This window comes from Aegilops tauschii, chromosome 1 (assembly GCF_002575655.3).
Source record: "Aegilops tauschii subsp. strangulata cultivar AL8/78 chromosome 1, Aet v6.0, whole genome shotgun sequence".
In the NCBI taxonomy this organism is placed as follows: domain Eukaryota; kingdom Viridiplantae; phylum Streptophyta; class Magnoliopsida; order Poales; family Poaceae; genus Aegilops; species Aegilops tauschii.
In genome coordinates this window covers 132,202,590-132,274,678 of record NC_053035.3, presented here as the reverse complement: position 1 = coordinate 132,274,678, position 72,089 = coordinate 132,202,590, and positions in this window count along the sequence as shown.

Here is a 72,089-nt window from a genome sequence, read left to right as displayed (position 1 = left end):
AACCGGAAACTTAGTACATGTGTGAATATATAGACAAATAGAGTGTCACTAGTATGCCTCTACTTGACTAGCTCGTTAATCAAAGATGGTTAAGTTTCCTAGCCATGGACAAGAGTTGTCATTTGATGAACGTGATCACATCATTAGAGAATGATGTGATTGACTTGACCCATCCGTTAGCTTAGCACGATGATCGTTTAGTTTGTTGTTATTGCTTTCTTCATAACTTATACATGTTCCTATGACTATGAGATTATGCAACTCCCAAATACCGGAGGAACACTTAGTGTGCTATCAAACGTCACAACGTAACTGGGTGATTATAAAGATGCTCTACAGGTGTCTCCAATGGTGTTTGTTGAGTTGGCATAGATCGAGATTAGGATTTGTCACTCCGTTTGCCGGAGAGGTATCTCTTGGCCCTCTCGGTAATGCACATCACTATAAGCCTTGTAAGGAATGTGACTAATGAGTTAGTTGCGGGATGATGCATTACGGAACGAGTAAAGAGACTTGACGGTAATGAGATTGAACTAGGTATTGAGATACCGATGATCGAATCTCGGGCAAGTAACATACCGATGACAAAGGGAACAACACATGTTGTTATGCGGTTTGACGGATAAAGATCTTCGTAGAATATGTAGGAACCAATACGAGCATCCAGGTTCCGCTATTGGTTATTGACCGGAAGTGAGTCTCGGTCATGTCTACATATTTCTCGAACCCGTAGGGTCCGTACGCTTAACGTTCGGTGACGATCGGTATTATGAGTTTTTGTGTTTTGATGTACTGAAGGTAGTTCGAAGTCCCGGATATGATCACAGACATGACGAGGAGTCTCGAAATGGTCGAGACATAAAGATCGATATATTGGAAGGCTATGTTTGGACATCGGAAGGGTTCCGAATGAGTTCGGGCATTTACCGGAGTACCGGGGGGGGGGGGGGGGGTTACCAGAACCCCCAGGGAGTCAATGAGCCTTATTGGACCTTAGTGGAAGAGAGAAGGAGGCGACCGATAAAGATATAGGCACGCCCCCCAAGCCCAATCCAAATTGGGAGGGGGGCCGGCCCCCCTTTCCTTCTCTCCCTCTCCCTCTTCCTTCTTCTCCTACTCCTACTAGGGAAGGGGGGAAACCTACTCCTACTGGGAGTAGGACTCCCCCCCCTTGGGCGCGCCCTATGAGGGCCGGCCCTCCCCTCCTCCACTCCTTTATATATGGGGGAAGGGGGCACCCCATAGACAGACAAGTTGATTGTTTAGCCGTGTGCGGTGCCCCCCTCCACAGATTTCCACCTCGGTCATATCGTTGCAGTGCTTAGGCGAAGCCCTGCGCCGGTAGCTTCATCATCACCGTCACCACGCCATCCTGCTGACGAAACTATCTCTCGACCTCAGCTGGATATAGAGTTCGTGGGACGTCACCGAGCTGAACGTGTGCAGATCGCGGAGGTGCCGTACCTTCGGTGCTAGGATCGGTCGGATCGTGAAGACGTACGACTGCATCAACCACATTGTCATAACGCTTCCGCTTATGGTCTACGATGGTACGTGGACAACACTCTCCCCTCTCGTTGATATGCATCACCTAGATGGATCTTGCCTGTGCGTAGGAAGTTTTTTGAAATTACTGCGTTCCCCAACAACATTAACTATACACAATGCATGAGGATGACAATAGTGCTCTCAGATCTGGCGCTTATTTGAGAAGGTGACGACTCAACATAAAAGTAAATAGATAGTCCCTTCGCAGAGGGAAGCAGGGTTTTGCAGCGGTGCGAGAGCTCAAAATTTTAAAACAGAGATAAATGAAATTTTGGGAAATGCACCCTTCCTGTTTACTTCACGACCAAAAGTTATCAATATCTTCCATGCTAAACACATTAGTGGCGGTTCCCAAGCGATAAAATTAAAGGTTTACTCCCCCTCCACCAACAAACACACTCCACAGCTAGCCGAATCCATGGGTATCATCCATACCAACATCAGTCCCGGGGGAGTTTTGTTTAATTATTTGCAATTTTTGATTTCGGAACTGGGCATCCCTATTACCGCCCGTCTCGTGCAAGGACGACTGAATAAACACTCATCATGAGAATAACCCGCTTAGCATGGAAGATACCGACTACCCCTGTCATTCTATGAACAATCCAGGCACACAAAAATAGATGTTTATGTAAAAAAATTAGAGGTGGCACATGCAAATTTACTTGGAACGGCAGGGTAATACCGCATATAGGTAGATATGGTGGACTCATCTGGAATAACTTGAGTTTTAGGATTTTGATGCACAAGCAGTATTCTCGCTTAGTACAGGCGAAGGCTAGCAAATAGGTTGAGAAGTGGCCAGCTAGAGAGCAAAAATGGTCATGAACATGCATTATGAATAATGAACATTGGATACTAACATGAGTAGGATATGGACACCATGAACATAAATATCATAGAGGCTATGTTGGTTTTGATTCAACTACATGCATAAACATGTGCCAAGTCAAGCCACCTCAAACATTCAGAGGAGGATACCATATCATCATACCACATCACAATCATTTTAATGCAATGTTGACATCCAAGATAATCATTATCCACTCCTAGCTACCTAAGCATGGCATGAGAAACTATAATCTCTAATTGTCATTGCAAACATGTTTGATCATAATAGGCTGAATCATGGATACTAGGTTAAACATATTTACAAAAACAGAACAAATCGAGTTCATAACCGTTTCTCTCTGCCACAGCGAGCTCATCAAATATCATCATTATTGCCTTTCACTTGCACGACCGAATGATATGAAAATAATAATAGTGCAAGACTGCCGTGGACTAAGCTGGAATCTGCAAACATTTTATTCAAAAAGGAGAAGACAAGGTAATATGGACTCTTTGTTAGATCAATAGCAATGCATATGAGAGCCACTCAACATTTTCATCGTGGTCTTCTCCTCGGTATGACTCGACAAAAAGAAAAGAATTTCAGAGAACACACTAAAATATTTTTGGAGTTTTTAGTTTTTCTTGAAGAAAGCAAATTGAAGGAAGAAAAACTAAAACGAGAAAAACTATTTACATGGGAAAGCTCCCAACATGCAAGAAGAAGATCCGAGAAATCTTTTTGAATTTTCTTTTAATACTACAACTAAATAAACTAGAAAGAAAAACCTAAAAGAAGCAAGAAACATTTTTTTGGATTTTCTCAAAGTTTTTCAAACACATAAGAAGAAAGCAAAAATAAATCTAGCATGGATAATACACTAAAAAGTGTGGACACCGACAACTGGAATGAAATGTGTGAAGATGAATGTAGTGTCGATGGAAATACATACTCGCCAAGCTTAGGCTTTTGGCCTAGCTTGGTAATCAACATCTGTAATAGCCATCTGGTGCCATCTCAAAGTGCTGCGGCAACGGCACCTGAGCATCCCACTCCTGGGGCTCCTCCTCCATCACCGCCTGGGCGTTCCGGTAGGCAATAATATCCTCAGGCATGATCCTGTATCCGCCCCTGGCAATAGAATCAAACAAAGTAGGTGTAGGCAATGGAATATTATCACGGGTATCCACACTAAAAACCAGGTTGTAAGGAATATTATTAATAGAATCATCAATATCAGTAAACTGGTGATCTTTCATTGCCTTGTGATCCAAATAAACCTTCGTAAACGATAATCATATTGGCGAATCTGAACGTTAAAGTGACTCGCTAAACGAGTAGCATAAATACCACCATGAATTTGTTCCCTTGGCTCTGTTAAGGTGCAGACGGCGTACAATAATGGCCCCTAGGCTATAGGTGTTATCGTCGTATAGTGCACGACGTAACATGGCGAAGTCAGGAGCACAAAGTGCACCGACTTTCTCTCTAGCAATTAAACACTTAGCAATGAATAGAGCAAAATAATGCACAACAGGAAACTGCAAACTAGTAGCAGTGACATTCGACATGCCTCTCTCATCTCCCACTGACAAAGTGTGATAAAAGTCCTCAAACTCTGTAGGCCTAGGCTCTCTAATTTCCCCATCATAAGGGAACAAGCATACATCGCAAAAATCAGTGAATGGCATCTGACGGGTTTCAGCATATAAATTAAACTGCACCTCAGGGGGGTTATTCCCACTAAAAAAATGGAAGTTTTGCACAAAGGAATTTGTAAGGAGATGGTATTGTTCACACTCAGCTGCGATGAAGTCGGTAAGCTCACCATTAGCTGCAAATTGTGCGAACTCTTGACGGATCCCAGCTCCATCCATGAAGGGGTTATGCGGCCATTCGCACGGCCGCACCTCCGCCCTTCTCTGAGCATGGAGGTCATTGGCCGATGATTCCCCAATGACTCCCTTAGAACTTTTCTTGGAGGCAAACTTCCTAAAGAAACTCATCTTATTCCTATAAATAAAATTCTGAAAATTTTAGTCCACAAAATTTTTGTCAACAAAACTTCACAAGATTGGTAGCAACTACGCATAGAGATGCATAGAGGCCATATCAAGCATTGAAACTACTTAGAACTCTAAGAATTCAACATCCAAGCTCATCTACAGCAGCACCAAGAGTACGTATATATTCAAAATATAATCCACTAAAGCAAAAACTAATTGGAGCAATGGAAGAGTCACATACCAAGTAGCAATCCCCCAAAACAGTTGTGGAAACGGAGCTTCGAGCAAAGAGATCAAAATCCGCGGGTTTGAGAGCAAGAACACGAGGGAGAGAGAAATGGTGATTTTTTTCTAGATGTAGGAGATGACATGGGCTAAAGAGATAAGTAAGGGGCCCATGTGGGGACCACAACCCACCAGGGCGCGCCTGGGGCAGCTGGCGCGCCCAGGTGGGTTGTGCCCACTGATACGTCTCCAACATATCTATAATTTATGATTGCTCCATGCTATTATATTATCAGTCTTGGATGTTTTATAATCATTTTATAGTCATTTTATATCATTTTTTGGTACTAACCTATTAACATAGTGCCCAGTGCCAGTTGCTGTTTTCTGCATGTTTTTTACATCGCAGGAAATCAATACCAAATGGAGTTCAAGCGCAGTGAAACTTTTTGTGGACTTTTTTGGACCAGAAGACATCCAGTGGGCCGAAGAAGCACCTGGGGGGTGCCCCGAGGGGGGCACAACACACCAGGGCGCGCCTGGAGGCCCAGGCGCGCCCAGGTGGGTTGTGCACACCTCGGTGGCCTCCCGCACCGCCTCTTTGCTCTATAAATACCCCAATATTCCAGAAACCCTAGGGGAGTCGACGAAAATCAGTTCCAGTCACCGCAAGTTCCAAAACCACCAGATCCAATCTAGACACCATCACGAAGGGGTTCATCATGCCCATTGGTGCCTCTCCGATGACGCATGAGTAGTTCTTTGTAGACCTATGGGTCCGTAGTTAGTAGCTAGATGGCTTCCTCTCTCTCTCTCTTTATTCTCAATACAATGGTCTCTTGGAGATCCATATGATGTAACTGTTTTTGCGGTGTGTTTGTTGGGATCCGATGAACTTTGAGTTTATGATCAGATCTATCTTTTTATCCATGAAAGTTATTTGAGTCTTCTTTGATCTCTTATATGCATGATTGCTTATAGCCTCGTGTTTCTTATTTTATATTTGGTTTTTTTGGCCAACTTGATCTATTTATCTTGCAATGGGAAGAGGTGCTTTGTGATGGGTTCGATCTTACGGTGCTTGATCCCAGTGACAAAAAGGGAACCGACACGTATGTATCATTGCTTTTAAGGATAACAATATGATGTCTATTTCTACATAAATAGATCTTGTCTACATCATGTCATCGTTCTTATTTCATTACTCCATTTCTCCATGAACTTAATACACTAGATGCATGCTAGATAGCGGTCGATGTGTGGAGTAATAGTAGTAGATGCAGGCAGGAGTCGGTCTACTAATCTTGGACGTGATGCCTATATAATGATCATTGCCTGCATATCGTCATGATTATTTGAAGTTCTATCAATTGCCCAATAGTAATTCATTTACCTACTGTTTGCTATTTTTCTCGAGAGAAGCCACTAGTGAAATCTACGGCCCCTAGGTCTCTTCTTTATTATATTTGCCTTTGCGATCTATTTTATTTGCTTTTATTTTCAGATCTATTAAACCAAAAATACAAAAATACCTTGCTGCACTTTATTTTATTTGCGATCTATTTATCCAATTTATTACAACTTTACCTGTCCTTTTGCCAATTTCTGGCGCCGTTACCCGAAAGCGATTGACAATCCCTTTAACACGACGGGTTGCGAGTATTTGTTATTTGTGTGCAGGTGTTGTTTACGTAGTGTTGCTTGCTTCTCCTACTGGTTCGATAACCATTGTCTCATCACTGAGGGAAATACCTACCGTCGCTGTGTTGCATCATCCCTTCCTCTTTGGGGAAATACCGACATAGTTCTAGCAGACATCAAAAGGAATTTCTGGCGTCGTTTCCGGGGAGACATCATCAACAACTACCAGGTTCCTAATGACAAATCTCATCTCCTTGCAATTTACATTATTTGACATTTGCCTCTCATTTTCCTCCCCCTCCTACTTCACAACATTTGCCGTTTTATTCGCCTTCTTTCCGTTTGCCTTTTTGTGTCAGATATCTTGTTTGCTTGCATCTTTGCTTGCTAAAAATCTATTGATATGGATCCTCATCCACTCGCTATTATTTTCAAAATATCCAATTATAATGAATCAATTGTTAGTGAATTGAGACCACTAGATTATCTTTATGAAGTTTTGCTTGAGATTCATGAATCTAAAAATTGTGATGAAGTGTTAAATGAAGGAATTTATAAGTTGATTCATGATAGCTCCTTGAATGAAAAGCATGATTGCAATGATATTATTATAAATTCCATTAATGTCAATTGTGCTAATAATATGCAAAACCCCAAGCTTGGGGATGCTAATTTTGCTATGTCCGCTACTTGTTGCAATGATCATGAATGGGGCGATAATGTTTCCTATGATCTTGAAAATTTATTTGAGCCTCATGATGAATATGTTACCGAGAATAATGTTTGCTGTAATATTGAAAGTGGGTTTGGAAGAGTGTCACCTTTAGGTAAAAATAATCCCACATATTTGGAGAGTGCTCAATCTTACTTTTTTGATGAAAGTGGGTTTGGAGAGGTCATGACTTTATTTGATGATAATCCCACTATTTTGGAAAAGTGTCAACTTTGCGTGCATGTGGATCATGAAGAGAAAATTTTATATGATAGATATATTGTTGAATTTGAGTATTATCTTACATGTAATTATTATGAGATAGGAAAATATGGTTGTAGAAATTTTCATGTTCCTAAATTACCTCTCTTCATGTTGAGATTGCTATTGTTTCTTTCTTCTTCCTTGCATATGCTAGATATTTCTTGTCTTGATAATTTGGTTGCCTACAAAATGCCTATGCATAGGAAGAATGTTAGACTTAAATGTTTTTTTCATATGTTTTATGATGATCTATTTTCGTTTCAATTATTATCTTTCATGTGAGCATCGTTGAAATCTTATGCCTAGCTAGGGGCATAAAACGATACGCTTGTTGGGAGGCAACCCAATGAATAAAATTTATTTTTGTCTTTTGCTTTCTATTCTTGAGTGTTTGCACAATTATGCTACTTTTATGATTGTGTTTTTTGTGTTTTAATTAGTGTTTGTGCCAAGGAAAGCCTTTGGGATCATGTTGGGTGATAGTTGATTTGATCTTGCTGAAAAACAGAAACTTTTGCAATCATGAAAATAATTCTCATTTTTAACAGAAGCGTGATGAAATACTAATTTTTTTGCATACGATTAATACACAAACTGTTCATGTGGTCCTAAATTTTCAGAATTTTTGGAGTTTCAGAAGTATTCGAAATATCCATATTGCTACAGATTGTTCTGTTTTTGACAGATTCTGTTTTCTTTGCGTTGTGTGCTTGTTTTGATGATTCTATGGTTTTCTTTGAAGAATTTTTGCCATAGAAAAGTTGGAATATAGTAGATATAATTCAAGAATAAAATATGAATTGGTTTGCTACAATACTTATAGTAGTGATTTGCTTTCTTATACTAACGAATCTCACGAAGGTTTTGTTGAGTATTGTGTGATTGAAGTTTTCAAGTTTTGGGTGATGTTACGATGGATGAAGGAATAAGGAGTAAGAAGAGCCTAAGCTTGGGGATGCCCATGGCATCCCAAGCTATTATCCAAAGAGAAGCAAGCAACTAAGCTTGGGGATGCCCGAGTGGGATCCCCTCTTTCTTCTAACGACCATCGGTACTTTACTCGGAACAATATTTTTATTCTTCACATACTATGAGTTTTGCTTGGAGCGTCTTGTATGATATGACTCTTTGCTTGTTTTGCTTTTTGTTTTAGGTCTTGAATCCTGGCTGGACACACCTATTTGAGAGAGCCAAAATTATGCCATGACTTGTTAGAATTGCTCTCTATGATTCACTTAAATCTTTATGAGCTATGGAATTGCTCTAGTGCTTCACTTATATCTTTTTGAGCACGGTGTGCTTTGTTATTTTTGAAGAAATGCTCTCATGCTTCACTTAGATTTATTTGAGAGTTAGTAATTTTTTTAAGAAATTCTCTCTTGCTTCACTTAAATTAATTTGAGAGAAAGAAATATTATGCTCATGATCTTCACTTATATTTTGTTTGAGCTTATCAAAAGCAACACATGAAAATTAGTCCCAAAGTGATAGATATCCAAGAAGGATATAATAAAAACTTTCATGACGATCATTGTACAAAATAAACTTGATTCCTTGTAATAGTTTTGAGATATGATGATGTGATATGTGAGTCATGTTGGTGAGTAATATGCTTTAGTAAGAATATTGGTGTTAAGGTTTGTGATTCCCTATGCAAGCACGAAAGTCAATAGTTATGCAATGAAATTATATCCTACTTATGGTGCATTATTCAGTGTTAATTATGCTTAATGCTCGCTTATGATATTTTTTGTTTCTTGGTTGGTCGCTTCTCAATCTTTTGCTAGCCTTCCTTTTGCACTAAGTATGATCACTACTAGTGCATCCAAAACCCTTTAAAAAAGTTTGCCATATGATTCCACCATATCTACCTATATGCGGTATTCTTTTGCCGTTCTAATAAAATTTGTATGTGCCATTTCTAATTTTCAAAATAAATTTCTCTTTTGTGTGCTCGTACCGCTCGCGAGGCGGTGAGAGGTGGCCGATATTTTCCATGCTAGATGTGTTATTCTCACGGTGAGTGTTTATTCACTTGTCATTGCACGAGAGTAAGGCAAAGGTATTAGGGATGCGCAGTCCCGAAATGAAAAATGAATTTACTTTATGTTGTCAAATAATAAATTCCTTGGAAAGTGTTGGTATGGAGGGCAACCGTGGATACGGTTAGCCATGGAAAGTGAAAGTATGGTGGAAAAAGGAATAAACTTTATTTTTTGTTTGGTAACCGCCTATGATATATCTAGCATGGAAAGTGTGGGGAACTCTAAGTCGTTTTCACTGGTGGGAAAAGCATACCTCCCAAAATGTTTTGATCTCTATGCTTTTCGCTTTGAGCTCTGGCACCTCTACAAATCCCTACTTCCCTCCGCAAAAGGCCTTTCTTTTACTTTATGCAATTTTTAATTTTAATTTGAGTATCCATCTTCCCTTATAAAGCACCAACTAAGGTGTACTATGATCGTACTTGAGCATTGGGTGTAGCTGATATGCGAGTGTGTTTCCTGAATGGATCAATGATTTAGCATAATGGGCTAGGGATAACTTATTTTAGCATTGATATTTTGGAAGACATGGTTGCTTGTTGATATGCTTGAGTATTTAAGTTATCATGTCAAAACTAGACTATTGCTTTGAACCATATAAAAGTCCAAATGTCCATGCTATAAAGAAAAGAATATGTGATGAACATGTCAGGCAGCATTCCACATCAAAAATTCTGTTTTTATCATTTACCAACTCGAGGACGAGCAGGAATTAAGCTTAGGGATGCTGATACGTCTCCAACGTATCTATAATTTTTTATTGTTCCATGCTATTATATTGTAATTCTTGGATGTTTTACAATGATTTTATAGTCATTTTATATCTTTTTTGGTACTAACCAATTGACATAGTGCCTAGTGCCAGCTGTTGTTTTCTGCGTGTTTATTACATCGCAGGAAATTAATACCAAACGGACTCCAAAACACAGCTAAACTTTTTGTGGATTTTTTTGGACCAGAAGACATCCAGTAGTGGGCCGGAGAAGCACCCGGGGGTGCCCCGAGAGGGGCACAACCCACCAGGGCGCGCCTGGGCTCCAATCGCCTAGTTAGGTTGTGCCCACCTCGGTGGCCTCCCGCACCGCCTCTTTGCTCTATAAATACCCCAATATTCCAGAAACCCTAGGGGAGTCGACAAAAATCAATTCCAGCCGCCACAAGTTCTAGAACCCCCAGATCCAATCTAGACACCATCACAAAGGGGTTCATCATGCCCATTGGTGCCTCTCCGATGATGCGTGAGTAGTTCTTTGTAGGCCTACGGGTCCGTAGTTAGTAGCTAGATGGCTTCCTCTCTCTCTTTTGATTCTCAATACAATGGTCTCTTGGAGATCCATATGATGTAACTCCTTTTGCGGTGTGTTTGGTGGGCTCCGGTGAACTTTGAGTTTATGATCAGATCTATCTTTTTATCCATGAAAGTTATTTGAGTCTTCTTTGATCTCTTATATGCATGATTGCTTATAGCCTCGTATTTCTTCTTTGATATTTGGGTTTTGTTTGGCCAACTTGATCTATTTATCTTGCAATGGGAAGAGGTGTTTTGTGATGGGTTCGATCTTATGGTGCTTGATCCCAGTGACAGAAAGGGAACCGACACGTATGTATCATTGCTATTAAGGATAACAAGATGGGGTCTATTTCTACATAAATAGATCTTGTCTACATCATGTCATCGTTCTTATTGTATTACTCTGTTTCTCCATGAACTTAATACACTTGCATGTTGGATAGCGGTCGATGTGTGGAGTAATAGTAGTAGATGCAGGAAGGAGTCGGTCTACTAATCTTGGACGTGAAGCCTATATAATGATCATTGCCTAGATATCGCCATGATTATTTGAAGTTCTATCAGTTTCCCAACAGTAATTCGTTTACCCACCGTTTGCTATTTTTCTCGAGAGAAGCCACTAGTGAAATCTACGACCCCGGGTGTCTTCTTTATTATATTTGCCTTTGCGATCTATTTTATTTGTTTTTATTTTCAGATATATTAAACCAAAAATACAAAAAAACCTTGCTGCACTTTATTTTATTTGCGATCTATTTATCCAATCTATTACAACTTTACCCCGTCCTTTTGCCAATTTCAGGGATTGACAACCCCTTTAACACGTCGGGTTGCGAGTATTTGTTATTTGTGTGCAGGTGTTGTTTACGTAGTGTTGCTTGGTTCTCCTACTGGTTCGATAACCTTGGTCTCATCACTGAGGGAAATATCTAATGTCGCTGTGCTGCATCATCCCTTCCTCTTTGGGGAAATACGAACGTAGTTCTAGCAGACATCACCCACCTGGTGAACCCCGCTCTGAAGTTATTTGCACTAAAAATTCAGAAAAAAATCTTATTAAATTTTCAGGGCATTCTGAGCACTTCTATTTTTGGGTCATTTTTATTGCACGGAAAATCCAAAAAACAGGATAACCCTGGCATTTTATTTTATTTAACTAAGAAAAACAGAAAATAAAAGGTAGGGATGGAAGGTAGTGTCTACTAAATTCATCAACTTCATACCTCTCAAAAATGACCCATTAATAAGGTTGATCAAGTCTTATTAACAACCACCTTTGATTAGCATGAAACCGAAGAACTTTCCTAAAAACACTAAGTTACCTCAACGGGGATATGGATGTCCCCAACAATAAGTATATCATATTTCTTTTTGGCAGTAGGTAGAGGTAGTTGGAAACCTCCAATAGTGATTGTGGGAGATTTTTTAATAACATTAATACCATTCACTTGGAATTGTTTCTTCACAAAGTGGACTGTATGCTCGTTACCATCGATATGAAATGTGATCTTGCTTTTATTGCAATCGATAATAGCCCCTGCAGTGTTAAAAAAGGGTCTACAAAGGATAATCGACATGCTGTCGTCCTTGGGCATCTCAAGTATAACAAAGTCAGTTAAGATAGTAATATTTGCAACAACAACGGGCACATCCTCACAAATACCAATAGGTATGGCAGTTGATTTATCAGCCATTTGCAAAGATATTTCAGTAGGTGTGAGTTTATTCAAATCAAGTCTCTTATATAAAGAGAAAGGCATAACACTAACACCAGCTCCTAAATCACACAAAGCAGTTTTGACATAATTTCTTTTGATGGAGCAAGGTATAGTTGGTATTCCTGGGTCTCCAAGTTTTTTAGGTACCCCATCCATAAAAGAATAATTACCAAGCATGGTGGAGATTTTGGCTTCTGGTATATTGGAGATGATGTCCGTCATGTTTTGCATAAGGGGCCATCTTTAAATATCAGTCAAGCGAGTGCGCAAAAAGACTGGCCTAAGCATTTTAGCAAAGCGTTCAATTTCTTCATCATCCTTTTTCTTAGTTGGTTTAGGTGGAAAGGGCATGGGCTTCTAAACTCATGGTTCCCTTTCTCTTCCATGTTTTCTAGCCACAAAGTCTCTTTTGTCATATCTTATGTTTTTAGGTTGTGGCTTATCAAGATCAAGAGCATGTTCTATCTCAACATCATTATCTGGTTCTTTATCATTGTTTGGTTGAGTGTCTTCATGGACATCATCATTATATTTTTCATTATCACTATATTAATGTTCATTACCAGATTGAGTTTCAGCATCTGAGATAGAGACATCATTATTACCTTCAGGAGGTTTTTCTATTTCAGGTTCACCAGAGGTATGCAAAGTCCTATCATTTTTCTTTTTCTTTTCTTTTTAGAAGGACTAGATGCTTCAGTGTTAATTCTTTGAGAGTCTTGTTCAATTCTTTTACGGTGACCCTTAGGATAAAGTGGCTCCTGAGTCATTCTACCTCCTCTAGTTAGTACTCTAATAGCATGGTCTTTCATATTATTGTTCATTTCATCAAGCAACTCTCTTTGAGATTTAGCAACTTGTTCTAACTGAGTGTGAACCATAGAAGAATCTTTTCCTACGCCTCTAACATCATTAGAGATTCTAAATAACAAGTCACTCAAGCGAGTAATCATATCAGAGTTGTATTTCAATTGTTTCATAACATTTTCATTGAAGTGATCTTGTTTTTAATGTAGTTATCAAACTCATAAAGGCATTGACTAGGATGCATATTATATGGATTGTTACTTTCATCAAATTTCATTAAAGATTTTACCTCTACCACCTTTGGTGGTGGTGTATCAAGTCCATGTATTTCTTTAATAGGAGGTAATTTTTTAACATCCTCTGCTTTAATACCTTTTTCTTTCATAGTTTTCTTTGCCTCTTGCATATCTTTAGGACTGAGATATAAGATACCCCTCTTCTTCGGAGTGGGTTTAAGCGGTGGTTCAGGAAGAGCCCAATCATCATAATTTTTCAATATATTATTAAATAAGTCCTCAGCTTGTTCAACAGTCCGTTCCCTGAAAACACAACTAGCACAACTATCTAGGAAGTCCCTAGAAGCATCGGTTAGTCCATTATAGAAGATATCAAGTATTTCATTTTTATTAAGTGGGAGATCAGGAAAAGCATTAAGCAATTGGAGAAGCCTCCCCCAAGCTTGTGGGAGACTCTCTTCTTCAATTTGCACAAAGTTAAATATTTCCTTTAAGGTAGCTTGTTTCTTATGAGCAGGAAAATATTTTCAGAGAAGTAATAAATCATATCCTGGGGGCTAAGCACACAACCAGGAGCAAGAGTATTGTACCATATCTTAGCATCACCCTTTAATGTGAACGGAAATAATTTGAGAATATAGTAGTAGCGAATTTTATCCTCATGAGCAAAAAGGGTGGCTATATCATTTAATTTGGTAAGGTGTACCACAATAGTTTTAGTTTCATAGCCATGGAAAGGATCAGATTCAACCAAAGTAATTAACTCTGGTTCGACAGAGAACTCATAATTCTTATCATCAACACATATAGGTGAAGTAGCAAACTTGGGATCACATTTCATTCTAGCATTCAAAGATTTCTCTTTCAGTTTGCATAATAATTTCTTAAGATCATCTCTATCATTGCAAGCAAGAAAATCTCTAGCTATCTCCTTATCCACAACATAACCTTAAGGTATCTTAGGCATTTCATATCTAGGAGAGCTAAGCCTAATAGGTGTTTCAAGATTTTTAGTTTCAAGGACTTCATCAGTTTCAGCATGCTCCATATTTTTAGCTCTAGCAATTTGTTCATCAAGAAATTCACCTAGTGGCATATTATCCTCAAGCAAGGTACTAGCATCATCATGAGTGGCATTCATAGAAGTAGCATCATCAATAACTTGCGACATATCAGGATTAATAGCATGTGGTGGTGTTGCAAGTCTACTCAAAAATAGAAGATGAATCAAGTGCAGAGCTAGATGGCAGTGCCTCACCTCCCCTCGTCTTAGAGGAAAAAATCTTAGTCTTGGTATGTTTCAGATTCTTCATGATGATAAATCTATAATAATCCCAAGTGACTCAACAAATATAGCTATGCTCCCCGGCAACGGTGCCAGAAAAAGGTCTTGATAACCCACAAGTATAGGGATCGCAATAGTTTTTGAGGGTAGAGTATTCAACCCAAATTTATAAATTCGACACAAGGGGAGCCAAAGAATATTTGCAAGTATTAGCAGTTGAGTTGTCAATTCAACCATACCTAGAGATTAAATATCTGTAGCAATATGATCAGTAGCATAGTAATATGATAGTTTTGATAGTAGTGGTAACGACAATAGTAACGGTAACTGTGATAGCAATGATTTTGCAGGAAGTGTAATAGTAACAACATCAATAGTAATTTTGCAGGAACAATATGTGGAAAATTCGTAGGCATTGGATCCATGGATTCGTTGGATGATATTCATCATATAATAGTCATAACCTAGGGCAATACAAAACTAGCTTCATTTCATAAATATAATGTAGGCATGTATTCTGTAAATAGTCATACGTGCTTATGGAAAGAACTTGCATGCCATCTTTTGTCCTACCCTCCCATGGCAGTGGGGTCCATAAGGAAACTAAGGGATATTAAGGCCTCGTTTTAATAGAGAAGCGGAACAAAGCATTAACACATAGTGAATACATGAACTCCTCAAACTAGGGTCATCACCGGAAAGTATCCCGACTATTGTCACTCCAGGGTTTACGGATCATAACACGTAATAGGTGAATATAACTTGCAAGATCAGATCTAGAACTTAGATATAATGGTGATAACATAAACGGTTCAGATCTGAAATCATGGCACCCGGGCCCAAAGTGACAAGCATTAAGCATGGCAATGTCATATCAACATCAATCTCAGAACATAATGGATACTAGGGATCAATCCCTAACAAAACTAACTCGATTACATGATGAATCTCATCCAACTCCTCACTGACTAGCGAGCCTACGAAGGAATTACTCACTCCCGATGGGGAGCATCATGGAATTGGCGATGGAGAAGGGTTGGTGATGACGAAGACCGAGGATCCCCCTCTCCGGAGCGCCAAACGGACTCCAGATCTGGCCTCCCGCTGACAAACAAGAGGTGGCGGCGGCTCCATCTCGTGAAACGCGATAATTCTTTCTCCCTGATTTTCTCTCCAAATATAGGTATTTATGGAGTCGGGATCAGGGTCTGCGGGCCCACTAGGTGGGCAGAACCCACTTGGGCGTGCCTGGAGGGGGGAGTGCCCTTGTGGGTTGTGCTCACCCAGCCCCCCCTCCGGTGGTTCTTGGCTCCAATATTTTTCTTTTATTCTGAAATAGTTCTCCAAAAAGTTTTGTTCCAATCCGGGAACTTTTATTTCTGCACAAAAACAATACCATGATAGTTCTGCTGAAAACAGCTTCACTCCAGGTTAGTTTCATTCAAATCATGCAAATTAGAGTCCAAAACAAGAGGAAAAGCATTAGGAAAATTAGATACGATGGAGGGGATCGACGCGGCGGTCGAAGCGGACGCCGGTGAAGGGAACGGAGGCGGGCGACATCGCGGATGCTTCCCATCTCCAATCTTGTCGCGTGGTCAACAAAGACGAGTCCGCCAGGGCTCCTCGACACGACGGCGTGGTGAGGGTCAGCCAGTGGCCACGGCGACGGTGGCGACACGGCGGCGGCAGCGTTCGGGCGATGGCGTCAAGTGAGGAGAGCGAGTGGGAGGGAGAGGGGAGTGAACTAGGGTTCTAGGGTTTGGGGGGAGTGAGAGGGTAGACTGGGGGCTTCCCCTTATGCACACGCGGCGCCGGACGCCCGCGGCCATGGCACGCCGGCCTTCTCCTGTAGAGGGGAGGATGACGAAAGTTGGGGGCTATTGGGCTAGGCCGCACTGTGTGCGCCTAGGGCCCAGTCCAATAGTACATCCAGTTCCTTTTATATTTTTTTCCTTTTTATAATCTTCTATATTATTAATTCTCCTCTGTTTCGTATTTTATCTAGATAGCAAATTATTTTTGCTTTACTCCAAACTTGGCACATAATTCAATTGCAAAATGGTGAGGTGGCACAAAAAGTTACAAGCATTTGGATTCATTTAAATTTATGTTTGCATTTAAATGGTTCAAAAAGTGTTGTTGGGCCACTTTAAAATATTTCTAGGGGCACTTTGGTGATTCCTAATTGGGTGATTTCTTCATGACAATTACTTTGGGATTTTATGGGATATTACAAACATTTTAGTTTTAATGTTTGAAGAAATAGTTATTTTGACTTTATTTTAAATTTTAAATAGGCCTTAATTTTTATCAAGTGGCAATTTGGCTTAGTTAAGCTTGATGACATGGCACCACTATTGTGAGGTCACTCTAGCATGACACTGGGGGTGTTACAGGGAGGGCGCACATCCGCCCACTAAGGGGCTGTGCACCCCCCAAGTCCCCCTCCCACGTTGCCAGAGGAGGTGGGGCACCCTCTTTTCCTTGGGGGCCAAGGCTCCTAGGGGGAGGCACCCAAAACCCATCCAGGGTTTCCCCTTGTGGCTGCCACCCCCCTAGGGAAACCCTAGGGCGCCACCTCCTCCTCCCTTCCCCCTATATATAGAAGGGTAGAGGGAGGGCAGCCGCATCCATCTATGCCACGGCGCGGCCCTCCCTCTCCATCGTAGTTCCTCTCTCTCTCTCTCTGCATAGCTTAGCGAAGCTCTGCTGAGATTGCTCCACCAACACCGCCGCCACGCCATCGTGCTGATGGAGGACTCGAGCAAGTACTTCACCATCGCTCGCTGGATCGAGAAGGTGAAGGCGTCATCAAGCCGTATGTGTGTTGAACGCGGAGGTGCCGTCCGTTCGGCGCTTGGATCTGGAGATCGTGGATGGATCGTGATTGGATCGTGAAGACGTTCGACTACATCAACCGCGTTTCTTAATGCTTCCGCTTAGCAATCTACAAGGGTATGTAGATGCAATCTCTCCTCTCGTAGATGTTCATCTCCTAGATTGATCTTGGTGAGCATAGAATTTTTTTTGTTTCCCATGCAACGTTCCCCAATAGTGGCATCGTGAGCTAGGTCTATGCGTAGATGACATCACAAGTAGAACACAAAGGAGTTTGTGGGCGTTGATGTTCAGATTGCTTCCTTCCTTGGTCTTATCTTGATTCAGCGGTATTGTGGGATGAAGCGGCCCAGACCAACTTTACATGTCCACATACATGAGACCGGTTCCATCGACTGACATGCCACTTGTTGCCGACTGACATGCAACTTGTTGCATAAAGATGGCTGGCGGGTGTCTATCTCTCCCACCTTAGTTGAATCGAATTCGCCAAAGGCGGTCCTTGTAGAAGGTTAAATAGCAACTTGAATATCACAGTTGTGGCTTTGCGTAGGTAAGAACGGTTCTTACTAGTCACCCATAGCAGCCACATAAAACATGCAACAACAAAGTAGAGGATGTCTAACTTTTTTTTGCAGGGTATGTTGTGATATGATATGGCCAAAGACATGATGAGATATATTTGATGTATGAGATGATCATGTTTTGAATAGATTATCACGGCTTGCATGTCGATGAATACGGCAACCGACAGGAGCCATAGGGTTGTCTTTAATTATTGTATGACCTGCATGTCAATCATTAAGCGCTATGTAATGCTTTACTTTATCGGTAAACAGTAGCAATGGGAGTAGAAGCATGGTTGGTGTGACAACCCCGATGGCGACACGATGATGGAGATCATGGTGTCATGCCGGTGATGATGGAGATCATGCCGGTGCTTTGAAGATGGAGATCAAAAGCACAAGATGATAGCCATATCATGTCACTTATGATTTGCATGTGATGTTAATCCTTTTATGCATCTTATTTTGCTTAGGATGATGGTAGCATTATAAGGTGATCCCTACTAAAATTTCAAGATAAAATTGTGTTCTCCCCAAGTGTGCACCGTTGCAAAAGTTCATTGTTTCGAAGCACGACGTGATGATCGGGTGTGATAGACTCTACGTTCACATACAACGGGTGCAAGCTAGTTTTGCACATGTGGAACACTTGGGTTAAACTTGACGAGCCTAGCATGTACACACATGGCCTCGGAACACAAGAGACTGAAGGTCGAACATGAGTCATATAGTAGATATGATCAACATGAAGATGTTCACCATTGAAACCACCTCATCTCATGTGATGAGCGGACTTGGGTTGGTGAATTTGGATCATGTTACACTCGGAAAACTGGAGGGATGTTGATTTGAGTGGGAATTCTTAGATAATATGATTAATTGAACTCATTATCTTGAACAATAGTCTAAGTAATCTTTGCAAATTATGTTGCAGATCAATGGCTCGCGCAGTAGCTCCCTAAACTTCAATGCGTTCCTAGAGAAAGATAAGCTGAAAGATGATGGAAGCATCTTTGTAGACTGGGCCTGTAATCTGAGGATTATCCTCACAGCTGCCTAAAAGTCTTATGTCCTTGATGCACCGCTTGGTGCGCCACCCCCTCCAGCGACTGTGGACGTTGTGAACGCCTGGCAGTCGCGTGTTGATGACTACTCAATAGTTTAGTGCGGCATGTTGTATGGCTTAGAGACGGGACTTCAAAGGCATTTTGAATGTCATGGAGCATATGAGATGTTCCAGGAGTTGAAGTTTATCTTTCAGAAGAATGCCCGAATCGAGAGGATGAGACCTCCGATAAGTTCTATGCCTGCAAGATGGAGGAGAACAGGTCTGTCAGTGAGCACATACTCAGTATGTTTGGGTACTATAACCGTCTGGCTGAGTTGGGAGTTGAGCTCCCACCAGAGGCTGTCACTGACAGAGTTCTTCAATCGCTACCACCTAGCTACAAGAGCTTTGTGTTGAACTATAACATGCAAGGGATGAACAAGTCAGTCTCCGAGCTGTTCGTGATGCTGAAAGTCGCTGACTCAGATATCCAGAAGGAGCATCAAGTGTTGATGGTTAATAAAACCACTAGTTTCAAGAAACGGAAGGGAAAGAAGGGACACTTCAAGAAAGGTGGCAAAGCAGTTGTTCCTCCCATGATAAACCCAAGGCTGGACCCAAGTCGGAGACTGAGTGCTTCTATTGAAAGGGAACTGGCCACTGGAAGCGGAACTGCCCCAAGTATCTGGCCGACAAGAAGGAGGCCAACGTCAACAAAGGTGTATATGATATACATGTTATTGATGTGTACCTTACCAACTCTCGTTGTAGTGCCTGGGTATTTGATACCGGCTCGGTTGCTCACATTTGCAACTCAAAGCAGGAACTACGGAATAGATGGAGGCTAGCGAAGGACAAAGTGATGATGCACGTGGGAAATGGTTCCAAGGTTGATGTGATCACCGTCGGCACGCTCGCTCTTTGATTATCATCGGGATTAGTGATGAACCTAAATAACTTCTATTTAGTGTCTGCGTTGAGCATGAACATTATATCTGGATCTTCTTTAATGTGAGACGATTACTCATTTAAATCAGAGAATAATGGTTGTTCTATTTGAAGGAAATATGCCCTAGAGGCAATAATAAAGTTGTTATTTATATTTCCTTATATCATGATGAATGTTTATTATTCATGCTAGAATTGTATTAACCGTAAACTTAGTGCATGTGTGAATACATAGACAAAATGAGTGTCACTAGTATGCCTCTACTTGACTAGCTCGTTAATCAAAGATGGTTATGTTTCCTAGCCATGGACATGAGTTGTCATTTGATTAACGGGATCACATCATTAGAGAATGATGTGATTGACTTGACCCATCCGTTAGCTTAGCACGATGATCGTTTAGTTTGTTGATATTGCTTTCTTCATAACTTATACATGTTCCAATGACTATGAGATTGTGCAAGTCCCGAATACCGGAGGAACACTTAGTGTGCTATCAAACGTCACAACGTAACTGGGTAATTATAAAGAAGCTCTACAGGTGTCTCCGATGGTGTTTGTTGAGTTGGCATAGATCGAGATTAGGATTTGTCACTCCGATGTCGAAGAGGTATCTCTAGGCCCTCTCGGTAATGCACATCACTATAAGCCTGGCAAGCAATGCGACTAATGAGTTAGTTACGGGATGATGCATTACGGAACGAGTAAAGAGACTTGACGGTAACGATATTGAAATAGGTATTGAGATACCAACGATCGAATCTCGGGCAAGTAACATACCGATGACAAAGGGAACAACATATGTTGTTATGCGGTTTGACTGATAAAGATCTCCGTAGAATATGTAGGACCAATATGAGCATCCAGGTTCCGCTATTGGTTATTGACCGGAGATGAGTCTCGGTCATGTCTACATAGTTCCCAAACCCGTAGGGTACGCACGCTTAACGTTCGATGACTATCGGTATTATGAGTTTATGTGTTTTGATGTACCGAAGGTTGTTCGGAGTCCCGGATGTGATCATGGACATGACGAGGAGTCTTGAAATGGCCGAGACATAAAGATCGATATATTGGAAGGCTATGTTTGGACATCGGAATGGTTCCGGGTGAGTTCGGGCATTTATCGGAGTACCGGGGGGTTACCGGAACCCCCGGGGAGTGTATGGGCTTTATTGGGCCTTAGTGGGAGAGAGGAGGAGGCGGCCAAGGTAGGGGCACCCCCCAAGCCCAATCCGAATTGGGGTGGGGGCCGGCCCCCCTTTCCTTCTCCCTCTCTCCTCCTTCCTTCCTCTCCTACTCCAACTAGGGAAGGGGGAATCCTACTCCCACCGGGAGTAGGACTCCCCCCTTGGGCGCGCCATGAGAGGGCCGGCCCTCCCCCTCCTCCACTCCTTTATATATGGGGGAGGGGGCACCCCATAGACACACAAGTTGATTGTTTAGCCGTGTGCGGTGCCCCCTCCACAGATTTCCACCTCGGTCATATCGTTGCAGTGCTTAGGCGAAGCCCTGCGCCGGTAGCTTCACACTACTGGAGGATGCTGCTAACGTGACACTACGATCAGAGACCCTTCGAGAAACTGTGTGCGATGCAATAATCGCAAACGGTGCTGTATGAAAACCGTCAGAAATGATGCAAAACGTTTGCGATGAATGACACATCAAACACGGTTCAGATTATAGTTGCGTGTGCGATGAGGGGCATACGATTGATCTGTACGAACTGTTTGTGATGAGACAGAACAACAGAAACGGGCAGCCAGATCAAGGTGTGTGCAATATATGGCATACAGTTCACTCCGATGAACCGTTTGCGATGAGTGAGGTGAACACAAACGATTCGGTGTAGCAAGATGTGTGTGATACCCGGCAAACAGGTCGGTAATCAAAATTGTGTGCGATCATTATAGACAGCCCATACGATCTTTTTTGTGAATTGAGTGCTCGTCAGGGCACACAGTTCAACAAACCAACCTGTTGGCGATAATGTAGAAGATCTCTGTCGAATACATATTACTAACCGTCTGCGATGAGGTTGACAGGATAAACAGAGATATATACAGTCTGCTTAATTTAGTCCTTCTTCTTGTTATTCTTGTTGGATAGCCCCGCAACATCGTCTTGGCGAGGATGGTTCTTGCCGCTGACCGTTGGCTTTTCATCACCGCCGCCGTCGTCATCGTCGTTGCTGTCATCGTCCTCCTCCTCCTCGTTCGACCATTCCTCCTCATCATCATCGTCGTCCTCTTCTTTGTCCTCCGACGGCTCCTCATTCATCTGGTTGTCGTCTGATGACTCCGGAGGCGGCGTCCCTTCCATGAACCGGATGTAATCGAGGTCTGGGCTCGACGCCGGACTCATGGAAGATGAGCGGGATGATTCCGATGTTGACCTATCATCGGGCACCAGACTGCTGGCCGAACTGTCGTCCTCGCTATCGCTCGACATGGCTGCAGAGTGTGTGCTAGTGTGTAGCACGGCCTGCCGGGGACGATGAAGATGGTGGACTCTTAAGCGGGGTATGCAGAGAAGAGGAACTCCAATTGAAGCGGGGATTGAAGTGGGGGTTGACGTATTATCTAACCGCTGATATAATCAACCGCAATTATTTGTACCAATTCGCTCCAAATTCCCGGGGTTGCGTAGGACTCATATTGGCTATTTGGCTGGTTTCCTTTTTCAGGAAAAAAACAAGGAACGAGTTTTAGGATTATGCACCGGTACCGGTACAAACGGAGTAGGACAGTTGGCAAGCAATACATTAAGCTCTTCTTATTGATAAAGCCAGTAATAATCAAACAAGAAAGGAAAAAAAGACAAAGAAAAATATCTGCACGAATCTTCGCGTAACATCAATGCCATAGGACCTAGATGTGCATTACTTAGAGCACATCTAGATGTGCTTTACCAATACTGTCAAACAAAACCCCTAATCATCATTGCAAACAGTGCATAGAACATGGCTAATGCGACAACCACAACTACACATGCTACTTCCTTCTTGTCTCTTGCTTTCATCTGTTGCCTGTGATTGACTCTTTCTTGCTTCATCGTACTGATTGTACATTCCAGATCAGCCAGATTCTTCTTCAGCTTTACATTATCTTCTGCGAGCTTGGTGATAACACTCCGAGCCCTGCCATGCCATTCTTCATCCAGCCAGTTAACAAAGGCACAAGCCTCATATCCCTGCCAATGTTAACTAGTATTCTGGATGAGCGGTGGCATTAACTGAAGTAAAATGATGAACTTAATTAGCACTAACTGAGGGAGTCCTGGACTAAGGGGTCCTCGGGCGTCCGGCCTGTTATCCATGGGCCGGACTGATGGGCTGTGAAGACATGAAGGCCGAAGACTGTACCCGTGTCCGGATAGGACTCTTCTTGGCGAGGAAGGCAACTTGGCGATCAACTGTGAAGATTCCTTCCTATGTAACCAACTCTATGTGACCCTAGATCCCTCCGGTGTCTATATAAACTAGAGGGCTTAGTTCGGATAGGAGATACTCATTACCATAGTCATATAGGCTAGACTTCTAGGGTTTAGCCATTACGATCTCGTGGTAGATCAACTCTTGTAACACTCATATTCATCAAGACCAATCAAGCAGGAAGTAGGGTATTACCTCCATAGAGAGGGCCCGAACCTGGGTAAACATCGTGTCCCCCGTCTCCTGCAATCGTCGACCTTAGATGCACAGTTCGGGACCCCCTACCCGAGATCCGCTGGTTTTGACACCGACATTGGTGCTTTCAATGAGAGTTCCACTGTGCCGTCGACGAAAGGTTCGATGGCCCCTTTGATCGTCCATAGTGACGCTGTCCAGGGAGAAACCTTCCTCCCCGGACAGATCTTCATGTTCGGCGGCTTCGTACTGTGGGCCAACTCGCTTGGCCATCTGGAGCAGATCGATAGTTACGCCCCCGGCCATCAGGTCAGATTCGGAAGCTTGAACTACGTCACGGACATCCGTGGAGACTTGATCTTTGACGGATTCGAGACCGCGACGATCGCTCCCCCTCGCTCTGATGAACATGACTTAAATCTGTCATCGGGTCACATCCAGGAGATGGTTCCTGTTGCTGCAATGGCCTTAGAGCCGGAGCAGATCGTGCCATCCCAGGCCACAAAGTCCGTGGCGTTAGAGCCGCACACAGACTCAACACCCTGTAATATTTGCGTCAATGGAACTCCGGACTCGTCTCCGGCTATAAGTTCCGGATCATGTATGCCTGCGGACACCAAGCTGGATCGATTATCGATTTTCAAATTCAGCGCCGCATACATCTTCCAGCACTCACCTTTGGGTGATGTGCTAAACTCTTTAAAGAATTTGTCCTTGGAGAAGGACTCACAGCCGAACTATGTTCGGTTCGAGCTAGAAGCTGATGGGGAATTTTGCTTCCCACCTGCCACCCACTTCATAGCCACTGTCGAGGACTTAACTGTCATACCTGATTATGGCTCCGAAGACATTGACGGTATCGGCGACGATGCCGATGAGGAGCAAGGCCAAAGCCCGCGAGTCACCGTACGTGGGACGACCACCACTTCGTACGACGTGTACATAGCCGACACACTTAAAAAAGCGTGCAAAGATGGCACCGGAGAAAATAGTACTCCAGACGACGCCAAAAACAATGAAGACCCTGTTGGAGCAAGATCTGAACAGGAGGAACAGGAAAACGGGCAAGCCAGCCCCGATGAACAGGCCCTGCTTAGCAACAATTGGGAGGACGACAATTACATTCCGCTTTCCGAAGATGAGGTAAGCCTCGGCGACGAAGACTTCATCGTACCCGAAGAGCCCCTCGAGCAGGAGTGCTTCAAGCGCAGGCTCATAGCTATGGAAAGCAGCCTGAAAAAGAAGCAGCAACAGCTTCAAGCTGACCAAGACCTACTCAACGATAGATGGACCCAAGTCCTGGTCGCCGAAGAATATGGCCTTCGTGGCCTGGCCAAAAGCTACCCGAAGCATAGATTGCTACATCAGTTCGATGACGAGGCGTTGGAGCCCGTACCATCATCGCACAATGCGGCAGGTCGCTGACAATTCTGTCTGGATAAAGAGGCAACTCAAGCTGAACACCATACCGCCCCACCTCGCCGTAAAGGCAAGAATAACGCAGCTCACGATTGTCCAGACGACCTGCAGCGGGACTTGGACAGTAGAGCAGGACACGCAAGACCGATCTATGGATCGCGAAAGCATACCTCGACACGCGACGACAGCTACCTATTCGGACATGACAGACCTAGCCACGCCCAAGCCAAAAACCGCAAATGGACTCCTTCGGAGTTACGTCGCAGTGTGGCCCAACATAGAGGCGCCGCACACCCGCTTTGCTTCACCGATGAAGTAATGGATCATGAACTCCCCGAAGGATTCAAACCCGTCAATATTGAATCATACGACGGAACAACCGATCCCGCGGTATGGATAGAAGATTTTATCCTCCACATCCATATGGCCTGTGGGGACGACCTCACGCAATTAAATACCTCCCACTAAAGCTAAAAGGGCCAGCTCGGCACTGGTTAAACGGCCTGCCTGGAAATTCCATAGGCAGCTGGGAGGGCTTGGAGGAGGCCTTCCTTGACAACTTCCGAGGAACTTATGTCCGGCCACCGGATGCTGATGACCTAAGTCACATTGTCCAGCAGCCCAGAGAGTCAGCCAGGAAGCTCTGGACTCGGTTCTTAGTCAAAAAGAACCAAATCATCGACTGTCCGGACACGGAAGCACTTGCGGCTTTCAGACACAATGTCCGGGACGAATGGCTTGCACGCCACCTCGGTCAAGAAGGACCTAAATATATGACAGCCCTCACTGCTCTGATGACCCACTTTTGCACGGGAGAAGACAACTGGCTCGCTCGTAGAAGCAACAGCGCCAGCGACCCGGGCACTTCCGAAATCCGAGACGGCAACGATAAGCCACGAGGAAGCAAATACAACAGCCGCAATAATAATGAAAGATCACGCGACACAGCGGTCAACGCCGGATTCAGCAATCCTAAGCCCGGTCAATGGAAGAAGCCATTTAAGGCGAAACGGGACGAACCATCCAAACTAGACAGGATATTGGACCGACCCTGCCAGATTCACGGCCACCCCGACAAACCAGCTAATCATAGTAATAGAAACTGGTGGGTCTTTAAACAGGCCGGCAAGCTCAGCGCTGAACACAAGGGGAGAAGGCCGCCAGGCGACAGGGACGACGGAGAGGTTCACCAAAGAAATACCGGGGGCTAGAAGCAATTTCCACCCGAGGATCAACTACTCCCGGAGCGAAAATAGCAGTCCGGCTTCCGCCGCCCACCTCGTACACCTGCAAAATTTGTGCTGCACATACATCACTACGCACTCAAGATACCATGGGCATTGGCGGAGGCACACTACGGACAAGCCTGCAAGCATCCCCGTAACATTTTTTATCCATTTTCTTTTTATTTCTTCCTTCACTATCCCTTAAAAACAGGTGACGAACAGGACAAACATCTGCAACTGGCTCTATCGGAGTTTGGATCCATACACTCACCTGAGGGGCTATTTCCATCAAGGATTCCCCCCGCCGAGGACGGGCGGCAGACGTGCGACAGGAGGTCCAAAATAATTTTTTGTAGACTGCACTCTCTATTTTGAGCCTGTACTATGCCTGTACCTCCGCCTCCGACCCCGAGCATGTCAAATAGCCGGGAGGATGGCTTTCTAAATAATCATTGGCATATCACTCAGCTCCCAGGAAAAAGTATCCGAATTAATCATCCATGTTGTTTCACCACTAAATACGGCTCCCACGGTCGTTTCACAAACATACCTTGGCATAACCTGCCAGGGGCTCGGTACGGGAACAAATGAGTTGCCAGCAAAAGCCCGAACAGCTCTACAGCGTACTTCGGCGTCGCAAGTTTGGCCTTATATGCATCAGCTCCGAATCATTGTCTTGGGTCAATAGTTGGGTTGCCCGGCTCTTGTGCTTGCTACCCTACGTTCCGCTCTATCGGCTAGGGTAGTAAAGGGAGAACTACTGCGATTGTGCTTCCGGGTCATCCGGTCAAGTACCTCAGTAGAGAAAGCCGAAAACTAACTGTCATGATGCGGCGAGAGCTGGTCAACCACTTGACGACTTCTTGGAATCTTTAGCGGTTCTCCGTGTCACACGAAGGATCTTTTTTCAGATCAAATATGTAAGGCACCTTACGCCGCATACATACCAGGGGCTATGTCGTAGTCCCGTCATAAAACTCCTATGGCTAAGTGAAAGTGTTAACGCCCTATAGTCCGATTGCCTGGTTCGCCGCATTATCACCTCCTTTATGGACCAAGACGTTGGATGAAGAGTGATTAAATGCTTTTCTGAACACCCCCGTACTTCCTACGAGGGGGATGAAGCCGACGATTGGAAAACTTTCAGATTACATTAAAACGGCCGCACAGGAGGAATTCAAGCTCTCAAGCAAGACATAAAAATAGGTTAACTATAAAATTGTCTTTTACAATTATCATACACGTTACTCGAACATTATGTCTTTCGAGCATTGACCCTCTATTAAGCGGGCGGACTCTAGGATGTCTTCAAAATAACGCTCCGGTTCAGGACGGTCCTTGCCCTTGGGTGGACTCTTAGCCGCGACATCGATGGCCTTCATTTTCCCCCAGAATGTCTTGACTCGGGCAAAGGCCATCCGTGCACCTTCAATGCACGCTGACCGCTTCACAGCATCTATTCACGGTGCTGCGTCAACAAGTCTTTGTACCAAACCGAAGTAGCTATCCAGAATAGGCTCAGTTGGCCACAACCGGATTATGAAATCCTTCATGGCAGCGCCAGATATCCTATGAAGTTCTGCCCATTGGGACATCTATTCATTGAGCAACAGAGGGCGTTTTGATGCGCCAAACTGCGACCAAAAAAGTTTCTCCGTTGCATACCCATCTCGCGCTTGGTAATACTGCGCCGCATCGGAAGAACTCTTCGGCAAGTCCAAGAACTCGTCCGGAGAACTCCACACTTGGTTAATGTAACGCCCACGATGCGGCTATATCTCCCACGTGTCGAGGCACGACTTAGAGGCATAACCGCATTGTGGTTTTGTCGCAAGAAGGGTCATCTTCACACAATCCCATGTAATGAACAAGAATGGGATAACGAGAGTTGGCTTACAATCGCCACGTCACACAATACATAAATATAATTCATACATCATCCAAAATCCACACTTAGACCGACTACGGTCGAAATCCAAATGAAAATAAGATAACCCCAAATGCTAGATCCCCGATCATCCCAACTGGGCTCCACTACTGATCATCAGGAAAAGACACATAGTAACGACCACGTTCCTCGTCGAACTCCCACTTGAGCTCGGTTGCATCATCTGCACTGGCATCGTCGGCACCTGCAACTGTTTTGGTAGAATCTGTGAGTCACGAGGACTCAGCAATCTCACACCTGCGAGATCAAGACTATTTAAGCTTATAGGAAAGGATGGTGTAATGAGGTGGAGCTGCAGCAGGCACTAAGCATATGTGGTGGCTAACATACGCAAATGGGAGCGAGAAGAGAAGCAACGCAACGGTCGCGAAGCTAGAATGATCAAGAGGTGATCCTGAAACTACTTACGTTCATGCATAACTCAAACCGTGTTCACTTCCCGGACTCTGCCGAGAAGAGACCATCACGGCTACACACACGGTTGATGTATTTTAAATGGGTCAAGTGACAAGTTCTCTACAACCGGACATTAACAAATTCCCATCTGCCTCATAACCGCGGGCACGGCTTTCGAAAGATAATACCCTGCAGGGGTGTCCCAACTTAGCCCATCATAAGCTCTCACGGTCAACGAAGGATAAACCTTCTCCCAGGAAGACCCGATCAGTCTCGGAATCCTGGTTTACAAGACATTTCGACAATGGTAAAACAAGACCAGCAAAGCCGCCCGAATGTGCCGACAAATCCCAATAGGAGCTGCACATATCTCGTTCTCAGGGCACACCGGATGAGCAGTCCGTACAACTAAAACCAGGCCTCAAGTTTCCCCGAGGTGGCGCTGCAAAGGGCTCTAGTTTGGACCAGCACTCAGAGGAGCACTGGCCCGGGGGTTTAAATAAAGATGACCCTCGGGCTCGCGAAAACCCAAGGGAAAAGGCTTAGGTGGCAAATGGTAAAACCAAGGTTGGGCCTTGCTGGAGGAGTTTTATTCAAGGCGAACTATCAAGGGGGTCCCATAAATCACCCAACCGCGTAAGGAACGCAAACTCATGGAACATAATACCGGTATGACGGAAACTAGGGCGGCAAGAGTGGAACAAAACACCAGGCATAAGGCCAAGCGTTCCACCCTTTACCAAATATATAGATGAATTAATTAAATAAGAGATATTGTGATATTCCAAAATATCCATGTTCCAACATAGAACCAACTTCAACTTCACCTGCAACTAACAACGCTATAAGAAGGGCTGAGCAAAAGCGATAACTTAGCCAAACAACAGTTTGCTAGGAAAGCATGGTTAGAGTCTTGACATGGCAAATATGGGAGGCATGATATAGCAAGTGGTAGGTAACGCAGCATGGCAATATAACGAATAACTAGCAAAGCAAAGATAGAAGTGATTTCGAGGGTATGGTCATCTTGCCTGCAAGGTTCTCAGAGTTGTCGAAAGCTTGATCCTCGAAAGCGTACTCAACAGGTTCCTCGTTCACGAACTCGTCTCCCGGCTCTACCCAAAACAAGAACACAAGCAACGGAACGACAATCAATAACGGGAAATGCACAAGCAACATGATGCAAAACATGTATGACATGCGAGATGTGGTACGCGATGCATATGCGTGCTCTGGAAGAAAAAGGATGAACAAGGCAGTAACTTGGCAAACCAAGTATGCCACTGGAAAGATGAGATGATTTCGGTCGAAATCGATATAAAGATCACCGGAAACGGATGCACGGTTTGCAAATGGCAAGTGAAACAAGAATGACACGATTCTGCGATTAACAGCATGATGGCACTTAAAATACACCAAGTAGCTATGCTACAGCATTCCAACATAGCAACAAAGCATATGGCAGTAATATACAGAAGATGCTTGACAAAATATGAACACTGAGATATGGCTAGATCACAACATAACATGTTGAAACAAGCATGGAAAAAGTGCAAAAGATAACAGGTTCACAGACTTAGTGAAATTACTGGATATGGCAGAAACAGCATCAGGTAGCAATGTTCAGAGCAAGCAATCAACATGCTATAGGAACTTAACATAGAAAAACAAGGCATGACATGAATATAATAAATTCATAGAACAAAAGTCCCTTAGTGACCATAAGCCAAAAAGGAACAGAAGATATGATGGCAACCATGTAAACATAGCAAGTTTCGTTAACAGGTTTCAGACTTGCAGAAAACAGAGCATGGCAGAAACAGTATTATGAAGGCATCTTGGTGAGCTTTATGCACTCACCACAAAGCAATGTTTTGAGGATATAAACCTTAGAGTCACCCGCTCGGAGGGGCTGGGTTGCTCATAATGGTCATCGCCTGAAGCCCGGCGCCAAGCTTGAAGACGGCGGGCCAAAGATGGGCTTAAGACCCGGCGATGGCTTAAGGCCCGTAGTTACAACCGCTATTATGGTAGAACTTGTAGTGTAAGGCAAGAATAGTTGAGAGTCCGAGCCGGACACTCTTATGAGCCGGCCGGGACTCTGAGAGCTGCTGGGCGTCAACCTCTCTATATAAAGGGACGACCCGGCGGCGGTTTAGGGAAAAGAAAGATCTGATCGAGAGCCAGGCATAGCAATCAAGCTCCCTGCTCATCGAAACCCTAATCAATACCACCTCAACTGGACGTAGGCTTTTACCTTCACCGTAAGGGGCCGAACCAGTATAACCCTCATGTTCCTTGTCCCGCCTTACCCCTTTAAGCTTCCTAGTTGCGATGGCTCCACGACTAAGTCCTAGCTCGAGGACATCTGCCGTGACAATTCCACGACAGTTGGCACCCACCATGGGGCTAGCGCACGGTGGATTTGAGTTCTTGAAGGGCAGCTTCGAAGGGCTCAAGGGATACGCTGTGGGCCGGATGACCAAGAGTCGTCGCGGCAAGCTCTACATCGATGATGCAAACTGGGGCCCCGACGCCGGCTCAATTGAGTAAGGGTACCGGGTCCCCTTCGGCAGAATTCATGTCTTCATTGGCAAGATTGGTGAGCCGGGCCCTGAGCCGGATCTCTGCGCCGATCTCATCGAGACGGCTCAGCGCGCACGACCCGCCCGGGCCCTGTCTGCCTTGAAGCATGCTTTTGTGGGATGTGTCCATGGAGGGCTCTCTGATGGATCCAGATCTGGTGATGGGACGGCCGCCGGCTCTGACGGCGAATCGTCCACAGACGAGTCAAACTCGTTGTATCAAATTCAAGATGGCAGGCTCAGGGGTTGTTCCGATGGTGACAGTATTCCGGACCCTTTTGAGCCGCCGAGCCGGGTTGGAATCTTCATGGCCGGTGCACAGCCTGTTCAAAACCCTGCCCTCGCCGGCTCAGGTGCTGATGGATCTCACGGACAAGATGACGGCCCTGTTGACCGCCACGGTTGACCCGGCGGATCAAGCCCAGCATGACGCGGAGGTGGCGTAGTTAAAGTTAGATCTAGTGAAAGCCAAGGAGGATCTGGCGGCGGAAGGGATCAGGATGGCTGCGGAGAGGGCGGCTCTCGGCGCCCAGACTCAGTTGATTCAGGCGCAGTCCTTCCGGCTCACGATGGATCAGAACGCGTCCAATGAGGTCATGAGAAGGAGGCATCAAAAGGCCCAATCTCGACTCCCTCCGGTCTACGATCCTCGAAACCTCTTCAACACGCCAGGTGCAGGGTCTAGTAACCCGCCGGGGATCATAGTGCCCGGGTCTGGGACCCCTGTTCAGCCACAAGTGATGGGGCCTCCCCGGGTGAACCCTGCCCCGCCTCAGTATGTGCCAATACCGTCGGGTCATTATGCTAACCCGCTGGAGAACATGGTCGCCGCAGCAGCACGGCTGGCGGCTCTCCCAATTGACGGCGACTCTCCAACGGCTATTGAAACCCGCCGGGTCAGAGAACTCCTTCAGACAGCGCTAGCGCAGCAAGAGGCGTACTCTTACAGCCGGGACAGGATACATTCAACCCCTCGTCCGGGCCGGAGCCCGAGTTATAGCAGACACATGGTCTCAGCGACCGGCTCAAGTAATGTCCGACGCCATGATTTGCCCCCTGGCCATGGCCCGGCTCATAACGAAGCCTTTCACGCAATAGACCAAGATAGAGCGCGGCAGGAGGCGGAGCAGGTGCCTCAGTTGACGGCTTACCAGACTCCCCCGGCTTATCCGACGACTTCCGTCGACGTGGGTATCCCTACGAGGACTGGAGGTGTCCCTTGTTTAGTGCCAGCTCTCCGCAATGAACGTCTACCCAAGGACTTCAAAGGCCCTAGGAAGGTGCCTAATTACACGGCTGATTTACAACCCGGAGCCTGGATCGAGAGTTACGAGATGGCCATGGAATTGCTGGAGGTCAGTGAAGCGGCGATGGCCAAGTACTTCACCATGATGCTAGATGGGAGTGCCCGCACTTGGTTGAAAGGGCTACCACCGAATTCCATCGGGTCTTGGGCTGAGTTGAAAGCCCGGTTCATCCAAAACTTCAAAGATACCTGTAGGCAGTCTATGTCAATTGTGGATTTGACTAACTGTAAACAGCAGGAGGGTGAGTCTACAACACATTGGGTTCGCCGGGTCAAAGAGATAATACATTCATCTGATAAGATGGATGCCGGCTTTGCAGTCTTAATGTTGGAACAGAATTGTCGTTTCCTGCCCTTGAAGATGAAACTCGGGCGGCTTAAGCGCGACTGCAATGATATGGGTACGCTGATGGCGGCTCTCGTCAAGTACGCCGACTCTGATAGTACCAAGGCCCCGCTTCAGATGATGAAAGGACAGGGAAGGGAAAGAAGAACGGCAATGGCAAGGGTCCTCAGCATAACCCGGGGAACCAAGGAGGTGGCAAGCGTAAGGCCGACGACAGCCTAGAGTTCGTGGCCAACGCCAGCTCACAGGGGAATAACCAGCGACGCAAGGGGAGGCCACCTCCCCGAGCCGGCGGGTCAGGCCCGACGCTGGAGCAGCTGTTGAATGAGCCTTGTCCAAGGCATGGCTCTAGGGAGAAGCCAGCTACTCATCTATGGAAGGATTGCGCGATCATGAAAGCCTTTAAGAATTCCAATGCCTTTAATGGCAACCATGGCCCGGGCGGCGGCTCAGGCGCTAGCGGTTTTCATGGCCCGGGCGGCGGCTCAAATTCTAATCCTCAGAACGGTCAAGGGGGCTTTAATCAGCAGTCTGGCCAGGGTCATCAACAGCAGCAGGGGGGTTATCAGACCAATCCAAAGCAGCTTAACGGTGGACAGTATCACGTATTTACCACCAGTCTGTGTAAGCGAGATCAGAAGCTTCATAAGAGGGCTATGAATGCTGTTGAGCCGGCGGTTCCACGCTATTTAAGATGGTCTGAGCAGCCTATTGTGTGGAGTAGGGAGGATCACCCTCCCCGGGTTGATAATCCGGGTCATTTGGCCCTGGTGGTGGCTCCTCAGGTGGGAGGATATAACTTCACTAAGGTGCTCATGGATGGAGGCAGCAGCATCAACATCCTCTATTATGAGACCTTCCGTCGTATGGGGTTGATTGATAAGAACCTCAGCCAGTCCAATACTATTTTCCATGGTGTGGTGCCTGGTAAGTCGGCTTATCCAGTTGGTAAGATCGAGTTGGAAGTGGCCTTTGGAGATGAGTACAACTACAGGGTGGAAAAATTAACCTTTGAGGTGGTCAAGATAAGAAGTCCGTATCATGCCATATTTGGGCGGCCGGCTTACGCCAAGTTCATGGCACGGCCGTGTTACGTGTATTTGCAGCTCAAGATGCCGGGTCACAGTGGGACCATTACGGTTCATGGCAGCCGGAAGGTGGCCTTGGAGTGTGAGGAAGGTGATGCGGCTTATGCAGAATCTGTTTGTGCAACAAAGGAGTTGAAGTTTTACAAGGACAATGTTGACCCAACAGATATGACCTCTCTGAAAAAGCCAACTACGGAGCATGAGCCGGCAATGAAATTTAAGTCGGCTGATGAGACTAAACTTGTTGCTTTTGTTCCAGGTGATTCATCTCAGCAGTTTAGCATCAGTGCCAATCTGGATCCAAAATAGGAAAGCGCGCTCATCGAGTTCATCCGTGAGAATAGGGACATTTTTGCATGGAAACCTTCTGACATGCCAGGTGTACCTAGAGAACTCGCTGAGCACACTCTCAATGTTGATCCGAAATTTAAGCCGGTCAGACAATTCCTTCCGCGGTTTAATGAAGAGAGGCGGAAAGCCATTGGTGAAGAGGTGGCCCGGCTCTTGGCGGCCAATTTTATTGTTGAAGTCTTTCACCCAGAGTGGTTAGCTAACCCGGTGCTCGTGCTCAAGAAGAATGGCACCTGGCGGATGTGTGTGGACTACACGGACTTAAACAAGGCATGTCCGGCTGATCCTTTTGCTCTTCCCCGTATTGATCAAATCATTGATGCTACGGCGGGTTGCGAGTGCTTAAGTTTCTTGGATGCTTATTCTGGATACCATTAGATTAAAATGGCAGTTAAGGACCAGGAGAAGACGGCGTTCATCACTCCCTTTGGAGCCTTCTGCTATGTTTCTATGCCTTTTGGACTCAAGAGTTTACAGGCGACTTATCAGCGTTGCGTGCAGAACTGTCTTCATAACGAGATTGGGCGCAATGTTAATGCCTATGTGGATGATATTGTGGTTAAGTCCAGGGAGAAGGAAATCTTGATAGATGACCTAAGGGAAACCTTTGATAATCTCCGGGTCTACAAGATGATGCTTAACCCGGCCAAGTGTGTTTTTTGTGTTCCTGCAGGCAAGCTCTTGGGTTTTCTGGTTTCTAACAGAGGCATTGAAGCTAACCCGGAGAAAATCAAGGCAATCACCTCTCTGGCTAAGCCGGTGTGCATAAACGTCCAGCGCCTGGCGGGTCGTATTGCTGCTTTAAGCCAGTTTATAAGCCGTTTGGGGTGAGAAGGCCATGCCATTGTACCAGTTGATGAAGAAAACTGATGACTTTGTCTGGAATGATGCTGCTAATACTGCTTTTGAGGATTTGAAGAGACAGCTGGCGGAGCCCCCAGTCCTTGCTGCTCCGGTTGACAAGGAGCCTTTATTACCGTATGTAGCTGCTAACACACGGGCCGTCAGCGTGGCTGTGGTGGTGGAGCGCAAGGAAGAGGGTAAGGAGCATCCGGTTCAGCGGCCGGTTTATTACGTCAGTGAAGTGCTCATCGAGTCCAAACAGCGGTATCCACATTGGCAGAAGCTTGTTTATGGTGTGTTCATGGCAAGCCGGAAGCTTAAGCATTATTTCCAGGGGCACCCTATCACTGTGGTCAGTTCTGCCCCCCTTGGAGATATCATTCAAAACATAGAGGCCACAGGGAGAGTGGCTAAGTGGGCTATAGAGCTCGGACCTCATGGTTTGAAATACGTACCACGCACTGCTGTTAAATCTCAAGCCTTGGTGGATTTCATCAACGATTGGATAGAGCTACAAGTGCCCGAAGAAAAGCCGGATAACACATATTGGACTATTCACTTCGATGGGTCCAGGCAATTGGAGGGCTCGGGGGCTGGAGTTGTATTGGCTTCCCCTAAAGGTGACAAGTTCCATTATGTGCTATGGTTGATGTTTCCTTGTACTAACAATGCGGCTGAGTACGAGGCCTTGCTTCATGGTCTTCGGATGGCTAAGGAGATGAGCTTGAGCTGGGTAAGGTGCTTCGGCGACTCAGACTTAGTGGCTCAACAAGTATCAGGCAAGTGGGATTCCAAGGACCCTCTCATGGCGGCTTATCACCGTGAAGTTGATGCTATTGCTGGACACTTTCAGGGTTACCAAGTAGAACACATCGATCGCAGGAAGAACGAGGCGGCTGATGCTTTAAGCCAGCTGGGCTCTCAGCGAAAACTGGTGCCACCTAATACCTTCCTGGACATCTTGCATAACCCTTCTGTTAAGTTGCCTACAGAGGAAGACTTGGCTGTCCCTGACCCGGAGGCACAGTTGGTGGCGGCTCTCCACATCACCCCGGACTGGACGGTGCCGTACTTGGCTTACATGACCCGGGGAGAGTTGCCTGAGGATGAAACTTTGGCCAGACAAATAACCCGGCGGTCTAAGTCAATGGTTGTTATCGATGGTGAGCTACATCGCCGTAGTGTTACGGGAGCGTTCCAGCGTTGTGTCTCCCCTGAGGAAGGTCAAGAAATCTTGTGTGAGATTCACGAAGGGGATTGTGGCCATCATGCCGGCTCAAAATCCCTTGTGGCCAAAGCTTTCCGTCATGGTTTTTATTGGCTGACGGCTCATGCTGATGCGGAGGACTTGGTCAGTAAATGTGACGGTTGCCAGAGGTTCTCACGACGGGCTCATGTGCCGGCTCAAGAGCTGCGTATGATACCAATCACTTGGCCATTTGCGGTCTGGGGGCTCGATATGGTTGGGCCTTTTAAAAGGTCCAAGGACAAGAAGACCCACCTCTTGGTGGCAGTTGGCAAATTCACAAAGTGGGTTGAAGCAGAGCCAGTTAGCAAGTGTGACGCAGCCACGACGGTTCAGTTCATGAAAAGGGTGATCTTTCGCTTTGGCTTTCCACACAGCATTATAACTGACAATGGTACCAATCTGTCCAAAGGCGCCATGGAGGAGTTTTGTCAACGAGAGCATATTCGACTTGATGTTTCATCAGTGGCTCACCCTCAATCCAATGGTCAAGCTGAGAGAGCTAATCAAGAGATTCTGAAAGGCATCAAGCCCCGGCTTTTGGTCCCTTTGCAACGGACGCCGGGTTGTTGGGTGGAGGAGTTACCCTCCGTGTTATGGAGCATCAATACTACTCCTAACAGGTCTACGGGTTACACGCCTTTCTTCATGGTTTATGGAGCGGAAGCAGTCCTCCCCAGTGACATCCGTCATGACTCGCCTCGAGTGGCGGCTTATGTTGAGGCGGATAATGAACAGGCGCGCCAAGATGCTCTTGACTTGTTGGACGAACAGCGTGATGTGGCAGCAGCTCGCTCAGCGATTTACCAACAAGACCTGCGTCGTTATCACAGTCGCCGGGTTAAGTCCCGGGTCTTCCAGGAAGGTGATCTGGTGCTCCGGCTCATCCAAGATCAAACAGATGCGCACAAGTTATCCCCGCCTTGGGAAGGGCCCTTTGTGGTCAGCAAGAACTTGCACAATGGGTCATACTACCTTATTGACATTCACGAGCATAAAGATTCACGTAAGTCGGAGGAAGAGACCCGTCGGCCGTGGAACATAGCTCAGCTTCGGCCTTATTACACTTGAGCCACCGGCTCTCATAATGTACATATTTCTATAAGCCATGTATATATTATGATAAGCAATAAAGCAGGACCTCTGTCCTTTTTTCTCCTCCAAAGGTAAATGTGTTGTTTCCATTACAAGATCACATGGTAACTTAGAGGTGGATCCGGCTTGTGATCGTATTCGAATCTAGCCGTACGCAATATAGTCACTTGGGGGATTCCTGTTCAAACATAGGTCATATTCGAACCAAAGAGAACATAGCTGTCGATAACCATTTGATTGGCAAAGTGCCGAGCTCATTGGGGAGTTTTTCTTTGATCATATTTGAATCATAGCTCAACCCCCTTTGGGAACCGACGTGGATCGTATTCGAATCAGCGTCGTTAAACAACTCTTAAGGTCATTTGGGGGCTTCCTGTTCAAACATGGGTCGTATTCGAACCAAAGAGAACATAGCTGTCGGTACCCTCTTGATCGACATCGCCAAACCCACTGGGGGCTATATGATCGCATTCGAATCTTAGCTTAACCCCTTTGGGACGGGTCTCTGGTCGTATTCGAACCGGAAGCCCCTGAGTTTTGATTTTCTGATTTACAACAAGTTCTTCTGGTTGTATCAACAGTGTACACGGCGGTTCTTGTTCCGCCGGCTTAACTTTGATTCACAGTGCTAGTCGCACACAATCAGCATTATCAAGACTGGTAAACCGGAGTTGAGGTACCAACCTTATTATCCGGGTTATATAAACCGGAAGTGTACTTGAAGGCCTGTAAGTGTGTTATTACGGTTATATCAAGGACATAATTGAGGACCAGTCTTTCGTGACTTAGATTTATATTCCGGGTTATATGTATGAGACTATGATTCTCAGTGCGGTAAGCCGCCTAGAGACTTGTGATTTGTTTTTCTATGCAGGATAGTTAAAGACAACTATTTGAGCTTAAGGAAAATGAATGATCAATTATGACCCGGAGGAATATAAGGAAGCAACTTCAATGGAATTAAGCATTCAGCACATGCACGATGGCACGACAAAGTTAAAATGTTGGTCCTATTCTATTACAAGACTCCCCGAGTCCAAAAGGGTGAAGCATTGTTTGACAAGCCGCCTAAAGAGTCAAGATGCTTGCCGGGTCGAAGCTTCCGGCTCATCCCTCTCCGCTCCTCCGGCTGTTCCCAAGACCTGGAAGGTTGACGATTTCCAGTCAATGCCGCTCAAAGCTTCCTCGTCAATTAACCCGGCCGGGTCAATTTCCGGGGCAAAGGTGTGCTTACGAGTCGGCGGGACTAAGCTGATGGCTTCATAACGCGGAGTGGGGATCCTCTGATTCTCTGCATCGTAGCCCGGCTGGTACTTGGTCAGATCAGTGTCATTCCCAATCAGGGTGGCCACCGGGCGCACGATCTTCACACAGGCACCAAAGTCCTTTTGGTCGAAAGGGGTGCCGTCTTCCTTCAAGCTGGGGTAACCAAGTGCAATGTCCGCGGGGTCTAGCTCTGGAAGGAAAGCCTTGGCCCGGCTCAGAGCAGCTATGGCTCCGGCTCTTGCAGAGGCCCGTCGCAGCTCTTGGACACGCTGAGGAAGAATGGCCAGCCGGCGAAGTACTTCCGCCAGGTGAGTCGGAACCTCATTGGATAGGGCCACCACGGCCAAAGCATGCTGTGACCCGGTGTAGAGTTGCTCCACCAGGGTGTACACGGCCTTCAGCTTGGTCAGCACGTTCTGATTGAGGTTGGCGCTTCTGGGACCTGTTTAACAAAGTAAGATAAGCCGTTCTCAATGATGGGAGTTATGAGACATAAAGACTATAAACTTGTTCAAAGCCTGCAGAAGGACTTACCGAAGATTGCGGCGACCATTTGTGACACATGGTGTTTTAAGCCGGAGAGTTCGGCGGTTCTCTCCGTCAGAGCCTTCTCTGCCTGTTCGGCCCGGCTTACAAGGGCAGCCTTTTCTTCGGCCCAAGTTTTCCTCTCAGCTTCAAACTTCTTCTTCAGCTTCTCTTGAGTAGCAATGCTGGATTCAAATTTGGCGTTGGCCTTCCGGGTCTCAGTTTCCTGAGTCTTCAGGCGGTTCTTCAGCTCAGAGATATCAGCTTCAAATTTTTTGCAAGCAGCCTGCACAATTTCCGGGTTATAGTATGAACAATTATTATGCGATTTTAAAGTCCAAGCACTTTCCAAGCAAAGACACTTGGCACTTGGGGGCTAATGCATGTCAAAAGTTTCTATCTACAAATTACCGGTTCATGGAAGTAAGCCGGAAATTAAGTCTACAACATATTCTATCATAAGTCGTAGACTTGGGGGCTAGTATAGTAAAGATGATTATGCAGTAAGCAATAGAGTGGTACCTCAGACTTCTGCTGTATCTGCTTCACCATGTCAATCTCCAAGTCCCGGCTGCTGTGCACTTGATTGACATAGCCGGAGATGATCTCTCCAATGCTCAGGTTGGCGTAGTTGGTGATGTCCAGCTTGGCTCGGTGGCGCTCTAGCAACTCTTCCTTTGTAGAGCACTTAGCCAGCGCAGTGGGTCTCCCCGGCTCGACAAACTCCGTCCGGGTGATTACCACGTCCGGGTCATCAGCCGGCTGAGCCGGGCTGGAGATATCCGGGTTGGTGGAAGTCTCCATGGCTGGCTCATCAGTTGGAGTGGTGGCTTCAGGAGCAGAGGCAGCTGGCGGCTCTTGAGCTGAAACCTCCGGCTCAGGCAAGACCAGCTCTTCGACCGGCTTGTTCTTCTTTGCTCTTTTACTGAGCTTTGCTTGAGCACTGAAAGGACACAAGGTTAGTACAAAAGTATGAGTAAAGATAAGCACAACAAGAGATGATCATCATTACCCGGGTACGGTCTTGAAAGCCGGTAGGTTCGATTGCATAGAGTCGCCAGAGGAGGGTGAAGTTTCCTGATAATTTGAATCGGAAGAATTGAGCGGTTGACGTATAACACCCGCCAAAGGATGAAAAGGATATAAGTTGGAGATAACCTCGGTCCGGCGCTTCCTTGACGCCTCAGGTAAACCGGAGGAGAGGTCAGCATCCTTGTTGGTCCGGGTGTGCCGCCGGCTCTCATGAATCTGTCGCTTCAAAAGAAATTGAGGATCTTGATAAGCTAAAGGATGTGAAAATCTTACTTTCCGGGTTACTCTTCGGACTTTCAGCCTTGGCAAGGGCTCTGAGTCGGAGGAATGTGTCATTACCTCTTCGGTCACCGGATTACTTGCTCCGGTGTCATCCTGCTGATGATCAGTATCAATAAGGTGGACAGGAATAAACAAGAAATACAACAAGAGCTTATAGGTTCAGGGGTTACCTCTGACTCGGAGCTGTCACTTAGTTGAAGCAGCTCTGCGGCAGTAGGCCTGCTTCCCTTCTTGAGGGGAGCGGCTCTCCTGGCGGCTTTCTTAGCCTTCCTGGCCTTCTTGGCCGCCTCATGGTCATACTTGACCTTCTAGAATTTATCATCAGCCTGAAAAACACAATGAAGATTTCTTAAGGTTCAGATGAAAACTATCTAAACGAGAAAATAAGATGTTCAGATCAGCGGCTTACCGCTGGGGCCGGGTTGGTCTTGCAGAAGGGGCTTAAGCCGGTCCTCCCGCAGTTTGCCAAGTTCTCATTCAAGAGGGCCTTGGTCATATCTTCAACAACGTCTTCAGGAAGATCGTTGCGGCTATGTCGCAGGGGGTCATCTTTCCGGCCCGTGTAATCACACATTAAGCCGGGGCGGCGGCTCAAGGGGATCACCCGCCACGAGATCCAAACCCGGACCAGATCAATGCCGTTGAGGCCGTTGCCCAGGAGAGCCTTGATCTTGTTGATGGTGGGGATCAGAGGTTGACGCTCCGCCTGAGATAGTTTGTCGGGCAGAGGGTGGTTTGGTTCCAGACGCACGGCACGAAAGCCGGGCAGAGGGCTTTCGTCAGCCGGAGACGTGTCCTGGCAGTAAAACCACGTCTGGTTCCAGTCCTTTGGATGGCTGGGCGGCTCAGCGTAAGGAAAGAGGCAGTCTCTCCGGCGTTGAATGGAGATTCCACCAAGTTCCAGGCTCGGTCCGTTGGCGCACTCATTCTGGCGGTTCAAATAGAATAGTTCTCTAAAGAGCAGAAGGCTGGGCTCTTCTCCAAGGTAGACTTTGCAGAATACTTGGAAGTTGCATATGTTTGACACGGAATTGGGTCCTATGTCTTGTGGCCGCAGATCAAAGAAACTCAGCACATCTCTAAAGGACTTTGAGCCGGGCGGTGCGAAGCCCCGGCTCATGTGATCAGCAAAAATCACTACCTCACCCTCCCTTGGTTGCGGTCTCTCCTCTGACAGGTCAGGGGCACGGTAAGACATGACATCCTTCTTGGGCAGGTAACCTGTCTTTACGAATTCAGCTAAGGTGTCGTTCTTTACCTTGGACCTCATCCAGTTGCACGTAATGGGTGCTTTGGGAGCTTTGGGAGGCATTGTGAAAGATGAAGCCTATGACAAAAGGAAAATGTCCGGTTCAATTATAAGCCGGCAGATGTTTACAGATTTAAATACTGAGATGGCGGCTTATGAGAGGGGCCTAATGACATATGGTTAAGTGCATCGGGTTATCTAAGCTGCTACAAGTATCGTGAGTAACTCAAATTGTCTACGGCTTTATCATACATGAGCCGGAAAAATTTACGGCGCATGGCTTCTTTTGAGCCGAAAACATAAGCCGCCATAGCTCAGTAGAGGCAATTTTTGACTAAGTCTGGTGAAAACAAGTTTCACAGATCGCAGTAAATATTTTGGATCAAACGGTTGGCTAAAGTGAAAAATTTTCTAGACCTAGAACTGACGAAGAAGAAGTCCATGGATTCAAAATGGGATCTTCTTTCAAACAAAGGGGATCTACTAGTGTTAAAATGGATGAGCAACAACTACCACAGGAGTTCTATGCTAATCTTGGATTGAAACATGGCCATAGTGGCAGAACTACAGGGAACCCGCGAAGAACTTACGAAGAACAGCGAAGAACGGTGAAGAACAGTGGAACCCTAATGTGGATCTACGGTGGAGAGGTGCAGGGACTTACAGGTGCAGAGTTACGGCGGAGATCCGTCGCGTTTCTCTGGTCACGTCAGGGTGATGCAGCGGCCTGAGTTGGTGAAGATGAAGAAACCCGCGGCGGCGGCGGCGACGGAGCTCGGGCGGCAGCACAGTGGCGAGAGGAAGAAGAAGATGGAGGCGACGAGTGGCACGAGGCTCATGAGCCGGGCTACTTATAAGGGGAAGCTCATAAGTGGGCGCGAGAAACGAGGAGGCCACGGCGTGGTTATCTCTCCATAAAAATGCCTTGATTTTCAGGACGGCAATTAAAGATAAGATCCGTTGCGGATATGGTGGAATAAAAAATGGACTTAATGGAAGATGACGTCACGGCGGGTTACCTGGAATCCAGAAGATGACGTCACGACAGGTTATAGCCTTTATACAATTGTAAGCCGGAGATTTTCTATCAAAAGGATTGAAGATTGACATGAGCCGGCTCAAATCAATCCGGGGCCTAATGTTGAGGATATAAACCTTAGAGCCACCCGCCCGGAGGGGCCGGGTTACTCATAATGGTCATCACCTGAAGCCCGGTGCCAAGCTTGAAGACGGCGGGCCAAAGATGGGCTTATGACCCGGCGATGGCTTAAGGCCCGTAGTTACAACCGCTATTATGGTAGAACTTGTAGTGTAAGGCAAGAATAGTTGAGAGTCCGAGCCGGACACTCTTATGAGCCGGCCGGGACTCTGAGAGCTGCTGGGCGTCAACCTCTATATAAAGGGACGACCCGGCGGCGGTTTAGGGAAAAGAAAGATCTGATCGAGAGCCAGGCATAGCAATCAAGCTCCCTGCTCATCGAAACCCTAATCAATACCACCTCAACTGGACATAGGCTTTTACCTTCACCGTAAGGGGCCAAACCAGTATAACCCTCGTGTTCCTTGTCCCGCCTTACCCCTTTAAGCTTCCTAGTTGCGATGGCTCCACAACTAAGTCCTAGCTCGAGGACATCTGCCGTGACAATTCCACGACACAATGCATGACAAAAAAGCATACCTACAGCAAGATGGCATGTTTATGAAGCTATCCATGGCAAGATCAAATACATAGCATGTATGAAACAACTACAACAACCTTGGCAAAATTGAATAACACGTAAACAATCTGCCAGAAATATTTTATAGCAAAAGTAGAACAAGATTAAGACATGCTATGGTACTCCATAATTGCAAACAGGGGCATGGATGGATAGATCACAACTATATATAAAAAACATCCTTACTGAATATGACCAAAAGGAGCATGGACCTCTCTGTAGCCACATGGATACATAGCAACAAAATAACAGCAGTCACAGACTTAGCAAAATTACTAAGTCCCTGAAATCAGAAACATCACGAAGCCTAGTTTGCATGCTTGTGCTAGTCACCACAGAGATCACAAAAATACGTGGCATACACCTCTGTAAAAATGGCATGGCATACATCAAAACACATGTAGAGCTCATGCCCATAAGATGCACACATCAAATGCAAGAAAAATAACAAATCCTCAAGTTCTGATAAGTAACAGCAGTTAACAGCATATAACACTCTTGCACCAGAGATTTCGGCATCAAGATGGACTCAAATAACATGGCATAATGGAAAAAAATGAAGAGCATCTCGAGATGAACATTTCAATATATTACACGCACGAAACGGAGCTATATGCAGAGAGTTATGATGCAATGAAGTGAGCAACATATAGCAATTATCTCGGGACTTAGAAGAATTTTTGGGGGGGGGGGGGGAAGAAGTCAACCTAGCCCGAATGGATCTGGATCGGGCGCGGCGGCGGCGTGAGCTCGCCGGAGCGGAGGCGACGGCCGGCGTGGAGAGGAAGGAGACGGCGAGGGAGAGGAGCCGGGCGAGGCGGCACGGAGGAGGAGCTCCGATGGCCGGCGAGGACGGCGCTGATCTCGGGCGCGGGGAGGCGGCGACGACCGGGAGGCGGCGGCGCCGGCGAACGGCGGCACGGGCGAGGCGCGGGCGGAGGACGGCGGGGACGGCGGCTCCGCGGAGGCGCTCGGGCGCGGAGGAGCGCGGGCGCGGGCGACGGGCTCGGCGGGCCCGCCTCGGGCTCGCGGGACGGCGGCGGCGCGCGGCGTACGGGCGCCACAAGGCGGCTGCAGATAGGGCGAGGGGCGGCGGCGGCTTTTGTCCGGTGCCGGGCGGACACGTCCGGCGGCACGGAGGAGCAGACTAGGGTTTCGGGGATCCGGAATTTCGGGGAGGCTCACATATTTATAGGTAGAGGGAGCTAGGAGGCTTCAAATGGAGTCCGGTCTTCGCCCACACGATCGTGATCGAACGACCGAGAGCATGGAGGTGAGTTTGCTGGGTTTTGGGCTGTTTGGAGGGGGGTTTTGCTGCAACACACAAACGGACTTTGCGGTTACCCGGTTAACCGTTGGAGTACCAAACGACCTCCAAATGGAACGAAACTTGACAGGTGGTCTACCGGTGGTATACCAAGGCCACTTGGCAAGCTCGGTCCATTCCGAGAACGTTCAACACCCGCTCACGAAAAGAAACAAGAGGGGTGCGCCAGTGCATGTGGGAGTGCCGGATTGCAAAACGGACAACGGGGAAAATGCTCGGATGCATGAGACGAACACGTATGCAAAATGAGATGCACATGATGACATGATATGAGATGCATGACATGAACAAAATGCAAAACGAAAAACAAAACCCAACCACGGAGGGAATATCATAACACATAGCCGAAAATGGCAAGAGTTGGAGTTACAAATATGGAAAGTTACATCCGGGGTGTTACAGTTAAGCTGAGCATAGTTCGGGTCACCGAACTTAGTTTGCAGCAGAAAGGGCTTTCCAGCCGCAATCTCCCTAGCCTGCTGAACCTCCTCACGGGTTGCTCTGGATTCCGATCGCGCTTCCCTCGCCTCTTGTAAGGCCTTGTCCAGTTCAGCCGTTAAGGCTTTATTCTCCTTCTCCAGAAATTCGCAGCGGCTAGTGGCATTTTCCAGTTCGAGCGCCACCGTGGACATCTTCTCCTCGTCTTGGCGCCGTGCAGCTTGTTCGGCTTTTAGCTCAGTCGATGCCTTTTCGGCAGCAGCATTGCTATTCCGGGTCCGCTCCTTGGCCCGGGCCAGCTCCGCTCGAAGAACTTCAACGGCGGCAGCACCATCTGCAGCCACGTATATTTCAGCATACAGATTTTAGCATCATGCTTATACCACAAGAAATGTATGGGGATTGCCCTGAATACATACCTTGCGACTCGTCAAGGCACATATTGATTAATGAAAGATCATCCCCTGCCACATCAAGCTTCCACTGCATCTCGGCAATTTCCATAGTCTGGGATGTGGCCAAGGGGGAAGCAGCCTGTGTTCAAATTCATTAGGTTAGTCCTCAAAATGATCCTTTTTGATCCTCCGTTTGCTTCCTAGTGGAAGACAACCCGAGTCTCAGGGGCTACTACCTATACACAGGCGCATCTTTGCAAATGAAACATAGCTGAAAACATTATGTCACAAACCTCGAAGCCCTTCAGTAGGCTCACGAAGGTTTCATTTAATCCGCTCTACGTAGACAAAATCTTCTCAATCACTGTACCCATCAAGGTACGTTGTTCCCCCGAGACAGATGCTTTCCGCAACATATCCCGCAATATATCCAGAGTCTCTGGGTCTCCGGAAGCCGCTCTAGGAGCGTTACCATCCTTTGAAGGAATCTGTTCACCCATCTCCAGAATCACTGTCGGCTGCGAGCCAGACAGTCCGGGGCCTTTGTTATCATCAACCCCAGAATCCCGGATGGTCGGAGATCCACCTTCGCGTACTGCCTCTTTTTTCCCCTGCGCAACTTGTTGGTTAAGAGGGACCCTCCGTGATGACACTTCAGAGTCATCCACCTTATTGGGTGAGGAGGTTTGAGGAGGCGTCTCGCTCTACATCATCTCTGGGAGGAGACTTCCCGAAGAAGAGGATCGCCTAGAAAAACTCTGTGCCGACCTGTAAAAATGCACGAACGCGTTACGTATATCTTCGGTAACAGCAATGGAGCGGGACGCTGTCAAAGTACTTCGGATTCACTTACGGCTTAGCCAAGGGCTTGTCCCCTTGCTGGAGCTGTTCAACGGCGTCGCTTTCCAAACCCAAGCCGCTCGACGGTGGCATCTTGCCCTTCTTGGAAGACCGCCCCTCCCAATCTTCGGTGGCGGCCCTTTTCCTCCTGCTTGGAGAAGGGATACTGGGTCCTCTTCCGCCTATGTTGTCACGCGGGGAAAGGTCGATTTCTCCGGACTCAGTGTCCGACTTACCTCCGGAATCAAGGTCATCTTGGGTCTTCTCGCTCTCCTCTTTACCCTCCCTTGCCGGTGCTGGTATGGTGCCGAGACCAGCATCCTTGTTAACACAGGACTGGCTGAGTCTTCGGGAAGGGGAGCCGGACACCTAATCCATTCCACTTTCTTTATCCAGCCCTGAAAAAGGATGATTCGGTCGGTGTCTTGCCACTGTGTATCCGAATATAAGGTGTTCGACGAACGGGTACTTACCGGGGTGTTCGGATGGTTGCAGTCGAGGCTGATATCTTCGGTGATGTCCGGCCATTGCTTTTGCTTCCCGAAAAATAATTTCCACATTCCTTCATGCGTAGCTCTGAAGAAGTGCTGAAGATTCCACAGCCCTTCTGGATTGAATTCCCACATGCGGAGAGGCCATCGCTGGCACGGCAGGGTCTGGCGGACCAACATTACTTGAACAACATTGACGACATTGATGTCCCTCTCAATAAGGCTTCGGATGCAACTTTGCAAAGTCCGCACCTTGTCCGCTGGTCCCCAGTCCAACCCCTTACTAATCCACGATGCCAGCTGAATTGGGGGGCTGGATCGAAATTCGGGCGCTGGATCAAAATTCGGGCGCTGCTGCCCACTTGGAGCCACGGGGCTCGGTGATATAGAACCACCCTTGCTGCCATAAGTCGGAAGATTTGGCAAAAGATATTTTCAACCAAACAGCACTAGCAAGCTCGCCCACTATGGCACCACCGCACTCTGCCTGCTTCCCCTCTATCACTTGCGGCTTCACATTGAAGGTCTGGAGCCATAAGCCGAAGTGCGGAGGAGTTCGGAGGAAGGCTTCGCACGTGACGATAAACGCCGAGATAAGAAGAATAGAGTCCGGGGCCAGATCATGAAAATCTAGCCCATAATAGAACATGAGCCCTCGGACGAAGGGGTTAAGCGCAAACCCTAACCCGCGGAGGAAGTGGGACACGAACACGACCCTCTCGCCGGATCTGGGGGTGGGAATAACCTGCCCCTCGGCAGGAAGTCGATGAAGGATTTCCGCGGTCAGATACCTCGCCGCCCGAAGCTTTGCAATATCTCCCTCCATGACAGAAGAAGCCACCCACCGGCCTTGACGGCTGGATCCAGACATGATTGGAGCTTGTGGCGATTGGAACCCGGGTGTTGGAACTCGAGGTAGCAGGGGTTGAGGAAGAAGCAAGTGTGAAAGAAAAAGATGGGTCTGTACCCCTATATAAAGGCCGCGAATATCGAACGTCTCCTCCTAGGCCTCAAAACTTGTGTATTCCCTAGGAGTTGTACCCAAGTGACGGTTGGGTTACCCACGTCTGGGTTGATAAGAATCCCTTAAAAAAGGGAGAGACATGGTCTTCGCTGGAATAAGACATGCCAATAAAACGACGTCTCGAGACGTGGGACGGCGGGCTAGCTATCGGTTCGAAAATAATGGCCGAGCAGGCGTGATGTCATGTTACCATAAAGTTGTCAGCGGATTGGACTCGTGAAAATATTATATATCCTCTGCAGTTGTGTATACAGGTCCGGATACAATTATTACATTTGAAGACTATCTTGGAGTTCGGGAAAAGGGAACCCGCCTTGCAATGTCGAAGACAATCTGTGCGCCAGACTCCTCGTCATTGAAGCCAGGTTCAGGGGCTACTGAGGGAGTCCTGGACTAAGGGGTCCTCGGGTGTCCGGCCTGTTATCCATGGGCCGGACTGATGGGCTGTGAAGACATGAAGGCCGAAGACTGTACCCGTGTCCAGATAGGACTCTTCTTAGCATGGAAGGCAAGCTTGGCGATCAACTGTGAACATTCCTTCCTATGTAACCGACTCTATATAACCCTAGATACCTCCGGTGTCTATATAAACTAGAGGGCGTAGTCCGGATAGGAGATACTCATTACCATAGTCATACAGGCTAGACTTCTAGGGTTTAGCCATTACGATCTCGTGGTAGATCAACTCTTGTAACACTCATATTCATCAAGATCAATCAAGCAGGAAGTAGGGTATTACCTCCATAGAGAGGGCCCGAACCTGGGTAAACATCGTGTCCCCCGTCTCCTGCAACCGTCGACCTTAAACGCACAGTTCGGGACCCCCTACCCAAGATCCGCCGGTTTTGACACCGACACTAACCTCTAAGGGCCAACTGAGAAACCGCCTGCCAATGTCGTATCCCTCCGTGCATACACGTCGAGCGGGAGTGTGCCCGTGCACACAACTCAGCTTATGGTACTTCTCGGTGGCGCAAAACTCAGAGTCAAACTCGTGTTGCGGGAGTCTGGAGTCAAGCTCCGGATCCGTCGCCAGATCGCTTTCCTGGGGGGGGTCATTCAGGATGGATTCAGCAAGGATATATACTTTGGACATGCTAAAAAAGATCGGGGTAGATTGGAACCTGACAGGACGATTCGGATCCGTAGTACACCTGCCTTCTGATGACCTTAGGCAAGTGCTCGGCAGCGATACGAGCAGGAGCAGCCGCACCGAAACCATCAGCACCACTCATCCGCATTCCCCAATATCAGCGCCACGCGAGGGAATTTGGAGGCTATGTAGGGATTTGGGGGAAATGGGGAAACGGTCGGGAACTACTAATGGCACTATATATATGTTGTATGCGGCACACTGTTTGTACATGTCGTTTGTGTTGGGTATTACAACGTCACACACGATTTCCGCACCAAACCGTGTGAGAAGACATTGTAGGTTAGACACGGTTGCCGTTACATAACCGTATGTGATGTACTACCCTGTCCATATAATTGAGTTACGGTGAGATACCATGTAAACAACCGCTCCACGGATATCCGAAAAAAAACAGCCGCTCTGCATATAGAGATGGCGGCGGCGGCCTAGGCAGCAACTACCGGAGAAGAGGTCAATCCTCGGTCGGTGGGCGGTGGCGGCGTCATAGGAGGTCAATCCTCGGTCTGCGGCGGGAGATAGGAGGAGCTCAACCATCGAGGTCGGCGGCGGCGTGATTCGAGCACATCCATCGCGGTCGATGGCGGGATAGTGGAGGTCGAACTTCAGGCGGCAGCCACACTAAGCTTTGCTCCTCGACCCTGCTGTCTCGGCGTGCCGCCGCATCGCGCTTGTCTGTCTGCTGGGTTGATGTCGCCGCGACGCTAATTAATTAAGGTATTCTTTTGGTGAGTGGCTTAATTAAGGTATTCAATTCCTGAGTGTAGTGTTGTACTAGTACTCTGCGTGTAAATTGACTGGCATTTAATTTTTGTCATTGCACGTCTGGATAACAACATGGAGCGCCCTTAGTAATTATTAAAATAAAACCTTGTGATTTATGCATGCATCTCTGGGAAGCAGTTAATCTGTGTATTAATGTTGTTGTTTTGTTTTTAATTACCATTCGTCTGCTGCAGATGGAACGATCTCGATGGATGAAGAATTGGAAAACCGCAGATTTTATCAGTGGCATGACAGAGTTCATGAATTTGGCTGAAAGTACAAAGACGAGAATTGGTGATGTGGATTACATCCTGTGTCCATGTACTGATTGTGCCAATACAGAGTCACATGAAGTTGTAGATGTCCAGATGCACTTAGTCTCTAGGGGATTCATGGATGGATATATACGTTGGACCAGACACGGTGAAGAGGAGGTCATGGATGAAGATACCCAGGGCAGCGAGATGCCAAACCCCGATCAGTGTCACATGGATGTTGAATCTAACATCGGGGCAGAGGCGTCAAGCTACCAATGGAACACCGGAAAGACGAAACGCCCACTGGAAAACCAAGACATCCACGCAGATGATGACGATCTTGATATGCCAGATTTTGCTGCTATGATTGCAGATTTCGAGGGCCCAGAAAAGGATATGATTGGGTACAAGGATCTGCCAACCATTGATGCAGACTCCAAGAAAGAATTGTATCCAGGTTGCAAAAAGAAATATTCCAGGTTGAGTGCCACCCTGGCGCTTCTCAGATTTAAAGCAGCAAATGGTCTATCAAACAAGGGCTTCACAGAGATCTTAGGTATTTTCAAAGATATTCTTCCAGAAGATAATGTGCTCCCCAGAAGCACGAATGAAGCGAAGAAAATTGTTTGCCCATTGGAACTTGAAGTACAGAAGATACACGCTTGTGTGAATGATTGTATATTGTACCGTGGTGAGTACAAAGATTTTCGTGCATGTCCCACATGCAAGCATGCACGATAAAAGCACAGGAGAGCAAAGGACAAGTACAAATTGGATGACGAGATCAAGACAGGAATCCCGTTCAAGGTTGTTTGGTACTTGCCTTTAATTCCAAGGTTGAGGCGTTTGTTTGCAAACCCTAGAGAGGCAAAGAGGTTGCGGTGGCATCATGATGAGTGAATTGTGGATAGGTTTATGAGGCACCCGAAAGATGGGGCTCAGTGGGAATTAATCGACAACAAGTTTGAAAAATTTGCCAAGGATCCTAGAAGTATAAGGCTCGGGGAGTGTACTGACGGGATGAATCCTTTTGGCGATATGAGCACCAATCACAGCACATGGCCGGTGCTTCTGTGCATATATAACCTAGCTCCTTGGTTGTGTATGAAGAAAAAATACATTATGATGTCAATGATTATAAGGCCCGAAGCAACATGGAAATGACATCGACATTTACTTTCAGCTACTGGTAGAAGAACTGCTGACAGTGTCGATAGATGCGCCTGCTATAAAATGTTATGATGCTTACAGAAAGGAGATTTTCGATCTACATGCGATGCTGGTGCACACCATTCAAGATATGCTGGCATTAGGCAACACATCGGGGCAGAAAACAAGGGGAGATGTAGGGTGTGTCACATGCATGGATAGGATAGCTAGCAGAAGACTTCCCAACTCGTGCAAAACAGTGTATTTGCGTCATCGTAGGTTCTTGCGGATGAATCACCCATACCAAAAGATGAAAGCTGAATTTGATGGTACGGCAGAGGCAGGTGTGGCCCCAAGACCCTATGACGGGGAGGTGGTCCACAACATGGCTAAAAAAATTAATGTTGTGCTTGGCAAGAACCACCCTTTGACGGTGAAACTAACACCCAAGGATCAAGTGTTTAAGAAGAAATCGGTGTTTTGGAAATTACCTTATTGGGAGATTCTACGTGTACGTCACTGCGTCGATGTCATGCACGTTAGAGAAGAACGTATGTGAAAGCATCCTTGGTACTCTGCTCAAGATTAAAGGTAAAAGAAAGGATGGTGATGGTTCACGGCTCGATATGCTTGTCGATCAATCACAACGCAAGAGTGAAGCAGAAGATGATGACAAATTCATCAAAGCTCGCCAGGGTTACAATTTCAGTACAAAAGAAGCAACACAGTTCTTCACGTATTTGTTGTCAGTTAAGACACCCTCTTCCTGCTGCACAAACATCAGAAGTCTCGTGGATGTGAGCTCAGGTAAAATGAAGTTGGGACACATGAAGTCACATGATTGCCACGTAATTTTGACACAAATCCTCTCGGTGGCCATCAGGAATCTGATGGACAAAGATATAAGAAACACACTCATTGACCTCTGTGATTTCTTCAACAAACTATTGTAGAAAGTTGTAGATCCTGAAGAGTTGGATAATATGCAAGAGGATATTGCAAGAATATTGTCCAACCTAGAGATGCTTTTCCCACCGTCATTCTTTGATATCATGGTCCGTCTCACTGTGCACCTTGTCGATGAGATAAAGTATTGTGGTCCTGTGTTTCTTCGCAACATGTATCCCTTCGAGCGGTTCATGGGAATACTGAAGCGCTTTTGTCGGAACCGAAACCATCCAGAGGCAAGCATCCTACAAGGTTATACCGTGGAGGAGGTGGTTGAGTTTTGCACCAAATACATGAAACAAAGACCTATAGGTTTGCCCCTCTCTCGCCATGAGGGAAGGCTGAAAGGTAAGCCGGTCCTTGCTGGCACACAAATGGCTGAACCCGGAGAATTGGCAGAGAAAGCCCATTTGACGGTACTGCTTAACAGCCTAGTTCTCATCGCTTATGCCGAAGTGCCGAAAAACACTTGGCAGAGATACGCCAAAGCTTCTTACCAATGGTGCGTTCATCAGAAGTGGAGATGAAGGAGCACACTAAGACGTACGCTGAATGGCTGAAGAATCGTTTGGCACAAGGATCCATCGATGACATTGCTACGTGGTTGGCACAAAAGCCATCACCTACGGTGTTGAAGTACCAAGCATATGACATAAATGGATACACGTTCTACACTGAGGAACGTGATAAGAAGACCTCGTATCAGAACAGCTCTGTTCGAATAGAATGCATGACTGTAAATGAAGCTGATAAAAGGGTATACTATGGAACCATCAAAGAGATTTGGGAGCTTGACTATGTGAAAGTTAAGGTGGCATTATTCAGGTGCGCATGGATCCCTCTTTGTCAGGTAAGGATTGATGAGTACAGGAAGACCTGTGCTAACAGGACAACAATGGCATATCACACGGACCCATTCATTCCTGCCAGTGATGCTACCCAGATTTTCTTTGTGGAAAACCCCTTGCATAAGAACGGCCATTTAGCGATGCATGGGAAGAGAAGGGTACTGGGTGTCGACGATGTTGCCGATCAGGACGAGTACGATGAATTTGATGAGTTGCCAGCCAAGGGATCGCGCACCAGTGGAACAGAGAAGCGTAAAATCATCAGAAACCCCACGTCCATTCGGGGTCAACTTAATGATCCCAGTTCCCCCATGTACATGGGAATTAAGCCATAAGACTAGTCTTTATGCCTACCCTGCAACTTAATTCATTCAATTTAGAACTGTCACGTGTACTGAATTTGTGAGTTATGCCCGATTTTCTGTTGATGTAAGAACCGTTAATATGTTGACCCTAATATGTTGTCAGCTCATGCAATGAATATGAACTGTTTTTTGTTATTATTATTATATCATAGAGGTAGAACACTCAATTGATCTCACTACAGTATGTGTGAACAAAAATATGCAATCTGGTTTACTAATAGCACACGGTTCATTGCTGAAAGCCGTGTGCCGACGAAACCCCGCCACCCCGCCCACGATCTGAGTCGTGCTTTCTGATTGGCCAGAACCCAAACCCCACGGATCGTACGTCTGCACCGTTGGATGCTCCCAGATCGAACGGCGATCCTCATCCCTTTCGACAGCACATGCAGTTCCGGTTGTAATTTTATTTTTATGCACAAAATGCACGTTAATCTCAAAAAATGTCTTAAATATAGCTAACGATACCTGAAATGCGCCAGAAAATCAAACCCATGGTATAATGGTGATTGCGTACCGTGGAAATTTTTATGAGGCCAAATGATGAAGTCACCGACCACAGGAGTTTGAATTGACACGTCTCCTTTTCGAAAACCATGATCCTTCATGTGAGATGCTCCGGTTTGGAAGGAGCGGTCATCAAAACTTGTGCCAAACTTTTCCAAATTTTTTTCACGGGGCCGTGAGGGCACGCCACAGGCACACATCGATTTTGATGATGTTCGAACTCCATCTGAATTTTCTGTAATTAAAATACCAACTAGGCCTACGCCAGTGGCCGCACCTCACGGCCAAAATCTTTGAAACTCTTCCCCGCTTCTCGAACAAATGGATGAAAACTCACAAAGCGACGCACAAATGATCTGTACATATTTGCTAGGATGATAGTAAGGGGGTATCATAGCTAGTATCATGCATGCCAACTAGGCCATTTTGATGAGCTGTCATAGAATTAATTAAATGAAGAAAGAGAGGGTTAAGTATCATATCATGAAACTGTAACATAACAAATGTTATGCTACTATGTGTCATGCATGACAATATAAATAAAGTACTACATATGATACTAGCTACTCTATGATACTATGCATTAGAGCAAGTAAGTACACAATAGAGTGAAATAAGACTAGCGACAATGGGTAGTAACATAGAATGTTACTAGTCTATGTTACTACCTCTATAGTGGGGAGTAACATATGTGTAGTAACATGCAACACTTCATTTATTAGGCTATAGACTCATCTTGCCTTGAGATGTGTGATGTTACTCAGACTAGCCACAATGGGTAGTAACATAGACTAGTAACATGCCCATGTGTTACTAGTCTATCTTACTACCTCTATAGTGGGGAGTAACATATATGTGTGGTAACATGCAACACTTAATTTATTAGGCTATAGACACATCTTGCCTTGATATGTACATGTGATGTTACTCATACTACTAGTAACTAGCTATGTTACTACGTTCCTCTCTTTCTTCATTTATTGCTTGCCACATCATCTACTTAATTTATCTAGATATGTGTGATGTTACTACCTATGTTACTCCCATTGTGGGTAGTCTCATACTATAGTAAGACTATACCCATAGTGGGAGTAACATAGGTACGTAGTAACATCGCACATATCCACTTTCCTCCATTTATTCATTTATTGCTTGCCACATCATCTATTTTATCTAGATATGTGTGATGTTACTACCTATGTTACTCCCACTATGGGTAGTCTGGCTATAAGGAATAGAATAATATATATGTGCTTATTAGTTGGAGGAAAGAGAAGAGAAGCGGGCTCTTGGTTAGTAGAGCCAGCTACAACACGAGACCCAAGACACTTTGTGAGGATGTAAGGTGGGCCAACTATTGATAAACTAGTACGTATATAAAATTTATTATTGTACATGCCCGCTAAGAGGTTGGCTGTATATGACATGGCAAATTCTTATAGCCGACCCTTGGCTGTATTATTAACCATGCTCTTAGTGAGGTAGCTAGTATATCATAGATGACTAGCTAGTATCAGACTAGCCACAGTGGGAGTAACTTCAGCAGTAACACTGACTCCAACTCAGCAAACTTGCTTATGTGGCAATAAGTTAATGATGAGAGAGATAGTTTCAGTAACTTAGCTAGTTACTGTAGCACCACATGTCCCAATGCAATATGAGTCTGTAACCTAAGAAATGAAGCTTTGCATGACACTACACTTATGTTACTACCCACTATGAAGGTAGTAACATATATAGTCTAGGGATATGTGTATGTTACTAGTGTACTACTCGCCATTGTGGCTAGTCTCATACTCCCTCCTTTCCGGTTTAGGCTGGTTGTAATGGTATTATCAAAAGCGGTATCATGCATGCCAACTAGACTTTCTGGATGATGTGGCACACAAGAGAGCATGTGGTATCATATCATGATACCATGTCATATTAAATGTTGTACTACTACTTTGTGTGATGCATGACAATTAGTAAGGCAACCTAAGATGTTAACTTATGATACTATGCATTACGGAAGTACTATCCTAGCTACACTATCATATATATGAATGCATGATACTACTAGTGTGTATATATATATAATACTCCCCATTACAACCAGCCTTATAGGGCTCAATTCATAAATACGGTCATCTGTGATATATACTCCCTCTGTAAACTAATATAAGAGCGTTTAGGTCACTATTTAGTAATTTAAACGCTCTTATATTAGTTACAGAGGGAGCTAGCTACTACTCTATGATACTATATATATAGTATGTGATACTCCCCACTATATAGGGGCCAGAACCAAAACCCCACGGATCGTACGTCTGCACCGTTGGATTCTCCTTGATCGAACGACAATCCTCATCCCTTTCGACAACACATGTACATGTTTTCAAATATCCCCTCCCCAAAAAATGTTTTCAAATAGTACACGGTTCACACACGAAAGTCGTGTGCCTACCAAACCGTGGCCGATGCCCCCCTTGCTGCGCGCGCGATCTGAGTCGTGCGTTCTGATTGGCAAGAACCCAAACCCCATGGGTCGTACGTCTGCACCGTTGGATGCTCCCAGATCGAACGGCAATCCTCATCCCTTTCGACAGGAACTGCAGTCCGGCTAGGAATTGATTTATATGCCAACATGCACGGTAAATGCCAAAAAATGTCTTACATATAGCACATGAGACCTGAAATGCGCCAGCAAATCAAACCCGTGGTAAAATTGTGATTGGTTTACGTGCGAAAAATTTAGAGGCGAAACGATGAACTCGCGTCTTCATTTCAAAATTAGTACGTCTTCATTTCAAACGAAATTATTCTGTTTGTGCACACGAACGCTTAGAGGCAACCGTTTGCATAGGCCTTTCCGCGCGCGCTGTGACCGGGGATATTTTTCACCCTTTTCACCTAGGCCGCCAACACCCCCCCACCGTCCGCCCGCGTTTCACTCAACTAGTCCACCCAATCTCCTTCGCCAGCTCCCCCTCCCTCAGATCCACAGCAGAACCCTCTCCGGCGCCGCTGTGCTCACCCCGGCCGTGTGCCCGCTCTTCGGCGTCAAGCCTACCTCCACTGCCGTTCCCAACACGGGCGGCCCGCGCCTCGCCGTCTTCGTTTGCTTGCCAGCCACCCTCGAGCATATCGATGCAGTAACCCTCGCCTCTCCTGTGGTCCGGCCGGGTTTGCATTAAGAAGCTTGTTAGTTACTGCTCTCCATCGCGGTGAGGCATATTTCCTCGCAATCCCTCTTCCTGTTTTGTTCCGTATGTTCCCAAATTGGCTATAAAATAACAGAGAGCATATATATGTTCATTATCTACCTTCCTTACTACATATAAGTTGTATTTGTTACAATAAGTTACTGCCTATTTACATATCGCGGGTGCCCGAGTCACACAAACTTAACAAATTAGCCGTACATTTTCTAAATTATTGCATGGCATGTTTAAAAAGCTTGATACCAAGTTGTTAGTTTTATGCTTATCCTCCTTTACTGAGTTTCACATGTGTTCTCTGTAGATGCCGAGTAGAAGTGATAGCATTCATTCAGGCCATGTATCTTCATCTGATTCGGACAACCCTAGGTCTTCAGCAGATTGTGAGGGATCAAGTAGTCTTGAACGGGATAGAGCTGCAGCAATTACCCTTCCGGCCAGGACACGGAGGAACGCTCCAAGGAAGCCCACACACCAGCCTAAAGGTGTATATGAAGTAACCGAGATTGATTTAAAGTCCTGGGCTCCAACTAAACCAGATAAAGCACGCATGAGGTTCAGGAGTGTGTGTGGATTTGTTGGCAGGGAAAGGCTCAACATTAATCTACCGGGGTTTCGGAAGGTTGACACAGAAACACGACGAAGGATAGTCTGGGAGATCATGGATCACTTCAACGTTCTAGAGTAGTGGAGAATGCAGGTGGAACACGCTGCACTGAAGAAGGCTAGGGATGCTTGGAGAAACTGGAAGCACGTGTTGTACAAGAAGTACTTGAGTGAAGGCAAGGACCCAATCCCCGCATACCCCCGAATTACAAAGGCAGACTGGGCAGAATTCAAAAGGGTCAGGGCAACTCCAGAGTTTGCTGCAAAGAGTTTCAAGCAATCGGAACTTAGAAGAAGAACATACAACCCCACCATATGGGCGTGCCAGGATACTACGGCATGAAACTGATATGGCAACAGGAGGACAAAGAAGGAGTAGCGGCGGGTGGGAATCCGTCCTTTAGTGAAATCAAGGGCGAACACGCCAGAGACTACTTGCGGGCATGTGCAATGAGGCGTGATGACGGAACTTATTACTTCGAAAACGCACGTGACGCCAAACAGTATGAAGTGATGGTAGAGGCTTCCAAGATCCCTGGAAGGTTCTACAGGAACTCAGGGCCATGTGGCATTCTGTCCATTGCTCTAGCCACAAAAGAGCCCCCTGGCCGTGCAAGGGGTATAGGTGTTAATGTTCCGCACAAGAGGGCTTTCACACTCAGCAAAGAAGAGAGGCTCAGCATGAAAAAAGGGAGGAGTGAAATGAAGCAGAATGCATTGTTTGAAAAGTTGAAGAAGGAGATTTATCCGGCTGTTTGAAAGGATATTGAGGAGTCAATGATGATGATGCAGAAGACTCTAACACTAACAGATAGCCAACAGATGGGAGGGGAGGCGGGCATGGATGATGCTGCTTATTGCGCGACAACACTGCACAAGAGTAGCTCTGCATCAGCTGACCCCGGCGACACTGAGACTGCAGCTGCTCGTGATGATGTTATATCTGATCTATCTGGAATGAAAGGCAGACTGAAGGGCGTGCTTACACATTATGAAGGTACATTAAAATGTGCAACAACCTGGGTTTCCCCACCCTTCTTGGAAGATGGCCTCTTCTTGGACAGTGTGCCATTGAAGCCGGGCTGTGTGAAGTGCCACGTGACTGAAGTAAAGCCTGGATTCAATGAATTTGCCCTGAAGAATGTCCTAGGAGACTCCGATGAGCAAAGAACCTTGGGAGAAACACTGTTACATCACATCAAGTGGCCACGAAAGGAAATAGAGTTCATCGATGAGATTCCTGAAGCCCCGCTAAGAGCAACCACTGTCGCCCCTCAACCGGTGACGCTCTTCTTGCCACAGCAGCTCTCGCGGGCTGATGCATCAACCTGTGATCAGCCAGACCGACTTTGTGGCGTACAGGCCATGTCATCCTCCGCCCCAAAGCAGCCAGTGGCAAGGCCTATAAGTGCTGATGACGCACCACCAGTTCAGATGCCGGCCACTGAAGCAGCGGGGGGAGACCCAGCTGCAGCACATGCTCAGCAGACCAACCTGGTGGAATAGACTGCTAAGCAGTCGGATGCTTCAGAACCGCCTGCTAAGCAGTCTGTAGGTCCAGAACCAACTGCTCATCAGTCCGTCGGTCCGTAGGCGCGTGATCAGCATACCAATGTGTCAGCACTTCCTTCTCAGCAAACCAACGCGTTGGCACGGCCTCCTCAGCACACCGACAAGTTGGGACCACCTTTGCAAAAAACCGACATAGCTTAAACGCATGGTCAACAGTCCGATGCCTCTGCTCCTATAGCCCAGCACTCCGTCACAGCAGCACCGCCAGCTCAGCGGTCTGGCACAGATAAACTGTCTGCTAAGAAGTCCGTCCAAGCTTCACCGTCTGCTCGGCAGTCTACCGTGCCGGCAACCAGCCGTTCTGCCAGAAATGCTTCAAGTACCAAGAAGGAAGTGGCCAAAAAGGCTACACCCACGACCACGAGGAAGCGCAGCGGGAAAGTGAAGAGGAAAGAGAACGAATGCCTCTTACTTAAAGCACTCATCGCCCAGAACCAAATTAACAACAGCTTGTTCGAATCTGGGAGTAATATTTTTTCTGACGCCATGGATGCTGAAGAAGTAGAATTATTGCTTGCTAAAAGAAAAGCAGACGTACTTGAAGCACGCAATTACGTCCATGGCCAGCCATTTCTTGTTGGCAAATACTTTGATGAGTGCAGCTCCAGTTGTCGCGCGTTACATGAATATTGCATGGATCAAATGTCAGAAGGTCATCACCATTTGCTAGTCCACTACAATAGAGATCTTTTCCGACACGATGCTGGTTCCATCATTGTGAGTTTCGAGGACTTACATCCCTTCTTCAACTTCAACATGCTCAATGCCACTCTTGCTAGATGCATGATTTTTGAAGTACTTAACAAACTCTGATCAACTTCTCCATACAAGGTTGTAAATGATAAACAACTAACTGCATTTTATTCCTCTCAGGGGATTGAACGCACAGAGAAGACAAAGTGAGAGTGTGTATTTCATAGATCATGCATTAGCAAATGGCACAACATTACATGAAAAGGACCGACGGGACTGGGCCGTTAACACGGTCGTCCATATCTTCAAAAACAAGTCCCATGCAGAATCATTTCTCTGGCCATATCATGAACGGTAAGTCAAGTAAACAACCACGCATACATTGATTGTCTTTCAGATTTCGACATCATTCATAAGTTCATGGCTTTCTTAATATGTAGCAATCACTGGATATTGGTATTCATTGTTCCAAACAAGAACACAGTTTACTACATCGATTCTCTTAGAGAGTCAACAAACGCTCAGGATCTGACGCATCTTCAGCAATTCTTGGATAGGTATTGAATTCTATGATGTTGAAATTAATTTTCATTCATATTTGGTTCAATAATTGATGTTGTCAAAATTCATCATCATTTGCAGTGTGCTTGCATTGTGGGAAACTAAAACAGGGAACCTGTTCAAGAGGAAACTACCTCTACAGCACGAGATCGTTTCTCCGGTAACACGCCGAAATCTATTATTTTCGGAAAATTTATCCAACAGTCTGCAAATACCTTTCCTTACGCTAGTCAAATGTTCAAGCTTCTAAATAAACCTCTTTCTATTTTTTCGAAAGAAAAAATAATACATCTAACACCGGTTAGGTTGTTCCTAACAGGACAAATACATGACTAATTTTGTACAAAAAATTTCAGTGTCCTCAGCAAGAAGCAGGGACCAACCTTTGTGGATACTTTGTTTGCAGACACATGATCTCCATCTGCAAATCTGCTGATAGTTGCGATGATCCTCGTGAATTAGTACCAGTAAGTCTATCTTAATTAATATCTTCTACTCGACTCATATGGCTGTTGGGGAACGTCGTAATTTCAAAATTTTCCTACGCACACACAAGATCATGGTGATGCATAGCAATGAGAGGGGAGAGTGTCGTCCACATACCCTCATAGACCGAAAGCGAAAGCGTTATAACAACGCGGTTGATGTAGTCGTACGTCTTCACGATACGACCGATCCAAGTACCGAACACACGACACCTCCGAGTTCAGCACATGTTCAGCTCGATGACGTCCCACGAACTCCGATCCAACAGAGCTTTGTGGGAGAGTTTCGTAAGCACGACGGTGTGATGACGGTGATGATGTTGCTACCGATGCAGGGCTTCACCTAAGCACCGGTACGATATGATCGAGATGGATTAGGGTGGAAGGGGGCACCGCACACTGCTTGGAACAATCAACTTGTGTGTTCTAGGGTGCCCTCCTGTCCCCGTATATAAAGGAGAAAGGGGGAGGCCGGCCGGCCCTTGGGGCGCGCCAAGGAGGGGGGAGTCCTCCTCCTAGTAGGAGTAGGACTCCCCTTTCCTAGTCTAACTAGGAAGAGGGAAGGGGGAAGGAAACAGAGGGAGAGGGAGAGGGAAAGAGGGGCCGCGCCCCCTCCCCTAGTCCAATTCGGACTCCTCATGGGAGGGGGCGCGCCACCTCCTGGGCTTCTGCCCTCTCTCTCCCCTCAGGCCCACTAAGGCCCAATACTTCCCCGGGGGGTTCCGGTAACCCCTCTGGCACTCCGGTTTTGTCTAAAACCACCCGGAACACTTCCGGTGTCCGAATATAGCCGTCCAATATATCAATCTTTACGTCTCGACCATTTCGAGACTCCTCGTCATGTCCGTGATCACATCTGGGACTCCGAACTACCTTCGGTACATCAAATCACATAAACTCATAATACCGATCGTCACCGATCGTTAAGCGTGTGGACCCTACGAGTTCGAGAACTTTGTAGACATGACCAAGACTCATCTCTAGTCAATAACCAATAGTGTAACCTGGATGCTCATATTGGTTCCTACATATTCTACGAAGATCTTTATCGGTCAAACCGCATAACAACATACGTTGTTCCCTTTGTCGTTGGTATGTTAGTTGCCCGAGATTCGATCGTCGGTATCCTCATACCTAGCTCAATCTCGTTACCGGCAAGTCTCTTTACTCATTCCGTAATGCATCATCCCGCAACTAACTCATTAGTCACATTGCTTGCAAGGCTTATAGTGATGTGCATTACCGAGAGGGCCCAAAGATACCTCTCCAACAATCGGAGTGACAAATCCTAGTCTCAATCTATGCCAACTCAACAAGTACCATCGGAGACACCTGTAGAGCACCTTTATAATCACCCAGTTACGTTGTGACGTTTAGTTGCACACAAAGAGTTCCTCCGGTAATCGGGAGTTGCATAATCTCATAGTCATAGGAACATGTATAAGTCATGAAGAAAGCAATAGCAATATACTAAACGATCAAGTGCTAAGCTAACGGAATGGGTCAAGTCAATCACATCATTCTCTAATGATGTGATCCCGTTAATCAAACGACAACTCATGTCCATGGCTAGGAAACTTAACCATCTTTGATTCAACGAGCTAGTCAAGTAGAGGCATACTAGTGACACTTTGTTTGTCTATGTATTCACACATGTACTAAGTTTCCGATTAATACAATTCTAGCATGAATAATAAACATTTATCATGATATAAGGAAATATAAATAACAACTTTATTATTGCCTCTAGGGCATATTTCCTTCAGTCTCCCACTTGCACTAGAGTCAGTAATCTATTTCACATCGCCATGTGATTTAACATGAATAGTTCGCATCACCATGTGATTAACACACATAGTCCACAACGCCATGTGACCAACACTCAAAGGGTTTACTAGAGTCAGTAATCTAGTTCACATCACCATGTGATTAACACTCAAAGAGTACTAAGGTGTGATCATGTGTTGCTTGTGAGAGAAGTTTAGTCAACGGGTCTGCCAAATTCAGATCCTTATGTATTTTGCAAATTTCTATGTCTACAATGCTCTGCACGGAGCTACTTTAGCTAATTGCTCCCACTTTCAATATGTATCTAGATCAAGATTTAGAGTCATCCGGATCGGTGTCAAAGCTTGCATCGACGTAACTCTTTACGACGAACCTTTTGTCACCTCCATAATCGAGAAACATATCCTTATTCCGCTAAGGATAATTTTGACTGCTGTCCAGTGATCTACTCCTAGATCACTATTGTACTCCCTTGCCAAACTCAGTGTAGGGTATACAATAGATCTGGTACACAGCATGGCATACTTTATAGAACCTATGGCTGAGGCATAGGGAATGACTTTCATTCTCTTTCTATCTTCTGTCGTGGTCGGGCTTTGAGTATTACTCAATTTCACACCTTGCAACACAGGCAAGAACTCTTTCTTTGACTGTTCCATTTTGAACTACTTCAAAATCTTGTTAAGGTATGTACTCATTGAAAAAACTTATCAAGCGTCTTGATCTATCTCTATAGATCTTGATGCTCAATATGTAAGCAGCTTCATCGAGGTCTTTCTTTGAAAAACTCCTTTCAAATACTCCTTCATGCTTTCCAGAAAATTCTACATTATTTCCGATCAACAATATGTCATTCACACATATTTATCAGAAATGTCGTAGTGCTCCCACTCACTTTCTTGTAAATACATGCTTCACCGCAAGTCTGTATAAAACTATATGCTTTGATCAACTCATCAAAGCGTATATTCCGACTCCGAGATGCTTGCACCAGTCCATAGATGGATCGCTGGAGCTTGCACATTTTGTTAGCACCTTTAGGATCGACAAAACCTTCTGGTTGCAACATATACAACTCTTCTTTAAGAAATCCATTAAGAAATGTAGTTTTGACATTCATTTGCTAGATTTCATAAAATGTGGCAATTTGCTAACATGATTCGGACAGACTTAAGCACCGCTACGAGTGAGAAAATCTCATTAGTCAACACCTTGAACTTTGTCAAAACCTTTTTCGACAAGTCTAGCTTTCTAGATAGTAACACTACTATCAACGTTCATCTTCCTCTTGAAGATCCATTTATTTTCTATGGCTTGCCGATCATCGGGCAAGTCAACCAAAGTCCACACTTTGTTCTCATACATGGATCCCATCTCAGATTTCATGGTCTCAAGCCATTTCGCGGAATCTGGGCTCATCATCGCTTCCTCATAGTTCATAGGTTCGTCATGGTCAAGTAACATGACCTCCAGAACAGGATTGCCGTACCACTCTGGTGCAGATCTCACTCTGGTTTACCTACGAGTTTTGGTAGTAACTTGATCTGAAGTTACATGATCATCATCATTAGCTTCCTCACTAATTGGTGTAGGAGTCACAGGAACATATTTCTGTGATGAACTACTTTCCAATAAGGGAGCAGGTACAGTTACCTCATCAAGTTCTACTTTCCTCGCACTCACTTCTTTCGAGAGAAACTCCTTCTCTAGAAAGGATCCATTCTTAGCAACGAATGTCTTGCCTTCGGATCTGTGATAGAACGTGTACCCAATAGTCTCCTTTGGGTATCCTATGAAGACACATTTCTCCGATTTGGGTTCGAGCTTATCAGGTTGAAGCTTTTTCACATAATCATCGCAGCCCCAAACTTTAAGAAACGACAACTTTGGTTTCTTGCCAAACCACATATCATAAGGCGTGGTGTCAACAGATTTAGATGGTGCCCTATTTAACGTGAATGCAGCCGTCTCTAAAGCATAACCCCAAAACGATAGCGATAAATCAGTAAGAGACATCATAGATCGCACCATATCTAGTAAAGTACGATTATGATGTTCGGACACACCATTACGCTGTGGTGTTCCGGGTGGCGTGAGTTGCAAAACTATTCCGCATTGTTTCAAACGAAGACCAAACTCGTAACTCAAATATTCTCCTCCACGATCAGATCGCAGAAACTTTATTTTCTTGTTACGATGATTTTCCACTTCACTCTGAAATTCTTTGAACTTTTCAAATGTTTCAGACTTATGTTTCATCAAGTAGATATACCCATATCTGTTCAAATCATCTGTGAAGGTCAGAAAAAAAATGATACCCGCCGCGAGCCTCAACACTCATCGGATCAAATACATCAGTAAGTATTATTTCCAATAAGTCAGTTGCTCGCTCCATTGTTCCGGAGAACGGAGTCTTAGTAATCTTGCCCATAAGGCATGGTTCGCAAGCATCCAGTGATTCATAATCAAGTGATTCCAACATCCCATCAGCATGGAGTTTCTTCATGCGCTTTACACCAATATGACCTAAACGGCAGTGCCACAAATAAGTTGCACTATCATTATTAACTTTGCATATTTTGGCTTCAATATTATGAATATGTGTATCACTACGATCGAGATCCAACAAACCATTTTCATTGGGTGTATGACCATAGAAGGTTTTATTCATGTAAACAGAACAACAATTATTCTCTATCTTAAATGAATAACCGTATTGCAATAAACATGATCAAATCATATTCATGCTCAACGCAAACACAAAATAACACTTATTTAGGTTCAACACTAATCCCGAAAGTATAGGGAGTGTGCGATGATGATCATATCAATCTTGGAACTACTTCCAACACACATCGTCACCTCGCCCTTAACTAGTTTCTGTTCATTCTGCAACTCCCGTTTTGAGTTACTACTCTTAGCAACTGCACTAGTATCAAATGCAGAGGGGTTGCTATTAACACTAGTAAAGTACACATCAATAACATGTATATCCAATATACCTTTGTTCACTTTGCCATCCTTCTTATCCGCCAAGTATCTAGGGCAGTTCCACTTCCAGTGACCAGTCCTTTTGCAGTAGAAGCACTAAGTCTCAGGATTAGGTCCAGACTTGGGCTTCTTCACTTGAGCAGCAACTTGCTTGCCATTCTTCTTGAAGTTCCCCTTCTTCCCTTTGCCCTTTTCTTGAAACTAGTGGTCTTGTCAACCATCAACACTTGATGCTTTTCTTGATTTCTACCTTTGTCGATTTCAGCATCACGAAGAGATTGGGAATCGTTTCCGTTATCCCTTGAATATTATAGTTCATCATGAAGTTCTAGTAACTTGGTGATAGTGACTAGAGAACTCTGTCAATCACTATCTTATCTGGAAGATTAACTCCCACTTGATTCAAGCGATTGTAGTACTCAGACATTCTGAGCACATGCTCACTAGCTGAGCAATTCTCCACCATCTTGTAGGCAAAGTGCTTGTCAAAGGTCTCATACCTTTCGACATGGGCATGAGTCTGAAATACTAATTTCAACTCTTGGAACATCTCATATGCTCTGTGGCATTCAAAACGTCTTTGAAGCCCTGATTCTAAGCCGTAAAGCATGGTGCACTAAACTATCAAGTAGTCATCATATCGAGCTTGCCAAACGTTCATAACGTCTGCATCTCCTCCTGCAATCGGTCTGTCACCTAGCGGTGCATCAAGGACATAATTCTTATGTGCAGCAATGAGGATAATCCTCAAATCACGGATCCAATCCGCATCATTTCTACTAACATCTTTCAACTTAGTTTTCTCTAGGAACATATCAAAAATAAAACAGGGGAGCTAAATGCGAGCTATTGATCTACAACATAGATATGCTAATACTACCAGGACTAAGTTCATGATAAATTAAAGTTCAATTAATCAAATTACTTAAGAACTCCCACTTAGATAGACATCCCTCTAATCATCTAAGTGATCACGTGATCCATATCAACTAAACCATGTCCGATCATCACGTGAGATGGAGTAGTTTTCAATGGTGAACATCACTATGTTGATCATATCTACTATATGATTCACGCTCGACCTTTCGGTCTCAGTGTTCCGAGGCCATATCTGCATATGCTAGGCTCATGAAGTTTAACCCGAGTATTCTGCGTGTGCAAAACTGGCTTGCACCCGTTGTATGTGAACGTAGAGCTTATCACACCCAATCATCACGTGGTGTCTCAGCACGACGAACTTTGGCAACGGTGCATACTCAGGGAGAACACTTGTACCTTGAAATTTAGTGAGAGATCATCTTATAATGCTACCGTCAATCAAAGCAGAATAAGATGCATAAAAGATAAACATCACATGCAATCAATATAAGTGATATGATATGGCCATCATCATCTTGTGCCTTTGATCTCCATCTCCAATGCACCATCATGATCACCATTGTCACCGACGCGACACTTTGATCTCCATCGTAGCATCGTTGTCGTCTCGCCAACTATTGCTTCTACGACTATCGCTACCGCTTAGTGATAAAGTAAAGCAATTACATGGCGATTGCATTTCATACAATAAAGCGACAACCATATGGCTCCTGCCAGTTGCCGATAACTCGGTTACAAAACATGATCATATCATACAATAAAATTTAGCATCATGTCTTGACCATATCACATCACAGCATGCCCTGCAAAAACAAGTTAGACGTCCTGTACTTTGTTGTTGCAAGTTTTACGTGGCTGCTACGTGCTGAGCAAGAACCGTTCTTACCTACGCATCAAAACCACAACGATATTTCATCAAGTTAGTGCTGTTTTAACCTTCACAAGGACCGGGCGTATCCACACTCGATTCAACTAAAGTTGGAGAAACTAACACCCGCCAGCCACCTGTGTGCGAAGCAGGTCGGTAGAACCAGTCTCGCGTAAGCGTACGCATAATGTCGGTCTGGGCCGCTTCATCCAACAATACAGCCGAATCAAAGTATGACATACTGGTAAGCAGTATGACTAGTATCACCCACAACTCACTTGTGTTCTACTCGTGCATATAACATCTACGCATAAACCTAGCTCTGATGCCACTGTCGGGGAACGTAGTAATTTCAAAATTTTCCTACGCACACGCAACATCATGGTGATGCATAGCAACGAGAGGGGAGAGTGTCGTCCACGTACCCTCGTATACCGAAATCGAAAGCGTTATAACAACGCGGTTGATGTAGTCGTACGTCTTCACGATCCGACCGATCCAAGTACCGAACACACGGCGCCTCCGAGTTTAGCACACGTTCAGCTCGATGACGTCCCACGAACTCCGATCTAGCAGAGATTTGCGGGAGAGTTTCGTTAGCACGACGGCGTGATGACGGTGATGATGTTGCTACCGATGCAGGGCTTCGCCTAAGCACCACTACGATATGACCGAGATGGATTATGGTGGAAGGGGGCACCGCACACGGCTTGGAACAATCAACTTGTGTGTTCTAGGGTGCCCCTGCCCCATATATAAAGGAGCAAGTGGGGAGGCCGGCCGGCCCTTGGGGCGCGCCAAGGAGGGGGGAGTCCTCCTCCTAGTAGGAGTAGGACTCCCCTTTCCTAGTCCAACTAAGAAGAGGGAAGGGGGAAGGAAAGAGAGGGAGAGGGAGAGGGAAAGAGGGGCCGCGCCCCCCTCCCGTAGTCCAATTCGGACTCCTCATGGGAGGGGGCGCGCCACCTCCTCGGCTGCAGCCCTCTCTCTCCCGTCAGGCCCACTAAGGCCCAATACTTCCCCGGGGGATTCCGGTCGGCACTCCGGTTTTCTCCGAAACCACGCAGAACACTTCCGGTGTCCGAATATAGCTGTCCAATATATCAATCTTGACGTCTCGACCATTACGAGACTCCTCGTCATGTCCGATCACATCCGGGACTCCGAACTACCTTCGGTACATCAAATCACATAAACTCATAATACCGATCATCACCGAACGTTAAGCGTGCGGACCCTACGGGTTCGAGAACTATGTAGACATGACCGAGACTCGTCTCCGGTCAATAACCAATAGCGGAACCTGGATGCTCATATTGGTTCCTACGTATTCTAGGAAGATCTTTATCGGTCAAACCGCATAACAACATACGTTGTTCCCTTTGTCATCGGTATGTTACTTGCCCGAGATTCGATCGTCGGTATCCTCATACCTAGCTCAATCTCGTTACCGGCAAGTATATTTACTCGTTCCGTAATGCATCATCCCACAACTAACTCATTAGTCACATTGCTTGCAAGGCTTATAGTGATGTGCATTACCGAGAGGGCCCAGAGATACCTCTCCGACAATCGGAGTGACAAATCCTAGTCTCGATCTATGCCAACTCAACAAGTACCATCGGAGACACCTGTAGAGCACCTTTATAATCACCCAGGTATGTTGTGTCGTTTGGTAGCACACAAAGTGTTCCTCCGGTAATGGGGAGTTGCATAATCTCATAGTCATAGGAACATGTATAAGTCATGAAGAAAGCAATAGCAATATACTAAACGATCAAGTGCTAAGCTAACGGAATGGGTCAAGTCAATCACATCATTCTCTAATGATGTGATCCCATTAATCAAACAACAACTCATGTCCATGGCTAGGAAACTTAACCATCTTTGATTCAACGAGCTAGTCAAGTAGAGGCATACTAGTGACACTTTGTTTGTCTATGTATTCACACATGTACTAAGTTTCCGGTTAATACAATTCTAGCATGAATAATAAACATTTATCATGATATAAGGAAATATAAATAACAACTTTATTATTGCCTCTAGGGCATATTTCCTTCAATGGCACATTCTGATCTTAAAAATGCTGCAGCTCATCTTAAAACCGAGGACCCGTGAACCGCTCCCGGCTGGTGAATTGCTGATGGTTCGGAGATTTATCAGCGACTTCTTCCTGGATCACTACATCAATCCCACTGGTGAGAATGAAGATTTCAGCATGCGTTCTCCTGAAACATTGAGTAAGAGTTAGCTGCTAAACATATAATGCATGGATCCATTGTTTTCCATCTGATGAGGTCTTCGTATTTCATACACTATGATTAATTATGTAATGCATATATCTGTGGACAAATCATTCGAATTTAGCTACCATATGTTCAATTGCGATTGTTGCGAAATCTGATGAATGTTCTTCCTGTGGACACTATTTGTTCAATTGAATATTGTGGCGAATTTGCTTTTTACGTGCCGATTCAAAATGGGATATTTTTGTTTATTTGTTCAATTGAATATTGTGGTGAATTTGCTTTTTGCGTGCCGATTCAAAATGGGATATTTTTGTTTTAACCTGGCAATTGCTTTGCACACGGTTCAACTATATGAGTGTGTGCGATCCACATCGGAAAGCATACATCAATCATAGCGAAACTGTCGGTGATACACAGTAGATCGCAAACGATTTGCAGCGCTACTACGTGTGCGTAGGTTCTCCAGAACCGTTTGTGATAACGCGATATCACACACGAGAACTGGGAGTAAACCGTGCCCAATGCAAAATACAATCCCAGTTGTATTTTTTTCAGGAAACGTGTGGGATCCCAAACGAAAAGCACACTTCACTCTTGCGGCAACCGTCGGTGATACCTAACAAATAACAAACGGTCTGCAGTACTTGTATGTGTGCGAAGGTGCTCCTGAACCGTTTGTGATAGAACATTATCGCAGACGGTAACTGTTGGAAAACGTGTGCGATGGAGTCCAGCATGGCAGACGGGTTACGCAGAAAACTCGTGTGCGATGGGGCACAAATCGCACACAGTTCATATGTTGGCCCGTGTGCCTTACATACTGTTTCCCAAACGGTTTGTTACGACTGACCGTATGGTTTCACTGCATCATTAGCAACGCTTAATCACCGATACCACACGTGCGAAAGAATTTAGTGTGTGTTGCATCACACACGGTTACATTTTGGAAGGCCTCCGGATCACTGTTCCATATCCCCGACAGTTTCTGGGTCGTGTGGGAAGGACCCCCTATCGCACACACTCACTTGGCGACGGTTCCGAAGACCGTCGCGGAAAGGGGTTAAAAACCGTTTGTTTAGGACCGACACGCACCAGTGTCATCATCACCATCACCACGCCGTCGTGCTGACGAAACTCTCCCTCGACCTCAGCTGGATCTAGAGTTCTTGGGACGTCACCGAGCTGAACGTGTGCAGATCGCGGAGGTGCCGTACCTTCGGTGCTAGGATCGGTCGGATCATGAAGACGTACGACTATATCAACCGCGTTGTCATAACGCTTCCGCTTTCGGTCTACGAGAGTACGTGGACAATACTCTTCCCACTCGTTGCTATGCATCACCTAGATGGATCTTGCGTGTGCGTAGGATTTTTTTTGAAATTACTGCATTCCCCAACAGTGGCATCCGAGCCAGGTCTATGCGTAGATGTTATATGCACGAGTAGAACATAAAGAGTTGTGGGCGATAATAGTCATACTGCTTACGAGCATGTCATACTTTGATTCGGCGGTATTGTTGGATGAAGCGGCTCAAACCGACATTACGCGTACACTTACGCGAGACTGGTTCTATTGACGTGCTTCGCACACAGGTGGCTAGTGGGTGTCTGTTTCTCCAACTTTAGTTGAATCGAGTCTGACTACGCCCGGTCCTTGTTGAAGGTTAAAACAACAAACTTGACGAAAAATCGTTGTGGTTTTGATGCGTAGGTAAGAACGGTTCTTGCTCAGCCCGTAGGAGCCACGTAAAACTTGCAACAACAAAGTAGAGGACGTCTAACTTGTTTTTGCATGGCATGTTGTGATGTGATATGGTCAAGACATGATGCTAAATTTTATTGTATGAGATGATCATGTTTTGTAACATAGTTATCGGCAACTGGCAGGAGCCATATGGTTGTCGCTTTATTGTATGAAATGCAATCGCCTCGTAATTGCTTTACTTTATGACTAAGCGGTAGCGATAGTCGTAGAAGCAATAGTTGGTGAGACGACAATGATGCTTCGATGGAGATCAAGGTGTCAAGCCGGTGACGATGGTGATCATAACGGTGCTTTGAAGATGGAGATCAAAGGCACAAGATGATGATGGCCATATCATATCACTTATATTGATTGCATGTGATGT